Source organism: Zingiber officinale, chromosome 2A (genome assembly GCF_018446385.1).
Source record: "Zingiber officinale cultivar Zhangliang chromosome 2A, Zo_v1.1, whole genome shotgun sequence".
Lineage (NCBI taxonomy): Eukaryota > Viridiplantae > Streptophyta > Magnoliopsida > Zingiberales > Zingiberaceae > Zingiber > Zingiber officinale.
In genome coordinates, this window is record NC_055988.1 from 176,907,077 (window position 1) to 176,979,165 (window position 72,089).

At 44.0% G+C, this 72,089-nt stretch overlaps 2 protein-coding genes across 5 annotated transcripts; both read right to left on the reverse strand.

Annotated features, from left to right (window-relative positions):
• Nucleotides 1–39,006: 39,006 nt before the first annotated feature.
• LOC122043457 lies at nucleotides 39,007–42,117 on the reverse strand. Of its 3 annotated transcripts, XM_042604061.1 has the most exons (6): nucleotides 41,882–42,117; nucleotides 40,337–40,432; nucleotides 40,163–40,258; nucleotides 39,971–40,096; nucleotides 39,828–39,899; nucleotides 39,007–39,522 (listed from the first exon to the last, which is right to left on the reverse strand). In XM_042604061.1, exons 1-6 carry the CDS (start codon nucleotides 41,981–41,983, stop codon nucleotides 39,295–39,297), a joined length of 720 nt encoding a protein of 239 aa, XP_042459995.1. In that variant the 5' UTR covers nucleotides 41,984–42,117; the 3' UTR covers nucleotides 39,007–39,294. The 3 variants fall into 3 exon arrangements, with proteins under 3 accessions (XP_042459995.1, XP_042459997.1, XP_042459996.1); XM_042604063.1 differs by lacking the exon at nucleotides 40,163–40,258 and having other exon boundaries at nucleotides 41,882–42,116; XM_042604062.1 differs by lacking the exon at nucleotides 40,163–40,258 and having other exon boundaries at nucleotides 40,328–40,432; nucleotides 41,882–42,116.
• A 12,881-nt stretch (nucleotides 42,118–54,998) lies between these two features.
• Nucleotides 54,999–58,369, reverse strand: LOC122043459. 2 transcript variants are annotated; one of them, XM_042604064.1, is made up of 5 exons: nucleotides 58,111–58,369; nucleotides 56,193–56,279; nucleotides 55,990–56,115; nucleotides 55,847–55,918; nucleotides 54,999–55,542 (listed from the first exon to the last, which is right to left on the reverse strand). In XM_042604064.1, exons 1-5 carry the CDS (start codon nucleotides 58,210–58,212, stop codon nucleotides 55,315–55,317), a joined length of 615 nt encoding a protein of 204 aa, XP_042459998.1. In that variant the 5' UTR covers nucleotides 58,213–58,369; the 3' UTR covers nucleotides 54,999–55,314. The 2 variants fall into 2 exon arrangements, with proteins under 2 accessions (XP_042459998.1, XP_042459999.1); XM_042604065.1 differs by lacking the exon at nucleotides 56,193–56,279.
• Nucleotides 58,370–72,089: the final 13,720 nt, after the last annotated feature.

Here is a 72,089-nt window from a genome sequence, read left to right on the forward strand (position 1 = left end):
AATCAAATTTAATTAATCTGAGACCCTGGAGGTCAGCTGCATATGTTCATGATAGTTCTCACAAGTATGGAAAACTGAGACCTAGGGGTAAGAAATGTATCTTTATTAGATATAATGAGACCTCCAAATGTTATGTTTTCATAGGTACGCAACTAAATGGAACCATCTTCGAAATAGATTCGAGAGATGTGACTTTTCTCGAAATAGAGTTATCAACCAGAGGTGATGTTGATAAAAATATTCCTCTTTTAGAGGAGGATGAGATATTATCAACAAGATGTGTCAAAAAAGATGTCAGAGTCTAGTCAACCGAGTGAGAGTAATTTGTCAAGTCATAAGTTGACTTTTCAACAACCCAACTTACAAAGAAGTGTTCGTAATAACCCAACCAAGTGAGAGTCTTCGTAATAACCCAACCTCAGAAATGGTTTGATATTGAGAATAAGGCATAATAACACTCTCAATTGACGCGATGAACCTCGAACGGTTGAGAAAGCATTAAAATGCTCAGGTAGAAAAAAAAATAGTAAGTTGCAATGGATGAGGAAATAGAGTCAATGAAAATGAATCAAGTTTGGGATTTAATCGATCTTTCTTTGACCTGAAGGGCTATTGATAATAAGTTGATTCTCAAAATCAAGAAAAAAGTGGATGGATCAATTAATCAATACAAAGCTCGACTAGTTGCAAAAGGATATACCCAAATGGAGAATATTATTTTTGAAAAGAACCTGAATACATCTTAGAAGTGAAGATCATGAAAGATCAATAAAAAAAGAGCTTTTGGATTTGTCTCAATAGTCTTATATCACTAAGATGCTATAATACTTCAATATGTCGAATTGCAACATTGTATCCCAAGACTCCTAAAGAAATAGTTGGAAAAAAACATATGTCAGTGTTATTGGTAGTTTGATGTGCACTATGTTGTGTACTCATCCTGCTATAAGCTATGATGTTGGCTTAGTTAGTCGTTTCTAGTTAAACGATGGATCGAGACATTGGAAAGCGGTAAAGGGATAACAGATTGATGTATCTGTTTCCAAGGATCTATGATGAGCCTGAAAGGTTGTATAGATGCAGATTGGACATGAGACTTTGATGACAGAAAATCTACATCTGGCTATAGCTTCTTGCTAAATGATAGCGCAATCTCATGGAATAGCAAGAAACAGGTTTATGTAGCCTTGTCGACAAATGGAAGTTGTGTGGCTTGGCTTGTGTAGCCTTTTCGACAATAGAAGCTATATGGCTAGGCTTGTGTAGCCTTGTCGACAATGAAAGATATGCGACTTGTGTATCAGTTGTGCAACAATCTGTCTGGTTGAAAAGGTTCCTGCAACATTTAAAGATTGCTAAGGACAGTGGGAGTCATGTTACAGTGTACTATGACAGTCAAGCTGAGGATCTCAAATATCATAGCAAAAGCAAGCATATAGAATTAAGTATAATTTTATAAGGGATATTGTGGACAAGAAAATGATAATTCTTGAGTATATCCCTACACATACTATGCTTGCAAATCCTTTTATTAAGTCATTGACTAAAGAGTCATTTCAAAGATATGGGAAGTCTTTGTGATTTAGTAAAATGTAACACGTTGTAAAATGTCATGATCTACTCAGTGTATATGTTGTTACATTTTGGATTAAAGTCTATATCAACATGTTGGCAGATTGAGATTGGTCCACTCACATGAACAATTATCTCTATTTGTCAAGTATAAATAGAGGTAAGACTATTACTTATGGGGCAACTTATGTAGTTGTGAATAGAGACATACCTATAAGTTAAGGTCGCTGTCAATATACGATCATTTATGTAATGATCGAAGTAAATGAACTCACCATTAACTAAACCTTTTGAAAGTCAGATTGAAATTTATATGTTAAATTCATATTAGACATTAAGTATATCTAGATCAAAATTTGTACGATGTTAAATTTGAGAAAAACATGCGCTCTTTTTAGTAAAGAGAATAATATCGTAGTATGTAATTCATATCACATATGCTATTGGGACAATAAAGGTAGTAGGAAAATAAATCCCTATTTCTCTACTATGTAAGACCTTTGAGATTCTAAGTTAATCTCAGGTTTTGTCCTTAGTGACTATTTAGCTGTTTACTTAAGGTTTTAATCAGTGTATGCTACTTTAGCATGTATTCTATGGTTATGGATGATTCGGTCTATGGAGCATAACTAGGAAAGTGACTGATTAGAATGAATAGATTTTAACTAAAAAGGAAGGTTAAATAGATTTACATATTTTGATGTTATTCACTAGTCGACCCATTTCTGTTATGTATAGAAATGAACGTGAATATGCAATATGGAACATGCTCTTGACATAATGGTCATTATAAGAGATTAGAGATGTTCATATTGATGTAAATGAACATTATTTAATCTGAGTAAAAAGCAAGACACGGATATCTCCAAGATAATGACTATTTGCCACTAGGAGATTGAATGTTTCCTGGATAAAGGCTATATACCATCGGGACAGAGAGGTCATGTGCCATTATGAGAATGTCTCTAATTCATTTAGAAGAGCGGCTAAAGAAAGTGTAACACCTTTGTTAGCATTGATTGCTCAAATAACGACTATGTAAAGTGTAACAATCTTCTTAGCATCTATCGCTCAGTGTAATTGCTATCATACAAACCATTTTCCTAAATGTATCAAATGGATGTTCTTATTTGATCTTTGTGACTAATTAAATTTTACTCTTATCTTCATAATTTTATTATCATATAGTCTATGTGACTTACATGGTCTTTGTGACCATATAACCTTTATGGATTGACTTGGACGAGTGGGAGATGTGAGACATTTCATATAGTCTATGTGACTTACATAGTCTTTGTGACCATATAACCTTTATGGATTGATTTGGACGAGTGAAAGATATTGGACATTGCATTAGTTGCAACGTTAGGAAGATGAAGGGGTGTCCATTCACCTTCATCTTCCTCCATTATGTGCTATTAAAGCACTGGTTACAAGATCATTGCATCCTCCTTAAAAAGACGTCCAAGAGTAATCGGAAAAAGGTGGTTGACGGTGATCGAAGAGGAGAACATCTGTGAATAGGGATTTGACTCGTGAAATTCGAAGGGCTTCCCGATTTCATCTGTGATCGCTCTTCCAACAACAAGTAAGAAGAACTTGTCGAGATTTGGCTCGTTGTCTTCAAGATCGTCTCGACAGATTTTTATAGTTGTTGTATTGCTGTATTTTTCATACTTTAGAGTAATCAACAAAGCCTACCTCTCTTGATACGAGACAATCAAAGTTGGCTCCATTCTTCGGAGATTGAGCAGCAGCCTAAGATAAACAAAATTTAAGCAACTGACAATTAGAGGTGCAATTGAGCCGAGCCGAACTCTTGGATGTTTGAGTTTGGCTCGTTTATAATCGAGCCGAGCTCGAGCTTTATTTAACGAATATATTCATGGCTCACGAGCTTATTCGAGCTTTTATCGAGCCTAAACAAGCTTAATAAATATAAATTATAAATTTAAATATTCATTAAAAACTAAATTATATATTTTTTAAAAAATATAATATTCTTGTTAAAATTTATAATTTTATTCTAATAAATAAATTTAATATATTTGTCTATGTTTTTCATAAGTAGAGTGTAAAATTTATAAATTCAATATTAAAACTATTATTTTTTTATTTAAAAGTTGATTTATGAGTTTAACGAACATGTTCACGAGCTAACGAGTCGAATATTGTGAAGCTTGAACATGGTTTGTTTATCTTAACGAGCCTCATCAAACGAGCTCAAACGAGCTTTTATCGAATCGAGCTTCGAATAGCTCACGAACGGCTTGACTCATTTACACCCCTACTAACAATTCAATCAACAAAAAAAAAAAAAAAACTAACTTCACGTATCACACCTGAATGATAAGTCCATCTGCCAAATTTTCCATCAAGTTTGGGCCAGGCCGACTTGGGTACTTCCAATGCTTCTGATGTTGTGGAAGTATCAGGTACAGGGGCAACCTATAGACCGTGGAAAGTTAAAAACACTCAAATGAGAAATTATGGAAGACGAATTAAAGAGTTATCACAATGTTTACAGAGCTAGGATTCCCTAATTCCATTAAGTTTGAACTGGGAGAATTGGTTATTTCCAATGCTTTTGATGAATCAGGTATGATGACAACCTATGGACCGTGGAAAAGTTAACACTTTTCAAATGAGAAATTAAAATGTAATTACAATGCTTACAGAGCTAGGATTCCCTAATTTCATCAAGTTTGAACTGGGAGAATTAGGTATTTCCGATGCATTTGATGTTATGGATAAATAAGGTATGGGGGCAACCTATATAGACCATGGAAAAGTTTAACAACACTTTTTTCAAATGAGAAATTATTGAAGACAAACTAAAACATCATTACAAGCTCATTGGAATATACATTTCCACTCCAGCTTGATTGTAGACTTGTTATTTCTTATATAAACAAGTACAAATGATTCATAATATTGATAAACATATACACCAAACAGACTTCCTGAACATTTTGATAACTTGCCATGCTGAATTTGTAAATGCATGCAAAATGTTAGCATGCAGCACTGTGATCAGTACCAATATTTAGCATTGTTAGGAATAAATGAGGGAAAAGGAAATCAGAAAATTTAAACATTGTTAGAGTTAGAGAGTATTATAGTTTTCATAACTAATGAACTTACTCATCACCAAAACCAGTAGGCTGTAATAAAACCAGTAGGTTGTGCCAAAACAACCAAGTATCTATGCTTAGAAAATACACACCTCTTTCCCTTGAACTAGAGTATTGTAGTTTTCATAATTAATAAGCCTACTCATCATCAAAACCATTAGGTTGTAATAAAACCAGTAGGTTGTGCCAAACTACCTTGTGTCTATGCTTAGAATTTAGAAGGGAAAGATTTATGAAAAGTGAAAATATGATAAGATGTATATAGTCAAGCCCCAAATAATTGGGGCTTGCATGGCGGTTTGATGATCATCAAATGTTCATAATTAGATACAATAAATGGTCAAGCCGATTGATTGAGGAAATTAAACTCCTCGGCTGGCTCCTATCTCAGCGCTGCGCCGCCGCCACCTCCCGAGCCTCCCGTACACTCAGCATACGTCTACGCCCTACCTCGGCCCACGTCTTAATCCCGACCCACGTTAGCGGCTCCCTCCACCCTGACTGAGCCTGAGCCGTCGCCGTCGCCGTCGCCGTCACCTCCCCCGGACCTACCTCGGGTTGTAATAAAATCAGTAGGTTGTGCCAGACCAGTAGTTTTGTTAACCCCGACCTATGTTAGCGTCTCCCTTCACCTAGATTGAGCCGCAGTTGCCGCCGCCGCAGATACCCATGGTCTTAGACCAGGACTTTTCTTAAACCCGACCTATGTTAGCGGCTCCCTCCACCCCGACTGAGCCGCCGCCTCCACCCGGATCTACCTCGGGTTGTAATAAAACCTTAACCCCGACCTCTGTTAGCGTCTCCTACTCTCCCTCCACCCAGACCGACCCTCCGCCCGAATCTTTGCCATACTGGATCCGATCTGGTTGCCGGAGAAGAGAAGGGCACTGGGGGAACCCAGACCTTTTGTTCCATGCCCCACGCCCCACGCCCACCAGCGTGCATAAACGAAACTCCGCTTCCACCGAAAAATGTTTCTGAGGAGACGGCGACTCACCACCCCGTCGACTTCCCCCCAAACCCAAAAAATGAGAGAAGAGGGGAAGGACGATGAAGATCCACAGCACCCAACCGTCGGAAACACTTTCCGTCCACTGGAGTCTCAAAAAATGAGAAGGGAAAAGAAGGCAAGTCACCTGTTCTTGCTTCGCGTATAAACTGGTGTAAACAGCAGCTGAGACATTGTGAAAGCTGGAGCGGCGAGGGATAGGGATGGGGGGAAGAATCTTACGCTTGCTCGTCATCGTCGCCGGATTCACTAAGATTGCGAAGCGGAAGAGCGAATGAAATGAGATGGGACGATCACGATCTCCGATCCCGACGAGGAGGAAATGAGTTAGAAGCACAAGAGAAGGTAACCAACAATGAGGAGCGGGCAGACCACTTGAGTGATGGTTTACAGGTATTAACTGTCTGTTTGTGAGGAGGTGAGGGAAGGGGAAGAAAGGGTAAGTTAAGGGAAATTTTGAACCTTGTTTGGAAGTGGAAGGAGTGAGGGAAGGGAAGGAAAAGTAACGAAGGATAGGTTTTAACCTTCTTTATCCATGGTGATCCCGTCCGGAAGCTGAATCAAACGGACCGTCGGGTGAGGTGGCGAGAATGTTGACGAAGTCGCGACGTCCCGGAGGGAGGGTGTGCTGAGATGGCTCTCGTGTTGACTAAGTCTCCAAAAGTCCCCTGGTCAACGCTACCTGCAGCCAGCGACCGGGTTGACCCGGCCCCCGGTACCCTGATGCTCGAGGCAGATCCAACGAATATATGAGTACAAGACTAAGCCATGAAATAATGAAAATGCATATGAAATATGAACGAGGAACGTACCCTGACCCAGGGGGACGCCCTCGGATGGGACGCGGCTAGAATTGTCGCGACCCGGAAGAGTAGATGACTCCGATCAGGCTGGAGAGCTGGATCTGACGACGAGAAGCTGAATGAAGCACGAACCCGGAGGACGAGCTGCAAGTCGGGATATAATACCGGTACGTAGACCGGGACACAAGATCGGATCGCAGGCCGGGACGCGAGCTCGGCACGCATGCCAGGAAATAACACCGGCACGCAGGCCGGGACACGGGCTCGGCACGTAGGCCGGGACTCGGGCTCGGCACGCAGATCGGGACACGGGCTCAGCACGCAAGTCTGGACACGAGCTCGGCACGCAGGCCCGGACACGAGCTCGGCACGCAGGCCGGGATAACAACAAAAGCAGAATACGATCAAATCAGTGATGCCAAACAATAACAATGACACAAAGGCTGAAACACCACAACACACGAAGCTGGAACGAGATACGGCATGAAGGCCGGCACACAACGAGATGGAATCGGAGCCTGGACGAAATCAACATAAGGACAGCCGGCACGTGGATTGTTGTTGCGCGGGGGCTGTTGGTCCGAGAGGCTATATCACGTGGAGGCGTCGGCAAGCAGGGTCACGGCGCCCGGTGACTGCCGGCGAACCAAGCTGCTGCGCAGGGAACGGGAGAAAAGGATGGTTCTGTCCCGATGACGATAGGCATCAATGACGAGCAGCCTCGGCGGCAGCGTGCAAGAGAGCGAGAAGAGCGGTGGCGGTCTGCCGACGGCGGCGCAGCAAGGAGGGAGAGCCGGCTATGGCGCAGCGAGGAGAGGGAGGTCGCTGCCGATCACGCCGAAGGCCTCTTTGGGCTGCCGCAGTGTTCTTCGGCGGCCTCGGCCTTAAGGCATAGTGTGCGCGAGTAGTCGAGGGGATGGCAGATGGAGGTGGACTGCCCGGTGGCTGCGTCGCGAGAGGACAGGTGACCGGCGGCAGTGTGGGTCGCGGGAGAGAGGAGGAGGAGGAGATGGTATCGCCGCTGGTGGGGGAGGGAAGCAGTCAAGATGCTATTGGGCGTCGTCGGTGTCGTCGGCTAGAAGAGGGAGAGAAAGAGAGGAGGAGGCCGGCGGCCGGCGTTGCCTCCGGCGAGGAGCAGGAGAAGGAGGAAGCAGATGGCGGGGGCGCAAATCCACCCCCTCCCCCTAACGAAAACCCCCAGGCCCCCCTCTTTCCATGCATGCTATAGTGTCCCCTTAAAGCCCTAGCCTGCCAAAAGACCAAAATGCCCTCCTATCTCCACCTAATTACCCCTTTGCCACATATCCATATCACAAGCCTCCCCCTCAAGTCTAGTCAAAGTAGGCGCAAGTCCGACTGACTAGACCCCTCCGAATGAAACACATAACCGCTACCGAACGCGGAGTCATCGTGAGTCTGTCATGTGACGTAGAACGAGTAACTGTGGCGTGGCGATGCCGAGCTACACAAGGGTGGGAAAGCCGAGTAGGCGACCGAGCGAATGTTTAAGAAGCGCAAGTAAGCGATCGACCGAATGCCATGGAAAACTGAGTGATGGACGAGCGATGTTGAATGCACGACCAAGAAAATGTCGTCCAAATAAATCCTGACCAGGATGAGTAAAAGCCGTAAGTGCGATTAGGAACATGCCGATTGAGTGAGGGTCGACCGAGCGAGCGCCCACCGAGCGAGTGTCGACCGAGCGAGTGTCGACCGAGCGAGTGCTGAGCAGAGCGGAGAAGCGTGCACGATGAGTGCCGAGCAGGGCGACGAGTAAAGCAAGTGGGATGGGTGCCGGGCAAAGCGGCCAGTGGAGCAAGTGGGATGGGGGCCGGGCAGAGCGACAAGTGAGTGGAGTGATAAGTGACGGACAGAGCAGCGAGTGAGTGATGAGTGCTGACCAAGAGGTCGTTGGGCGCGAGAGCAGAGCTCACTTATAACTCGCACTGGGGCGAGAGTCTGGGACCCTGATCGGGAGGTGCTCTGGAGGCCTAACTCATACTCGATCTGGAGACTTGTGACCCGGAAGCAATTCGCAGGCCTGACAAAGAAGCAACCTGGAGGTCTGACCCAGAAACAATCTGAAGGCCTGACAAAGAAGCAATATGGAGGTCTGACCCAGCCTTGATCTGAAGGTCTGACCCAGAAACAATCCGAAGACCTGACAAAGAAGCAATATGGAGGCCTGACCCAGCCTTGATCTGAAGGTTTGACCCAGAAACAATCCGAAGGCCTGACAAAGATGCAGTTTGGAGGCCTGACCAGGAATTGATCTGAAGGTCTGACCCAGAAACAATCCGAAGGCCTAACAAAGAAGCAGTTTGGAGGCCTGACCAGGAATTGATCTGAAGGTCTGACCAGGACGTAGCCTCTGGAATACCGAATGGGCATTGGTCTGACCGCCTGACCGAGAGATCGTTAGTGATATTCTGATCTGAGACCGGGGGTAATACTCTGGTCCAAGACCGGTGGTAATAGCCCAACCCCGGACGGGGAAGGATAAGCCTTGAAGCCCATAGAAGCGAAACCTGTAGCAATATAAAGGGACAGAATCTTTATCATACCTTATCACAAAGTGATGCCAACCGACTGAGGATCCGTCTCGGTCCCTCAACTCCCGAATACCCGTGGAGCAAGGGGAGAAGAGAATAATCTAAGCCCTGACCGTCAAAAGTCTAGGACTACCGACTTATAACTCGCACTGAGGCGAGAGTCTGGGGCTACCGACCTGAAAGGTCGTTGGGCGTGAGAACAGAACTCACTTTTAATTCTCGCATGGGAGCAGACCTGAAAGGTCGTTGGGCATGAGAGCAGAGCTCACTTATAACTCGCACTGAGGAAAGAGTCTGGGGCTACCGACCTAAGAGGTCGTTGGGCGTGAGCACAGGGCTCACTTTTAATTCTCGCATGGGAGCCGACCTAAAAGGTCGTTGGGCGTGAGAGCAGAGCTCACTTATAACTCGCACTGAGGCGAGAGTCTGGGACCACCGACCTAAAAGGTCGTTGGGCGTGAGAACAGAGCTCACTTTTAATTCTCGCATGGGAGCCGACCTAAAAGGTCGTTGGGCGTGAGAGCAGAGCTCACTTATAACTCGCACTAAGGCGAGAGTCTGGGATACTCCGATCCGAGACCGGTGGCGATGGTGCTGGTCCGAGACCGGTGGCGATGGCGCTGGTCCGAGACCAGTGGCGATGGCGCTAGTCCGAGACCAGTAATAATACTCTGGTCTGAGACCGGTGGCGATGGCGCTGGTCCGAGACCAGTAATGATACTCCGGTCCGAGACCAGTGGCGATGGCGCTGGTCCGAGACCAGTAATAATACTCCGGTCCGAGACCGGTGGCGATGGCGCTGGTCCGAGACCAGTAATAATACTCCGGTCCGAGACCGGTGGCGATGACTCGACCCCGAACGGGGGAGATAAGAAATCCAATAACCTGGTCTGACAGCGGTGTGGTGCCAACCGACTGCGGATCTGTCGCGAATCCTCAACTCCCAAATACCCGTGGAGCGAGGGGAGAAGATAAAGGGTGTGAAGCCGATATAAGGGAGCAGAGCCCATAGCCATAGAAGGAATCAGAGCACCGTGGGTGAAGAGAGCAACACCTGTAGATGTAAGAGGTTGCACAACAAGTGAAGGATGCAGAGCAAATAATAATATTAGAGTGAAGTGCATATAGCAATAAGAGAATGCTGAGCCTCATGGTGAAAGATGCAGAGCTTGTAGCGATAAGAGGATGCAGAGCCTTATGGCGAAGGGTGTAGAGCCTGTAGCACACATGATGGAGGAACTGGGCCCCTGGCCCCTGATCGGAGAGTAAGGTCCCTAGCCTGTAATCAAAGAGCGAGGCCCTTATATCCTGATTGGGAAATGGTACTGCAAGTCTATGATCGGGGAGCCGTGTCCCAAGTGTATGAGTAGGGAGTTGTGCCCCTAGAGTATGAGCGGGGAGCTGTGTCCCAAGTGTATGAGCGGGGAGCTGGGCCCCTAGTGTCCGATCAGAAATTGAAGGCTCTAGTCTTTGATCAAGGAACTAGACTCTTACTCTTTTATTAGGGAAATATAGCAGTTCCTATAATCGTAAAAAGAGAGCAGAGCTTGTAGCGTACCTGATCGGGAAGCCGTGCCAACCGGCTAAGGGTTTGTCTCAATCCCTAAACTCCCGAATACCCGTGGAGTCAGGGAAAAACATAACGGAAAAACTAACCTATCAGCCAGCTGAAGCTTTACTCGATCCCTCGACTCCCGAATACCGGTGGAGTGAGGATAAAAAATAATATGTGCATCGAGATCCTCCGTGCTTGTGATAATAGTAGAGAACCTCCCGACGTCGTCCATCTTCACGTTCCAGAATAGGCTATTGTGTTTCCCACAGATGACGCCAAATTTGATCCCGTCCGGAAGCTGAGTCAGACGGACCGTCGGGTGAGGTGGCGAGAATGTTGACGAAGTCGCGACGTCCCGGAGGGAGGGTGTGCTGAGATGGCTCTCGTGTTGACCAAGTCTCCAAAAGTCCCCTGGTCAACGCTACCTACAACCAGCGACCGGGTTGACCCGGCCCCCGGTACCCCGATGCTCGAGGCAGATCCAACGAATATATGAGTACAAGACTAAGCCATGAAATAATGAAAATGCATATGAAATATGAACGAGGAACGTACCCTGGCCCAGGGGGGCGCCCTCGGATGGGACGCGACTAGAATTGTCGCGACCCGGAAGAGTAGATGACTCCGATCAGGCTGGAGAGATGGATCTGACGACGAGAAGCTGAACGAAGCACGAACTCGGAGGACGAGCTGCAAGTCGGGATATAATACCGGTACGTAGACCGGGACACGAGATCGGATCGCAGGCCGGGACGCGAGCTCGGCACGCAGGCCGGGAAATAACACCGGCACGCAGGCCGGGACACGGGCTCGGCACGTAGGCCGAGACTCAGGCTCGGCACGCAGATCGGGACACGGGCTCGGCACGCAGGCCGGGACATGAGCTCGGCACGCAGGCCGGGATAACAACAAAAGCAGAATACGATCAAATCAGTGATGCCAAACAATAACAATGACACAAAGGCTGAAACACTACAACACACGAAGCTGGAACGAGATATGGCATGAAGGCCGGCACACAACGAGACGAAATCGGAGCTTGGACGAAATCGACATAAGGACAGCCGGCACGTGGATTGTTGTTGTGCGGGGGCTGTTGGTCCGAGAGGCTATATCACGTGGAGGCGTCGTCAAGCAGGGTCACGGCGCCCGGTGACTGCCGGCGAACCAAGCTGCTGCGCAGGGAACGGGAGAAAAGGATGGTTCTGTCCCGATGACGATAGTCATCAACGACGAGCAGCCTCGGCGGCAGCGTGCAAGAGAGCGAGAAGAGCGGTGGCGGTCTGCCGACGGCGGCACAGCAAGGAGGGAGAGCCGGCTGTGGCGCAGCGAGGAGAGGGAGGTCGCTGCCGATCACGGCGAAGGCCTCTTTGGGTTGCCGCAGTGTTCTTCGGCGGCCTCGGCCTTAAGGCACAGTGTGCGCGAGTAGTCGAGGGGATGGCAGATGGAGGTGGACTGCCCGGTGGCTGCGCCGCGAGAGGACAGGTGACCGGCTGCAGTGTGGGTCGCGGGAGAGAGGAGGAGGAGGAGATGGTATCGCCGCTGGTGGGGGAGGGAAGCAGTCAAGATGCTATTGGGCGTCGTCGGTGTCGTCGGCTAGAAGAGGGAGAGAAAGAGAGGAGGAGGCCGGAGGCCGGCGGCCAGCGTTGCCTCCGGCAAGGAGCAGGAGAAGGAGGAAGCAGATGGCGGCGGCGCAAATCCACCCCCTCCCCCTAACGAAAACCCCCAGGCCCCCCTCTTTCCGTGCATGCTACAGTGTCCCCTTAAAGCCCTAGCCTGCCAAAAGACCAAAATGCTCTCCTATCTCCACATAATTACCCCTTTGCCACATATCCATATCACATGGAAAGAAAAATTTTCTTATACCCTGGATGTAAGGAAGGGGAGGAAAAATAAAAGATTTTTTATTCCAATTTTATCTCTGTTCTTAATAGTTTAAGAAAATTTCTAATTTTGCTATGTCGCTAGAGTTTAATTTTCTCATCTTATTCATAATTCATCATCAAAATGAGGGATATCTACTAACTGAATTAAAGGAAGAAACTATTTTTGTCATCAAAATTTAAGAGGATATCTACTAGCGTTATCTTTGAAAATTTTTTATTTAAAATTTTTAAAATCATTATTTTCATTATTTCTCATTTAATTAGTTGATTATCGATAATTCATTATTTTATGATGAATAGTATAAAAAAAATTAATTTTTTATTAAAAAATAACTAATTTAAATGATAATATAAAAAAAATAATTTTATTATTAAAATATCTAATTTATATTTATAAAATAAATATTAATATTATGAAAAATGTTAACTTTATTTATTTAACCTTCATTCTTCTTCCTTTTCTCCTAAACAAAGTAACACATATTAAGTTAATGAACCTTTCCTCTCTTCCGAACAAGTAGAAATTAAATACTTTACTTCTCCTCATTTCTTTCCTCTCTCTTCTCCTTCTAGTAATGGACTTTCCCTCACTCTATTCAAACTAGGGTAAGGCATGACAAGTGATGAAGAGATAAACAAGTGGCAGATTTGCAGGGCACATGGGCCCATCTCACCCGCAACTGACGGCGGGCACACCGAACACGAATGTGTACACAACACCAAATCTCCAATCAGATCGTTTGAATAGAAATATTTTTTTTTTCAAAAAATGCCCTCTCTTTGAAAAAAATTATTTAAAACATATTAAAAGGAGTAATAAATTCACATTGCTCTAGTTGAGTCATACTATTTCCTTCGAGTTCGAATCCAATAAAACTTCTCATCATTTTGTAGGAACTTTATGAAAAATAATAAATATATGCAATGGAAAAATCATTCCCTTTAGTTATTACTTTTGAATAATCTCGATAGTAACTTTACTTTGGTAGATAACAGCATGATCAAAATGATCGTGCCTCTTCGTATCCACATGTCCTTTGTTCATTGCACGAACATAAAACAACCTCTGTTGTGCTAGCAACAATTACAAAGTGCTCGGCCAAGGGAAGAAGAAGAACATAAAGTGTCTCTCATGAAAATGTCACTCAAAAATATTTTTGTATTCATTTAATATGAATATTAAGGGTTTGTCTTTTGATCTACTTCCATTAATGATGAATTAATCTCCATTAATTCTCTTAATGAGTTAGATTTTAGTATATTGAATTAATCATTAACCTAATGACCCAATGAGACTAATCCATTAATCCAATAAGTCTAATCCAGATTCATTTGAGTCTAATATGGATTTATTCGGATTAATCCACTAATCTTAAGGTCCATAGTATTTTAATCAAACTAAAACAAACCTATTTCTAAATTAACATGTTCTTTATGTGTGTAACCCAATAGATTCTCGTGACCTTGACAATGTCTCTAAAACAATATTTTAGATACATAAGCAATATATGATATCTAGCAATGCAGCATTGCTACCCAACTGACGAGAATGTCGTGAACTTATCTTATCTTTATGTGTCTATTATCTTATATAACTTGGTCATTCTATCCTCGATATCTAGATCAATCAATGAGACATAGACGATGTCATCCTCTTATCAATCTTTATATTTTTTTTGATCTCTAAGTAGACTCACTTAACCAAAAGAGCTCAATATCTCATATTGACTTATTTAATCATGGTCAAACATTTTAGTAGTCCTACTTAATTAAGGGGCCCACAAATATTACTTCCGTCATATTGAAGGCATAAATCTCATCTATATCAGTCACATCCATCCGCATAACTTGTTACATAGCCAATGATCAACTTTATAGTCCATCTTGTTATAAGTGATGTTTGTCGATATCAAATTAGACAACTCCTTATGTAGGGAACCATAGTGACTTCAGGTCTAAGAACTATTCATACATAGTCACTATGAGAATGTTTATGATATTCATATAACGATCTATTATATATTCTTATAACAGGTTAATTCAGTACATATTCTCTAATATATACTAATGTGTCAACTTGATATCTTATATCTATGACCTATACAAGTAAGTTATCAATTGACGTACATACTAGTCTCAACACATTAATATTGCCCTTATATATTAATACTTTAACAGAAATAATTTAAAAGTAGTGTTTTACATATATCTACAGTCTCCCACTATCAATTCAACCAATTGATATTGATCCTGTCCGAATGCTGAATCAACGGACGCTGGGCACGTGGCGCTCTCCACTTGCTGATGAGGATCTCCGATCGTCCGCAAGAACCGCCAGTGAACCTGCAAAAAAGTCCGGCCGGGAAGGGGTTCCCGGCGACGATCCTCCGACGCTCAAGTCAGGCAAGCAAACAGTGAAATAAGTGGCTCCAAAGGTGTTTAACGTGTACCTCCGGCGAAGTATGAGGCTCGTTATATAGAATGGTGAAAGAGTTCCTGTACGTCCACTGAGGCACATACATGTCCGCAACCCATACCTCGGCATGTGTCTGTCAAAGAGCTTACCTGACGCCATACTGCTACAGTCCCATCGTGCCTTCGATGGGACAACAAGACATCCCGTTGTCAGACTTGGAGTATGGCCTATTTCACGCGTTAAACACCTTCGGAGCCACTTATTTCACTGTTTGCTTGCCTGACTTGAGCGTCGGAGGGTCATCGCCGGGAACCCCTTCCCGGCCCGACTTTGTTGTAGGTTCACCGGCGGTTCTTGCGGACAATCGGAGATCCTCATCAGCAAGTGGAGAGCGTCACGTGCCCAGCGTCCGTTGATTCAGCATTCGGACAGGATCAAATATATTATAGGCTAGAACCTACTATCCTAGGATATTATTATACTTATTCATCAGTCACTGATGATCCGGTGGTCAAGGCAGGGGACCCCATTGCGAGAAGTCAACGCCACGTGAAGATCAAACGGCCGGGGGTCCATCGGAGAAGGGTCAACCGACCGTACTCGGAAGAAAAGGATAGACCGATCGGCCGATCGATGAGCATCCAACAGTAAAAGGTGCCCTGACAGGGGTCGGGGTTCCGACGCTCAGTTGAAACAATATCTAAGAGCCGAGCGAAAGGCCTAAGAGAAGGTGGCATACTGCTAACAGTCCCTACAAAGCACCCTACTAGAAAGATCCCCAGCATATCAATGTCAGTGGCAGGTCGGTCGGACGCCCAGTCTAGCCGGTCGGACGCCCCGAATTGTGATCCGGCCGGATGGACTCCCGGTCCAGCCGGTCGGACGCCCCGAATTGTGATCAGTAAAGAAAGGTGAACACTTTATGACAGCTGTCAAGTCGTATGGCTAGGCCATACTCCCAGTCTGACAACGGGATGTCCTATTGTCCCATCGAAGGCGCGATGGGACTGTAGCAGTATGGCGTCAGGTAAGCTTTCTGACAGACACATGCCGAGGTATGGGTTGTGGACATGTATGTGCCTCGGTGGACGTACAGGAACTCTTTCACCATTCTATATAACGAGCCTCATACTTCGTCGGAGGTACGCGTTCAACACCTTCAGAGCCACTTATTTCACTATTTGCTTACCTGATTTGAGCGTCGGAGGGTCGCCGCCGGGAACTCCTTCCCGGCCCGACTTTGGTGCAGGTTCACCGGCGGTTAGTGAGGGCGATCGGAGATCCTCGTCAACAACTGGAGAGCGCCACGTGCCCAACGCCCATTGATTCAGCATTCAGACAGGATTAAATTTGGCGTCGTCTGTGGGAACGCTCCTGCATCCGAGCAGAAGCAATGGACGAGGTTGGACGACAACACATGGTGACGCTTTCCACGGAGGAACTCGATGCTCTGATCGAGATAAGGGCCGCCAAGCTTGTGGAGCAGAAACAGAAAGCACCGGCCGAGCGGCCTGAACAGTAAGCAACGTCAGCATCTGGTGGCCGAGCGGAAGCCCCACCAGCCACAGTTCCGTTCCATAGGGCCCTATTCCGTACGCCTGAAGCCGCCGCAGATAATCGGGATAGAGGTTCTTCATCAGATGAAGTGCCCAGGCGAAATAGCAGAAAGGGCAAGGCCCCCCAAACGAACTCATCGCCCGAGCGGATCAACCGCCAATTCTCAGAGGCTATCTTACGAGACCCTCTGCCCAAGCACTATGTGCCTCCGACGATCGGCGAATACAATGGGACCACAGATCCAGAAGACCATTTGGGTAAATTCGACAACACCGCTACTCTTCACCAATACACTGATGGGGTAAAGTGTCGAGTTTTCCTTACCACCCTCTCGGGATCGACTCAACGGTGGTTTCGGAGGTTGCCGGACGGATCCATCACGAGCTTCAAGGACTTCCGAACAGCCTTCCTCCACCATTTTGCAAGCAGTCGGCGCTACCAGAAAACAAGCGTGAGTCTGTTCGCCATCAAACAAGAGCCAAGAGATCCGCTCAGAGCTTATATCTAGCGGTTCAATCAAGTGGTCATGGACATTCCAACAGCCACCTCCGAGACAATGATGAATGCATTTACGCAAGGCCTCGTGGATGGAGATTTCTTCCGATCACTCATCCGGAAGCCGCCTCAAGACTATGATCATATGCTACACCGAGCCAACGAGTACATCAACGTGGAGGAAGCCCAAGCGGCCTGAAAAAAGGAAACTCCAGTTGAGCGGCCCCCACCTGCCGAGCGGAAGCCTCACACCGCTCATCAACTGCCTAGAGGACCAAGGGCCGAAGCGGTCCGCTCCCCCCATGCGAGATCCCATGTACAGCAATTAGCCGCTGAGCGGCCCAAGCCGAAGAAAAGATGGACTCCCATGTTCTGTTCATTCCACCGAACAGACACACACAATATCAGAGATTGTCGAAGCCTCCCCTTGATAGCTCATCCCTTGCCTCAAAGTAGCGGTCGACGATCACCATCAGCCGACAGGAGACAGAAGTACGAGGGAAGTGCAGCGTTTGACCGGTCGGATAACGGCTTTGTCCAGATTCATCTCTGATCCTGTCCGAATGCTGAATCAACGGACGCTGGGCACGTGGCGCTCTCCACTCGCTGGTGAGGATCTCCGATCGTCCACAAGGTCCGCCGGTGAACCTGCACCAAAGTCGGGCCGGGAAGGGGTTCCCGGCGACGACCCTCCGACGCTCAAGTCAGGCAAGCAAACAGTGAAATAAGTAGCTTCGAAGGTCTTGAACGCATACCTCTGACGAAGTATGAGGCTCGTTATATAGAATGGTGGAAGAGTTCCTGTACGTCCACCGAGGCACGTACATGTCCGCAACCCATACCTCGGCATGTGTCTGTCAGAGAGCTTACCTGACGCCATACTGCTACAGTCCCCTCGTGCCTTCGATGGGGCAACAAGACATCCCGCTGCCAGACTTGGAGTATGGCCTAGCCATATGACTTGACAGCTGTCATAAAGTGTTCACCTTTCTTTACTGATCACAATTAAGGGCGTCCGACCGGCTGGGAGGGGAGTCCGTCCGGCCGTATCACGATTCGGGGCGTCCGACCTGCTAGGCTGGGCGTTCGACCGGCCTGCCGCTCGGCTCCGAGATGTTATTTCAACTGAGCGTCGGAACCTTGATTCCTGCCGGGACCCCTTTTACTGTTGGATGCTCGTCGGTTGGCCGATCGGTCTATCATTTTCTTCCGAGTCCGGTCGGCTGACCCTTCTCCGGTGGACCCCCTGGCCCTTTGATCTCCACGTGGCGTTGATTTCTCGCAATGGGGTCCCCTGCTTTGACCACCGGATCACTTGCCTTCCCCTTAAGTCTAGTCGAAGGAGGCGAAGTCCGACTGACTGAACTGCCGATCGGACCGAGTGACGACTGATACCTTAGTCCGCTCGGATGGGCTAATGGATGCGCAACCGCTCGGCGATACCTCATCCGCGCCTTGCAATTTATGCCGAAGCCTCTGCCAACCACGTGCGTTAACCCGTAGCTTGCCGGCACGTGGCTGCCTCTCTCTTGTCAGGGTATGGCGGTGGCGTCACCTCCGATGGGACAGCCGCCGTTAGAAATGGACGGTTGGATGATGACCTCGTTATCGACGACCTGGATCGGACAGCTGAGATTGATAGCGGCCGCCCTTATAAAGCTCGGATTTCCGCTCTCAGCCGCATTTTGGCCCCCTCTGCTCCCGACGTTTCGCTGCCACTTTCTTCTCCGGCGACCTCGCGTTCCGGCTCTCCGACGACCCTCAGTTTCTTCCGATCATCCCCCTTGTCCGTAAGGTTTCCTTTTCCTTGCTGCTTCTCCTTTCTTCTCTGTTAGCTATTTCTTTCACCGTCCCGCATTCGTTCCTAGTTTTACTTCGCCTTCCTTTTATCCCGCGTCCATTCTCAGCCTTACACCATGACCAGCACCTCACAGCCGACCGGCGATGATCCTGGTCTTTGGTACTCGACCATGGAAAGTCGGTTCGACGAGGAAGACGCGTTGCGCCTCACTCAAACTTATAACTTGCCGCTCGACCACCATGTTGTAGTAGCTACACCCACCGATCGGCCACACGAACCGCCGCCCGGCACCGTTCTTTTCTTCCGAGACCAATTTTTGGCCGGGCTGCGTTTTCCACCCCACAAGTTCTTCTTACAAGTCTGCAATTATTTTTGCATTCCGCTCGGCCAAGTAGTCCCCAATTCCATTAGACTGCTGAGCGGAGTTATAGTTCTATTTAAACTAAACGACATTCCCTTAGACCCTAAGATTTTCCACTACTTCTTTTATCCCAAGCAAGCCGAGTGGGGCACCTTTGTCTTCCAGTCTAGGATAGGTTTTGTTCTTTTTGATAATATGCCGAGCTCCAACAAACATTGGAAGGAGCACTTTTTCTACGTGCGTTTTCCCGAGCCGCCGGCCTTCCGTACCAAGTGGCAGACGGCGATGCCAGCGCAACCGGAGCTCGGCAAATTTAGGGGCGATGCGGCCTACCTTCATGCGGCCGAGCGGCTGGTGGGTCAGCGTTATCATATTGACAAGCTGCTCCTTCCGGGAGTGATGTACATTTTCGGCTTGTCCTCTACCCCAGCCGATCTGCCCTGCAGCATGAGTAAGCGATTCTCATCCCTCTCTTTTCTTTTGTTCTAACTGATTCAACCTTTGTTTCTGCAGCTGAAGTTATGTGGCGTGCCAAGGCGACCGAGAAGCTCAAACTGAAAGCCGCCCAGATTGAGGCGGCGAAGAACAAAGAGGTCGCCGAGCGGGGCCTCGCTCCAGCCACTCCGGCCGGCGATTGAGGTGAAGAGACTCAGGCCGCCCCCGAGGCCTTAGCAGCTCCTGCCTCTCACGACGAGGTAGGGGGCGGCGTAGAGCCTTCTACCCACGATGAGGTAGAGGGACGTTCGGCCGACGATATTCCGCTAGTCACTCGGAAGCGCCGACGACCAGAATCCGCCTCTGCATCGATTCCACTGGATGAGCCACAGCCCGAGCGGGGCTCTGAGGCTCCGGTGTTGTCCGGCATGATCTCTCTGGAGAGCACCCCAACACCGCGTGGCTCTCCGAGGGCGAGCTCTGAGGTGCCGCCGTCCAGCCCTCCGAGGACTCTGCGCCGTATCAGGAGGGTGGGTGAGCTCCCTTCCTCGTCTACTGGCAGGCCGTCCGATAAGGGCACTGCCTCTCAGAGTGAGCCGAGCGGCACAAATTTAATCAAAACCGTCCTGCGCCTTCCTTCGGAGGAATATATGGCTGCTGCCGATCGGCCCGTAGTCCCCGAGCAGCAGATCACATTGACGGGCCATCTCGCCAGAGCCTGGGAGGATGCTCGGCGTCGAATAGCGGCGATGACTCCTGGCCAGCTCGGCGATAGTAACCTTCAACAGGCCACCGGGGTATGCTTCCCTTTTTTTTTTTTTTTTTTTTGAAATAAGTCTTTAACTTGTTCACGTTCGTTTGCAGAACTGGGTGGAGCAGATTGCCATTAGCAATCGCTTGGTCGAGCTGGAAGATGAACTGAAAAAACTTAAAGCTGCGGGGGATAGCCGACAATCGACGACCGCTTTGGAGAAGGCCAAAAAATTACTGGAGGCCGAACGGAAACGAGCCTCCGATCTGGCGAGCGAGGTCGCTCGGCTGGAAGCTGTGATCAAGCAGCGAGAAAAAGAGGTCAAGACGACGACCTCTCGGAAGCGCCAGGCCATCGAAGACATGGACCGGATGACGGTGGAAATCAGAGGGCTGGAGCAACGCATCAAAGATTTGGAAGCCCTGCTGGCCACCGAGAAGGAGAGTCGTTCGGCCGATCTCCAAAGATTTGATGGAGACTTGAAGGATCTCCAAGCTGCCAGCGACGCTGCCCATGCTGCGCTAAAAGAATATCAAGAGGGGGAGTCGGCTCGCGCTGACGAAGTGAGGAAGGCGTATCTCCGCTCGGAAGATTTCGGAGAGAAGTTTACTGACAAGATATCCCTCACTTTCGAAGAAGCGATCAAGGCGGCGGTGGATTACCTGAAGACCAAGGCCCACCTGCCCTCCGAGCTGGTCATCCCCCCTGAGGACTTCGCGACCGTGATGGGCGCCATCCCTGACACTCTTTTTGACTTTGACGCGTGATAAGCGTCTTTTCTTTTTATGAACTTTTTTGTATTCCCGCCGTTCGGCCCAACTTATTTTTGTAGTAACTTTTTTGGTTCACCCAGTGCATAATAGATAATCTTTTCTGTTCATTCAATTTCTGTTTTGGCAAGAAATGTTTCCCTCGTCATATCTAGTGTTCTTTATATCCCCTCCGCTCGGCACCACGCTTCTATCAGACTCAATTCGATCGTCTTTAATAACGTCTTTCATCATGCGACTGAGCAGCCGCTCGGCGTTCGAACGCAGCCGCTCGGCATTTACATGCAAATATCCCTAACTTTCACTGACCAACTTTTGCTTTGTGCCTTACCCCAAAGAGGCTATCCGTATACTTTTAATAAACAAGCCACTCAGCCATATGTTGGTCTTGACGCTCAGACTGTCGTCGGTTAGCTCCCATCGCTGGAATGTATCATGGGGATGACTATCCGCTCGGACGTTTATAGACGCCGGCTCATCTCTCGATATTTAACGTCGGAGCTCGACGGTCTTCCGCTCGGACGTTTATAGACGCCGGCTCGTCTCTCGATATTTAACGTCGGAGCTCGACGGTCTTCCGCTCGGACATTTATAGACGCCGGCTCGTCTCTCGATATTTAACGTCGGAGCTCGACGGTCTTCCGCTCGGACGTTTATAGACGCCGGCTCCTCTCGATATTTAACGTCGGAGCTCGACGGTCTTCCGCTCAGACGTTTATAGACGCCGGCTCGTCTCTCGATATTTAACGTCGGAGCTCGACGGTCTTCCGCTCGAACGTTTATAGACGCCGGCTCGTCTCTCGATATTTAACGTCGGAGCTCGACGGTCTTCCGCTCGGACGTTTATAGACGCCGGCTCGTCTCTCGATATTTAACGTCGGAGCTCGACGGTCTTTAAGGCTGATTTTGACACTGCCGGTCGGCGGATCCATTGGCCATCCTTTGAATTAATTTTGCTTCCTGCATTACAAGGACATGGACGACTAATATATACACCAAAATGATTTTCATTCATGCACCTTTCACCCCGCTCGGTAAGGCTGGAGATGATTCGCGCTCCACGGTCGATCCAGCTGCCGCCCGTCTTCATCCTCCAAATAATATGCGCCCGAGCGGAGCTTTTCGATGACCTTGAAGGGACCTGCCCATGGAGCTTCCAATTTCCCAACGTCGCCGACCGGCTTGACCTTCTTCCAGACGAGATCGCCGACCTGGAATGATCTGGGTATTACACGCCGGTTGTAGTTTTGCTTCATCTGCTGCCAATACGCCATTAGCCGAACGGAAGCCTTGACTCACTCCTCGTCCACCAAATCCAGTTCCATGTTCCGCCGCTCGGCATTGTCTTCATCATAATTCTAGATCCGAGCGGATTCGATGCCAACTTCGACTAGGATGACCGCCTCGCCGCCATATACTAGATGAAAAGGGGTGATGCCAGTTCCTTCTTTGGGAGTCGTTCGGATGGCCCATAAGACCCCTGGCACTTCATCCACCCAGCTTCCGCCCATATGATCGAGCCGAGCCCTCAGAATGCGAAGAATTTCCCTGTTGGCTACTTCAGCTTGACTGTTACTTTGGGGATAAGCCACGGACGTGAAATGTTGCTCGATACCGTAGCTTCGACACCAGTCTTCGAGCAACTTCCCAGTGAATTGCCTCCCATTGTCGGAGATAAGCCGACGGGGGATGCCGAACCGACAAATAATATTCTGCCAAATAAATTTCTTGACCATCTGCTCCGTGATCTTGGCTAGCGGCTCGGCCTCCACCCATTTGGAGAAATAATCAACCGCCACCAATAAGAATTTTCGCTGTCTGGTCGCCATAGGAAATGGGCCCACAATATCCATTCCCCATTGGTCGAACGGACAAGACACAGTGGCGGCCTTCATTTCCTCTGCCGGTCGATGGTAGAAGTTATGGTACTTCTGGCAAGAAAGGCACGTTGACACGGTCCGAGCGGCGTCCGCTTGTAAAGTTGGCCAGAAGTATCCAGCTAGCAGGATCTTCTTAGCTAGTGATCGTCCGCCCGGATGTCCTCCGCATGATCCTTGATGCACTTCCTGGAGGATGTACTCCGAGTCTTCCGAGCTCACACATTTTAGCAACGGACGAGAGAAAGCTTTCTTGTAAAGTTGATCGCCGATGAGTGTGAACCGACGGGCTCTCCTCAGTAGCTGGGCTTCATCCCGATCGGAAGGCGTAGCACCTGAGCGCAAAAACTCCGTGATGGGCGTCCTCCAATCGCTCGGAAACGTAAGACCTCCCATACGGTCGACATGAGCCACCAACAATACTTGCTCGATTGGCTGTTGAATGACAACCGACGTTATTAAGCTTACAAGTTTGGCTAATTCATCAGCCGCTTGATTTTCTGCTCTAGGTATCTTCTGTATAATGACTTCTCTAAAATTGGCTTTAAGTTTCTCAAAAGCATCAGCATAGAGCTTGAGCCGAGCACTGTTGATTTCGAAAGTACCGGAGAGTTGTTGAGCGGCCAACTATGAATCTGAATGAAGCGTTATCCGACCAGCTCCCACATGATGTGCTGCCTGTAAACCAGCTATGAGGGCCTCATATTCTGCTTCGTTATTTGTATCTTTATAATTCAGCCGGACGGATAAGTGCATCTTTTCTTCTTGAGGGGAGAGCAACAGTATTCCGATCCCGCTTCGGAGCCGAGTGGATGACCCATCCACAAATATTCTCCACATAGCCTCTGGCTCTGCATTCGGCACCTCAGTCACAAAATCCGCCAAGGACTGCGCTTTGATCGCCGAGCGGGGCTGGTATTGGATGTCAAATTCACTTAACTCCGTTGTCCATTTGATGAGCCGCCCGGACGCTTCTGGATTCAATAATACACGCCCGAGCGGGCTATTTGTTTTGACAATGATGGTATGCGCCAGGAAATATGGGCGAAGGTGCCGAGCGGCTAGGACTAAGGCAAAAGCCAACTTTTCGAGCCCGGTGTAGCGAGATTTAGCATCTTTTAAAATATGACTAAGAAAATACACCGGTTCCTCTCCGCTCGCCTTCACTAGTGCCGAGCCGACCGCCTGTTCAGTTGAGGATAAATAAATACAAAGTGGCTCACCCGCAGCTGGCTTGGCTAATACCGGGAGGGAATTCAAATATGCCTTCAAATCTTCGAACGCCCTATCGCATTCTTCGTCCTAGTGAAATTTAGCGGCTTTGCGCAAGATTTTAAAGAAAGGAAGGCTCCGGTCGGCCATTTTGGATATGAATCTGGACAAAGCAGTTATCCGACCGGTCAAACGTTGCACTTCCCTCAGATTTCTTGGGGGCGGCATGTTTTTAGGGATTTTACTTTGCTGGGATTTGCTTCAATACCCCGCTCGGTCACTATGTACCCCAAGAAACGTCCTCCTTTTGCTCCGAACAGGCACTTCTGGGGATTTAGCTTGACTCCATATCTGCGTAGCGTTCGGAAGGTTTCTTCCATGTCCTTGAAGAGATCGGTCGCTCGGACAGACTTCATGAGAATGTCGTCCACATACACCTCCAGATTTCGCCCGATCTGCTATCTGAATACTTTGTTCATCAAGCGCTGATATGTGGCCCCCGCATTCTTCAGTCCGAACGGCATCACATTGTAGCAGTAGGTGTCGTCGGCTGTGACGAAGCTAACTTTTACTTGATCTTCACGGGCGAGCGGCACTTGATGATAGCCTTGGTAAGCGTCGAGCATACATATTAATTCGCAGTCGGTCGTAGAGTCCACCAGCTGATCTATCCGGAGCAGAGGATAAAAGTCTTTCGGGCAAGCTTTGTTGAGATCCCGGAAATCTATGCATACTCTCCACTTGTTGCCGGGCTTGGAAACTAGCACCACATTTGCCAACCAGCTCGGGAATTGGACTTCGCGTATATGGCCGGCCTCCCAGAGTTTCTCCACCTCTGCTCGGATGATGGCATTCTGCTCGGCGCTGAAGTCTCTTTTTCTTTGCTTTACTGGCCGAGCGTCCGGTCGTACGTGCAGCTCATGCTGCGCTATACTTGGTGAAATTCCGGGCAGCTCATGTGTCGACCAGACGAAGACATCATGGTTTCTTCGAAGGCATTGGATCACCTTCTCTTTTTGATTAGCCTCCAGATCGGACGCAACGAATGTTGTGGCCTCTGGTCGGGTTGGGTGAATCTGCACTTCCTCTTTTTCTTCATAAATTAAAGTGGGAGGCTTTTCAGTTATGGTGTTTACCTCGCTCCGGGGCGTCTTCCGAGCGGAATTGGCTTCCGCTCGCACCATCTCGACGTAGCATCGCCGAGCTGCTAGTTGATCTCCTCGTACTTCACCCACTCTATCCTCTACGGGGAACTTGATCTTCTGATAGAAGGTGGAAACGACCGATCCGAACTCGCTGAGTGTTGGTCGTCCCAGGATGACGTTGTAGGATGAGGGAGAGTCGACCACTACGAAGTTTGCAGTCCTTGTCCTCCTGAGCGGCTCCTCTCCTAGCAAAATACCCAGCCGTATTTGTTCGACCGGCAGAACTTCGTTGCCCGTGAACCCATAGAGGGAGGTCGTCATGGGCAGCAGTTCGGCCCGATCTATTTGTAGTTGGTCGAAGGCCTTCTTGAACATGATGTTGACTGAGCTTCCTGTGTCAACAAATACGTGGTGAACAGTATAATTTGCTATTACCGCTTTGATGAGGAGAGCGTCGTCATGGGGCACTTCAACTCCTTCCAAGTCTCCAGGCCCAAAGCTGATTTCCGGTCCGTTCGCCCGCTCTAGGCTGCAACCGACCGTATGGATTTGGAGTTGCCGGACGCTCGCCTTTCTTGCTCGATTAGAGTCGCCTCCGGTTGGCCCACCGGCTATTATGTTGATTTCTCCTCGGGAAGCGTTGTTTCTATATTCTTCTTCCCGAGCAGATGATCTCGGCTGATCCCTAGACATTCGAGGTTGTTTTCGCCTTGGAGTATGCTGCCGCTCGGGAGTCTGTCCTGGTCGTCTGGCGGCTCTTGTCCGATCGGCTTCCCAAGGCTTCTTACTCCTGTCGACTGATGGTGATCGTCGACGCTCTACTTTGAGGCACGGGATGAGCTATCAAGGGGAGACTTCGAATATCTCTGGTGTTGTGTGTGTCTGTTCGGTGGAATGAACAGAACATGGACGTCCATCTTTTCTTAGGCTTGGGCCGCTCGGCTGCTACTTGTTGCACATGGGATCTTGCATGGGGGGAACGGACTACTTCGGCCCTCGGTCCTCTTAGCGGCTGATGAGAGGTGTGAGGTTTCCGCTCGGCATGTGGAGGTCGTTCGGCTAGAATTTCCTTTTTTCGGGCCGCTTGGGCTTCCTCCACGTTGATGTACTCGTTGGCCCAATGTAGCATATGGTCGTAGTCTCGGGGCGGCTTCCAAATGAGTGATCGGAAGAAATCTCCATCCACGAGGCCTTGTGTGAATGCGTTCATCATTGTCTCTGAGGTGGCCGTTGGGATGTCCATGGCCACCTGATTGAACCGCTGGATATAGGCCCTAAGCGGCTCTCCTGACTCTTGTTTGATGGCGAACAAGCTCACGCTTGTTTTCTGGTAGCGCCGACTGCTGGCGAAGTGGTGGAGGAAGACCGTTCGGAAATTTTTGAAGCTGGTGATAGATCCGTCCGGCAGCCTCCGAAACCACCGTTGAGCCGATCCCGAGAGAGTGGTAAGAAAAACTCGACACTTTACCCCATCGGTATATTGATGAAGGGTAGCAGTGTTATCGAATTTACCCAAATGATCGTCAGGATCCGTGGTCCCGTTGTATTCGCCAATCGTCGGAGGCACATAATGCTTGGTCAGAGGGTCTTGTAGAATAGCCTCTGAAAATTGGCGGTTGATCTGCTCGAGCGATGAATCCGCTCGGGGGGCTTTTCCTTTTCTGTCATCTCGTCTCGGCCTTTCATCCGAAGATGATCCCCGATCTCTATTAGCTGTTGCGGCTTCAAGCGTGCAGAATAGGGCCCGATGGAATGCTACAGTGGCCTGAGGTGCTTCCGCTCGGCCACCAGACGCTGACGTTGCTTGCTGCTCCGGTCGCTCGGCTGCTGCTTTCTGTTTTTGCTCCACAAGCTTGGCGGCCCTCAACTCAACCAAAGCGTCGAGTTCCTCCGAGGAAAGCATCACCGTGTGTTGTCGTCCAGCCTCGTCCATTGTTTCCGCTCGGATGCAGGAGCGTTCCCACAGACGGCGCCAAATTTGATCCTGTCCGAATGCTGAATCAATGGACGCCGGGCACGTGGCGCTCTCCACTCGCTGGTGAGGATCTCCGATCGTCCGCAAGGTCCGCCGGTGAACCTGCACCAAAGTCGGGCCGGGAAGGGGTTCCCGGCGACGACCCTCTGACGCTCAAGTCAGGCAAGCAAATAGTGAAATAAGTAGCTTCGAAGGTCTTGAACGCGTACCTCCGACGAAGTATGAGGCTCATTATATAGAATGGTGGAAGAGTTCCTGTACGTCCACCGAGGCACGTACATGTCCGCAACCCATACCTCGGCATGTGTCTGTCAGAGAGCTTACCTGACGCCATACTGCTACAGTCCCCTCGTGCCTTCGATGGGACAACAAGACATCCCGCTGCCAGACTTGGAGTATGACCTAGCCATATGACTTGACAGTTGTCATAAAGTGTTCACCTTTCTTTACTGATCACAATTAAGGGCGTCCGACCGGCTGGGAGGGGAGTCCGTCCGGCCGTATCACGATTCGGGGCGTCCGACCGGCTAGGCTGGGCGTCCGACCGGCTAGGCTGGGCGTCCGACCGGCTAGGCTGGGCGTCCGACCGGCCTGCCGCTCAGCTCCGAGATGTTATTTCAACTGAGCGTCAAAACCTTAATTCCTGCCAGGACCCCTTTTACTGTTGGATGCTCGTCGGTTGGCCGATCGATCTATCATTTTCTTCCGAGTCCGGTCGGCTGACCCTTCTCCGGTGGACCCCCTGGCCCTTTGATCTCCACGTGGCGTTAACTTCTCGTAATGGGGTCCCCTGCTTTGACCACCGGATCAATCTCCAAGACCGCCAACTGGAGCCTTCCTTTTTTCAAGATTTTGCGCAAAGCCACCAAGTTTCATTGGGACGAAGAATGTGACCGGGCCTTTGAAGATCTGAAGACATATTTGAATTCTCTCCCGATATTGGCCAAGCCATCTGCTGGTGAACCACTTTGTATTTATTTATCCTCAACTGAGCAGGCAATCGGCTCGTCCCTAGTGAGGGCGAGCGGAGAGGAGCCGGTGTATTTTCTTAGTCATATTTTAAAAGATGCTGAATCTCGTTACACCGGACTCGAAAAACTGGCTTTGGCTCTGGTCCTCGTCGCTCGGCGCCTTCGCCCATACTTTCTAGTGCATACCATCATCGTCAAAACCAACAGCCCGCTCGGGCGTGTATTGCTGAATCCAGAAGCATTCGGGAGGCTCATCAAATGGACGACGGAGTTAAGTGAATTTGACATCCAGTACCAGCCCCGCTCGGCCATCAAAGCGCAGGCCTTGGCGGATTTTGTGACTGAGGTGCAGAATGCAGAGCCAGAAGCTATGTGGAAAATATTTGTGGACGGATCATCCACTCAGCTCGGAAGCGGGATCGGAATACTGTTGCTCTCCCCTCAAGAAGAAAAGATGCAGTTATCCGTCCGGCTGGATTATAAAGCTACAAACAATGAAGCAGAATATGAGGCCCTCATAGCCGGCTTACAGGCAGCACATCATGTGGGAGCCGGTCAGATAACGCTTCATTCAGATTCATAGTTGGCCGCTCAGCAACTCTCTGGCACCTTCGAAATCAACAGTGCTCGGCTCAAGCTCTATGCTAAAGCTTTTGAGAAGCTTAAAGCCAATTTTAGAGAAGTCATTATCCAGAAAATACCCAGAGCAGAAAATCAAGCGGTTGATGAGTTAGCCAAACTCGCGAGCTCAATAACGCCGATTGCCATTCAACAGCCAATCGAACAAGTATTGTTGGTGGCTCATGTCGACCGTATGGAAGGTCTGACGTTTCCGAGCGACTGGAGGACACCCATCACGGAGTTTCTGCGCTCAGGTGCTACGCCTTCCGATTGGGATGAAGCCCAACTACTAAGGAGGAGAGCCGGTCGGTTCACACTCATCGGCGATCAGCTCTACAAGAAGGCTTTCTCACGCCCGCTGTTGAAATGCGTGAACTTAGAGGACTCAGCTTACATCCTCCAGGAAGTGCATCAAGGATCATGTGGAGGACATCCGGGCGGATGATCACTGGCTAAAAAGATATTGCTGGCCGGATATTTCTAACCGACCCTACAGACAGACGCCGCTCGGACAGTCGCGACGTGTCTTTCTTGCCAGAAGTATCATAACTTCTCTCACCGACCAGCGGAAGAAATGAAAGCGGCTACCGTATCCTGTCCGTTCGACCAATGGGGAATGGATATCATCGGTCCATTTCCTATGGCGACCGGGCAGCGGAAATTTCTGCTAGTGGCGGTAGATTATTTTTCCAAGTGGGTGGAGGCCGAGCCGCTAGCCAAGATCACCGAACAGATGGTCAAAAAGTTCATCTGGCAAAACATCATCTGTCGGTTCGGCATCCCCCGTCGACTCATTTCCGATAATGGGCGGCAATTCACTGGGAAGTTGCTCGAAGACTGGTGTCGAAGCTATGGTATCGAGCAACATTTCACGTCCGTGGCCTATCCCCAAAGTAACGGTCAAGCTGAAGTAGTCAATAGGGAAATTCTTCGCATCCCGAGGGCTCGGCTCGATCATGTGGGTGGAAGCTGGGTAGACGAAGTGCCAGGAGTCTTATGGGCCATCCGAACGACCCCCAAAGAAGGAACTGGCGTCACCCCTTTTCATCTCGTATATGGCGGCGAGGCGGTCATCCCGGTCGAAGTCGGCATCGAATACGCTCGGATCCAAAATTATGATGAAGACAATGCCGAGCGGAGGAACATGGAGCTGGATTTGGTGGATGAGGAGCGAGCCAAAGCTTCCGTCCGGCTAATGGCGTACCGGCAACGGATGAAGCAAAACTACAACAGGCGTGTAATCCCCAGATCATTCCAGGTCGGCGATCTTGTCTGGAAGAAAGTCAAGCCGGTCGGTGACGTCGGGAAGTTGGAGGCTCCTTGGGCAGGCCCCTTCAAGGTCATCGAAAAGCTCCGCTCGGGCGCATATTATTTGGAGGATGAAGACGGGCGGCAGCTGGATCGACCGTGGAGCGCGAATCATCTTCAGCCTTATCGAGCGGGGTGAAAGGTGCACGAATGTAAATTATTTTTGTGCATATGTTAGTCGCCCATGTCCTTGTAATGTAGGAAGCAAAATTAATTCAAATGATGGCCAATGGATCCGCCGATCGGCAATGTCAAAATTAGCCTTAAAGGTCGTCGAGCTCCAACGTTAAATATCGAGAGACGAGCCGAAGTCTATAAACGTTCGAGCGGAAGACTGTCGAGCTCCGACGTTAAATATCGAGAGACGAGCCGGTGTCTATAAACGTCCGAGCGGAAGACCGTCGAGCTCCAACGTTAAATATCGAGAGACGAGCCGGCGTCTATAAACGTCCAAGCGGAAGACCGTCGAGCTCCGACGTTAAATATCGAGAGACGAGCCGGCGTCTATAAACGTCCAAGCGGAAGACCGTCGAGCTCCGACGTTAAATATCGAGAGACGAGCCGGCGTCTATAAACGTCCGAGCGGAAGACCGTCGAGCTCCGACGTTAAATATTGAGAGACGAGCCGGCGTCTATAAACGTCCAAGCGGAAGACCGTCGAGCTCCGACGTTAAATATCGAGAGACGAGCCGGCGTCTATAAACGTCCGAGCGGATAGCCATCCACATGATACATTCCAGCGGTAAGAGCCGACCGACGACAGCCTAGTCGTTAAGACCAACATACGGCTGAGCGGCTCGCTTATCAAAAGTATACGGAAAACCTCTTTGAGGTAAGGCACAAAGCAAAAGTTGGTTAATGAGAATTAAGGAGGTTAGCATGTAAACGAGGGGCGTTCGTGCGCTGACCGGCTGCTCAATCGCATGATGAAAGACGCTATTAAAGACAATCGACTTGAGTCTGACAGAGCGTGGTGCCGAGCGGAGGAGTTTTAAAGAACACTTTAGATATGACGAGGGAAAAATTTCTTGCCAAAACAAAAGTTGAAGGAACGGAAAAGATTATCTATTAAGCACTGGGCGAACCAAAAAAAAAGTTACAGCAAAAATAAGTTTGGCCGAACGGCGGGGATACAAAAAAGTTCATAAAAAACACTCCTCACGCTTCAAAATCAAAAAGAGCGTCAGGGATGGCGCCCATCACGGTCGCGAGGTCCTCGGGGGGGATGGTCGGCTCGGCGGGCAGGTGGCCTTTGGTCTTCAAGTAATCCACCGCCGCCTTGATCGCCTCTTCAAAAGTGAGGGATATCTTGTTAGTGAACTTCTCTCCGAAATCTTCCAAGCGGAGAAACGCCTTCCTCACTTCGTCAGAGCGAGCCGACTCCCCCTCCTGATACTCTTTGAGCGCTGCGTGGGCAGCGTCGCTGGCAGCCTGGAGATCCTTCAAGTCTCCGTCAAATCTTCGAAGATCGGCCGAGCGGCTCTCCTTCTCGGTGGTCAGGAGGGCATCCAAATCTTTGATGCGTTGCTCCAGCCCTCTGATTTCCACCTTCATTCGGTCCATGTCTTCGATGGCCTTGCGCTTCCGAGAGGTCGCCGTCTTGACCTCTTTATCTCGCTGCTTGATCACGGCTTCAAGCCGAGCGACCTCGCTCTCCAGATCGGAAGCTCGTTTCCGTTCGGCTTCCAGCAATCGTTTGGCCTTCTCCAGAGCGGCTGTCGATTGCCTGTTATCTCCCGCGGCTTTAAGTTTTTTCAACTCATCCTCCAGTTCGGCCAATCGATTGCTAATGGCAATCTGCTCCACCCAGTTCTGCGAACAAACGTGAACAAGTTAGAAACTTAGTTAAAAAAAAAAAAAAGAAGAAGAAGCGTACCCCGGTGGCCTGTTGTAGGTTGCTGTCGCCGAGCTGCCCAGGAGTCATTGCAGCTATTCAACGCCGAGCATCCTCCCAGGCTCTGGCGAGAGGGTCCGTCAAGGTGATTTGCTGCTCGGGGACCACTGGCCAATCAGCAGCAGTCATATATTCCTCCGAAGGGAGGCGCAGGACGGTTTTAATTAAATTGGGGCCGCTCGGCTCGCTCTGAGAAGCAGCGGCCTTACCGGATGGCCCACCGGTGGAAGAGGAAGGGAGTTCGCCCAACCGCCTGATACGGCGCAAAGTCCTTGGAGGGCTGGACGGCGGCACCTCAGAGCTTGCCCTCGGAGAGCCACGCGGGGTCGGGGTACTCTCTAGAGAGATTGTCCCGGATAACATAGGAGCATCAGCGCCCCGCTCGGGCTGTGGCTCATCAAGGGGAGTCGATGCAGATGCCGACTCTGGTCGTCGGCGCTTCCGAGTGAGTAGCGGAATATCGTCGGCCGAACGTCCCTCTACCTCGGCTTGGGTAGAAGGCTCTATGCCGCCCCCTACCTCGTCGTGGGAGGCAGGAGCTGCTAAGGCTTCGGGGGCGTCCTGAGTCCCCTCCCCTCCGTCACTGGCCAGAGCAGCTGGAGCAAGGCCCCGCTCGGCAACCTCTTTGTTCTTCGCCGCCTCAATCTGGGCGGCTTTTAGTTTGAGCTTCTCGGTCGCCTTAGCGCGCCACATAACTTCAGCTGCAGAAACAAAGGTTAAATCAGTTAGAACAAAAGAAAAAGGAGGGATGAGAATCGCTTACTCATGCTGCAGGGCAGATCGACCGGGGTAGAAGACAAGCCGAATATGTGCATTACTCCCGGAAGGAGCAGCTTGTCAATATGATAACGCTGACCCACCAGCCGCTCGGTCGCATGAAGGTAGGCCGCATCGCCTCTAAATTTGCCGAGCTCTGGTTGTGCTGGCATCGCCGTCTGCCACTTAGTACGGAAGGCTGGCGGCTCGGGAAAATACACATAGAAAAAGTGCTCCTTCCAATGTTTGTTGGAGCTCGGCATATTATCAAAGAGAACAAAACCTATCCTAGACTGGAAAATAAAAGTGCCCCACTCGGCTTGCTTGGGATAAAAGAAGTAGTGGAAAATCTTAGGGTCGAGGGGGATGTCGTTTAGTTTAAAGAGAACTATCACTCCGCTCAGCAGCCTAATGGAGTTGGGGACTACCTGGCCAAGCGGAATGCGAAAATAATTGCAGACTTGTAAGAAGAACTTGTGGGGTGGAAAATGCAGCCTGGCCAAAAATTGGTCTCGAAAGAAAAGAACGGTGTCGGGCGGCGGTTCATGGGGTCGGTCGGTGGGGGTAGCTATTATGATGTGGTGGTCGAGCGGCAAATTATAAGTTCGAGTGAGGCGCAAGGCGTCCTCCTCGTCGAACCGACTTTCCATGGTCGAATACCAAAGACCAGGAGCACCGCCGGTCAGCTGTGAGGTACTGGTCATGGTATAAGGCCAGGAATGGACGCGGGATGGAAGGAAGGAGAAATAAAACTAGGAAAGAATGCAGGACGATAAAAGAAATAGCTAATAGAGAGAAGAAAGGAGAAGCAGCAAGGAAAAGGAAGCCTTACGGGCAAGGGAGATGATCGGAAGAAACTGAGGGTCGTCGGAGAGCCGGAACGCAAGGTCGCCGGAGAAGAAAGGAGCAGCGAGACGTCGGGAGGAGATGAGGCCGAGATGCGGCGGAGAGCGGAAATCCGAGCTTTATAAGGGCGGCCGCTATCAATCTCAGCCGTCCGATCCAGGTTGTCGATAACGAGGTCATCATCCAGCCGTCCATTTCAAACGGCGGCTGTCCCATCGGATGTGACGCCACCGCTATACCCTGACAAGAGAGAGGCAGCCACGTGTCAGCAAGTTACGGGTTAACGCACGTGGTTGGCAGAAGCTTCGGCATAAATTCCAAGGCACGGGCGAGATATAGCCGGTCGGCTGCGCATCCATTAGCCCATCCGAGCGGACTAAGGTATCAGTCGTCACTCGATCCGATCGGCAGTCCAGTCAGTCGGACTTCGCCTCCTTCGACTAGACTTGAGGGGAAGGCAAGTGATCCGGTGGTCAAGGCAGGGGACCCCATTGCGAGAAGTCAACGCCACGTGAAGATCAAAGGGCCGGGGGGTCCACCGGAGAAGGGTCAGCCGACCGGACTCGGAAGAAAAGGATAGACCGATCGGACAACCGATGAGCATCCAACAGTAAAAGGTGTCCTGACAGGGGTCGGGGTTCCGACGCTCAGTTGAAACAATATCTAAGAGCCGAGCGAAAGGCCTAAGAGAAGGTGGCATACTGCTAACAGTCCCTACAAAGCACCCTACTAGAAAGATCCCCAGCATATCAATGTTAGTGGCAGGCCGGTCGGACGCCCAGTCCAGCCGGTCGGACGCCCCGAATTGTGATCCGGCCGGACGGACTCCCCGTCCAGCCGGTCGGGCGCCCCGAATTGTGATCAGTAAAGAAAGGTGAACACTTTATGACAGCTGTCAAGTCGTATGGCTAGGCCATACTCCCAGTCTGACAACGGGATGTCCTGTTGTCCCATCGAAGGCGCGATGGGACTGTAGCAGTATGGCGTCAGGTAATCTTTCTGACAGACACATGCCGAGGTATGGGTTGCGGACATGTATGTGCCTCGGTGGACGTACAGGAACTCTTTCACCATTCTATATAACGAGCCTCATACTTCGCCGGAGGTACGCGTTCAACACCTTCGGAGCCACTTATTTCACTGTTTGCTTGCCTGATTTGAGCGTCGGAGGGTCGTCGCCGGGAACCCTTTCCCGGCCTGACTTTGGTGTAGGTTCACCGGCGGTTAGTGAGGGCGATCGGAGATCCTCGTCAACAACTGGAGAGCGTCACGTGCCCAGCGTCCATTGATTCAGCATTCAGATATGATCAACTGATATGAAGTAAATATAATGACCATAAACTTTTTCTTTTATTAATAAAATATGATACAAAAGTTTCTTTGTCAATCATCTCATAATTGATTCATAGGGCTAATACTAACACACTTGCACTCGAGTGAGTCACCTATCTGCAAGTTAATATCGATTAGTGGGGGGTGACATGGCCAGCGTGATCCTTCCGATGATCAAATCGACACGGAGCTCAGAAAAAGGATGTCTTCTTCGTCGGGGTCGTCCGGCACCGTCGCGCAAAAGACGCCGGTGTAGTTGCAGACGTGGGGCCCGCACCAGTGGATGGTCAGGTTGGTGGGGGTCTGCGGTGATGACGTGCTTCCATGCCTGAAATGGCACGTAGGCCTTCTCCAGCCGCGGGTTCAATAGGGGGTCCTCGTGGACGAAGTCGTGAGGTGGGTCGTGTTCTAAGGGAGTGACGTGGAGGGGGAGGAAGAGGAGGAGAAAGAATGTGGCAATGGAGAAGAGGGAAGCATAGTCAGGGGTGCTCATTTTGTTAACTCTTTGTGTAATCAAATAGTTACAATCTTTTGTTAGCTATATATAGAGATAAAACTACTAGAAAAGGGATTCACATCTAATAGTTTTATTAAGATTAAATTAATTTCATTAAATTATTATACATCGAATATTTGGTTGTTAAATAGAATAAGAATGCAATAAGGAATAATTTGATATATCTATTTTTTCTACTATACTAGGCAAACTCAATTTATCTTTTTAGATCTACAAATCATGCTTGTTGGTCTACTAGACATGATGGTGTTATACACTACTAGTAGATTTTCCAAGTAATGATTAAGATTTTCGTACATATAAGCAAGACATAGAGTCGCCTTCGCCAACAAACATAGATAAACAAGGGATACTATTCAACAACCAACACTCTACCTTTCACTTGGTACTTTAGAGGGGCCCTTTGTTGAAGCTCCACATGATCTTGCTTTCTTCGTAAATAAATTTGTTTTTCATAAATAATAAGTGAATTTCTCTAGATCAATAGAATTGGATCATATTATTAGACTTTGGAGGTGAATTGGTGTGGCTTAGTTGGTATGACAATCACAAGATAGATGTTTATGGGTAGTCAATCCCTTTCCTTCTTTAGGCATTGGACTATTGTTGCATAAGGTGATGTTGTGAGGGAATCAAGCTAACCTTTTTCTTGCTTTCTAAGGTAAAACCTACAATAAGTCTTTGGGGTTTGTAAGGAGATAATATGTGATATTTCACCCTATCATGCATGTTCTTCTTGATACATCGATCTATCATTCTTATTAGTCTTATCAATTTGAGAATCATGCCAAATTACTAATAAAAAAGACTTCCAAAGTTTCCCTAATAAAAAATCATCTACCACCATTTTCATTTTATTGTAAAAATAACATACTAACTCGAGTAGTTATTTAGTGGAGTATAATATATATTTTAATTTTAAAAATATTTTACAAAAAAATAATGGTATGCATTTGATTTCTTTTTATCCTTCGTTTTTAAGATAAAGTTTAGATAGCTTTATTTAATCGGATTTTTTTTATAAAATAAACCCACAACCCTTTCGGGTTACCCGAAAATGGAAATATTAATATTTGAATGCAATTAGATGATTAGATTTTTTTTTAGAAGATATATATTGTTTAATGTTAAGGGAGTCGAAGAAATTGATGATATAATAAAATATAATTTAATAACTTAATATATACTATTAGTAATGTAGAACTATATAGATTTTTTAATCGGAGGAGTCTTAAATTTCCTTCCTTTTATTTGCCATAAATTGTATTCTAGTCAATTAATAATCGTAAAACATTTTTGTAAAAAGTGTTTAACTTGAAAATTAAGAAAATTAAATATAAACAAATTTATTGAAATATTAAGAGTCTAATGATGCTTATTCAAAATAAATCTAAGGTCTTTAGAGTTATTAAGGACTGCTTAAAAATATTTAACCAACCTATGAATCTAAATATCTAAAAGAAATAAAACACAAATTTATATCTACAATGGAAATAGTTAGAGGGTGAATTATTTTTAAAAGTATGGGTAAAGGAGAGAACTTTGACGATTTTTAAACTTCAAGGGGTATATTTGAAATGGTAAAAAATTTGACGAGGCAAAATGAAAATTTCTCTTAGTTTTCTATGAAATAATCTAACGGTTAACATGACGAACTCTCGTCCACAATAAGTCAATTTCCATGAGTTGCAATGATTCTATTAATATTCTTTAAATTTTATTAAATTGAATGTAGAATATCAAACTATTTGACAGGAATCTGGTTAAAAAGGTCTAATATAATATTCGAAGTGAGAACTGAGAAGACAGAGTCCATGTCTTCGTCCTTAAGTCATGACAAAGAGACTAGCCATATTTAATATTTTATTACAAAACGAATAGACATGGTTAGAACCGTAAATTTAGATTGGATCAATTAAATAAATTAGGTTTAAATTTTATCAAATAATTTAAAAATGGATTAAGGTGGACCGATCATCCTAAGCCCCCACCCTCACAGGTCAATCCGCTATGAACTTGGATTGATCGATCAATTGAGAAAAAAATAAAATTTTCTTTCAAACTTAAAATTAAAATAGAAAATTTAACGGACTGATTTGACACGTTTAATCTGTAATTCGAATTTAAAAAATTTAATCTTTTCTATATATATATATATATATATATATATATATTGATCCTGTTTGGAATCTGAGTTAGACAGATCCCACTTTTCGTATGTGCCCAAGAGAACAAACCTCCACGTGGTGTTGACGGACGAAGGTAACTAAGTCGACGATACTTGAATTTTGTGCGCACTCAGACAAACACACGGAACGTTAGAGGCCAGAAACTAGAAAAAAAATCCCCGTAACAGATCTTCCGACGCTCAAGTCAGGTACTTTTTTCCCAGAAAAAAGGTGTACAAAGGAAAAAAGAACTGTAGAAGACAAGTGCAAAAGTGCGTGTACAAGGGAGAGGACCTCTCTTTTTATATGACACTGCGTACCTCTGGAACCTGCTTACTGTGAGAGAATGTCAGGTATCAAGGATTGTCCACTGGTAGAGGATACGTGGTGCCCTCTTATGGATTGAAAAAAAGTTCTATTCGCATATGACAGCATACCACAGGCATATTCCCTGACAAACAGTTACGATTCCCTGACATTGTTGTCGCTTAGTGCCTTCTGTCCCGCCCGGGTATAGTTATGGGCAGTTCGAGCTGACCGTTAGGGTGTGACGCCTGGCTTGAGTCTTGATGAGGGAGACGAGTTGGGACGAGGGTTCCCTCTTTCACGCTTGGAATATTGAAGGATCGATTGGGAGTTATCTTACTGAAACTGAAAATATCAGATATACATATGCAGATCGGGTTGAAGAAACCAAACCAGTCGAGAAGATCAAGCCTTATTCCAAGCCGAATCTCATATCTCTGGCCTGAGATCCAGATCTGTCAATACTTGACCAGAAGTTATGCAGCTGATAACGTCAAACCCTCTAACTTCTTCTCCTTAATTTCTGATTATCACATCCCCTTAACTTCTGATTATTGATTTTATCGAACTCCATCTTTATGCACCGTATCAATATATATATTTTTAACTTTTAATGGACACATGGATTGACTTGACGAGACCTAAGGCTGTAGTTGGTTTGAAAATTTCCTAATCTGTCAAAATGACGAATCATTTCACATCATTACCAAATGTCTGGCCTGTCATGGATCAGCCCACCCGCTATGGGTTGACCATTTGACCGCGCTAGACATGATTAAGTGCCCACTTATATAAAAAATACACAAAAAAAAACTCAAGACGCTTCGAACTTGCAAGGAAGCCACAAGCTCATTAGGATCTTCAACTCACAAACTAGATGGAAACAGTAGAAGAACTCGATGTAAAAATTTGAATACAAGAAACGAATCCAAATAATTTGAATCTAAGATTCAAATTTTATAACCTCTTTCAACACAAACATTGTTCAACTTGACATGCAATAACCATTTCCAACACTCAAATATATGTACACAACTACACATAAAGCAGCCCCCAGTGCATGATGTGAGGGTAAGAGGCCGAATACATTCCTAAATAACCGGGGTTCAATTTTCATATAAGACACACCTATAACAATTGTACTGCTGGTCAGCAGTTACCACGCTTCATGAATTTATTTAGTGGATGGAATGTGAAGCCAAAAAACCAAAAACCAAAAACAAAAAACAAAGCAATATAGACACAGAATGTTCTTGAGATGTTAAGTGTTTAAATATCTCCAACTGTAGACAATTCTTCTCCATGTTCTTCCCTCATTTCCTGCAATTCCCTTTGCACATCGAAGGATTCGGAGGACATGGAACTGTCATAACTGGACTCAGTGGAGCATGAATTGCATGAAACAATATCACTTCTACTTGTATCATACTTCATAGCCACAAATTCATATAATTTGCCATGATTTGGGATCGACTTCAAGCATGGATTTTGGTTAAGCTGAGAATGAGATTACGGTAAACCAACCCATTAGAAGATGCACCAGCAGTTTCAAAAGTTCTAAAGTAATATAAGGGAAGATATGTTTTCAAGATAAATAACAAATCTATTCTAATTCTTATTGAATATATATTTTCTTCATCAATACTTTGAAACCCAGTGATGTAAGATGCTTGACAAACAATTGTACAAGTGTCAAAAAGCAACGTCAATAAAAGAAACCTGTTGTCTTTCGATATGATTTGTACAAGATATGATTTTAGCACGACAGATAAACAAGGAGGTTATGTCAATGTCGAGCCTACCTCTCTTGATACGAGACAATCAAAGTTGGCTCCATTCTTAGGAGATTGAGCAGCTGCGGCAGCAGCAACAGCCTACTATAAACAAAATTTAAGCAATCGACAATTCAGCCATAAAAAAAAAAAACTAACTGCTCGTAATGTACCTGAATGAAAAGTCCATCCGCCAAATGAACACAGCGAGGATTCCCTAATTCCATCAAGTTTGGGCTGGGCGACATGGGAACTTCCAATGCTTCTGATGTTGTCGAAGAATCAGGTACAGGGGCAACCTATAGACCGTGGAAAGTTAAAACACTTCAAATGAGAAATTATGGAAGATGAATTAAAGTTATCACAATGTTTATAGAGCTAGGATTCCCTAATTCCATTAAGTTTGAACTGGGAGAATTGGTTATTTCCGATGCTTTTGATGAATCAAGTATGATGACAACCTATGGACCGTGGAAAAGTTAACACTTTTCAAATGAGAAATTATTAAAGAGAAATTAAAAAGTCATTACAATGCTTACAGAGGTAGGATTCCCTAATTTCATCAAGTTTGAACTGCGAGAATTAGGTATTTCCGATGCTTTTGATGTTATGGATGAATAAGGTATGGGGGCAACCTATATACATAGACCATGGAAAAGTTTAACAACACTTTTCAAATGAGAAATTATTGAAGACAAACTAAAACATCATTACAAGCTCATTGGAATATACATTTCCCCTCCAGCTTAACTGTAGACTTGTTATTTCTTATATAAACAAGTACAAATGATCCATAATATTGATAAACATATACACCAAACAGACTTCCTGAACATTTTGATAACTTGTCATGCTGAATTTGTATATGCAAGCAAAATGTTAGCATGCAGCACTGTGATCAGTACCCAATATTTAGCATTGTTAGGAATAAATGAGGGAAAAGGAAATCAGAAAATTTAAACATTGTTAGAGTTAGAGAGTATTATAGTTTTCATAACTAATGAACTTACTCATCACCAAAACCAGTAGGCTGTAATAAAACCAATAGGTTGTGCCAAAACAACCTAGTATCTATGCTTAGAAAATACACGTCTCTTTCCCTTGAACTAGAGTATTGTAGTTTTCATAATTAATAAGCTTACTCATAATCAAAAAAATTAGGTTGTAATAAAACCAGTAGGTTGTGCCAAACTACCTTGTGTCTATGCTTAGAATTTAGAGGGGCAAGATTTATGAAAAGTGAAAATATACGGTTTGATGATCATCAAATGTTCATAATTAGATACAATAAATGGTCAAGCTGATTGATTGAGGAAATTAAACTCCTCGGCTGGCTCCCATCTCAGCGCTGCACCGCCGCCACCTCCCGAGCCACCAGTACACTCAGCAGACGTCTGCGCCCTTCCTCGGCCCACGTCTTAATCCCGACCCACGTTAGCAGCTCCCTCCACCCTGACTGAGCCTGAGCCGTCGCCGTCACCTCCACCCGGACCTACCTCGGGTTATAATAAAATCAGTAGGTTGTGCCAAATCAGTACTTTTGTTAACCCCGACCTCTGTTAGCGTCTCCCTTCACCCAGATTGAGCCGCAGCTGCCGCCGCCGCAGATACCATGGTCTCAGACCAGGACTTTTCTTAAACCCGACCTATGTTAGCGGCTCCCTCCACCCCGACTGAGCCGCCGCCTCCACCCGGATCTACCTCGGGTTGTAATAAACCCTTAACCCCGACCTATGTTAGCGTCTCCTACTCTCCCTCCACCCAGACCGACCCTCCGCCCGAATCTCTGCCATACTGGATCCGATCTGGTTGCCGGAGAAGAGAAGGGCACCGGGGGAACCCAGACCTTTTGTTCCACGCCCACCAGCGTGCATAAACGAAAACGAAACTCCCCTTCCACCGAAAAATGTTTCCGAGGAGACGGCGACTCACCCTTTCCCCGTCGACTTACCCTCAAACCCAAAAAATGAGAGAAGAGGGGAAGGACGATGAAGATCCACAGCACCCAACCGTCGGAGACACTTTCCGTCCACCGGAGTGAAGGAACAGCTCAAAAAAAGAGAAGGGAAAAGAAGGCAAGTCACCTGTTTTTGCTTCGCGTATAAAACGGCGTAAACAGCAGCTGGGGCATTGTGAAAGCTGGAGCGGCGAGGGATGCGGGGAAGAATCTTACGTTTGCTCGTCATCGCCGCCGGATTCACTAAGATTGCGAAGCGGAAGAGCGAATGAAATGAGATGGGACGATCACGATCTCCTATCTCGACGAGGAGGAAATGAGTTAGAAGCGGTGAGGGACAGAGCACTCGAGTGATTGGTTTATAGGGTATTAAGGCGTGAATAGATTAATTAGCAAGTGGCAGATTTGCCGCAAATTACAACGGCCCATCTCACCCGCAACGGTCTCCTCACCGAACACGCAACGTGTGAATAGGGAAGGCAATTTTCCCATTGAGTTTGGAGCCGTGGGGAAAATATGAAATGGGGATAGTGATTTTCGATTTTTTGGAGATGGGACGGATTTGAGATGGGTATGGGAATATTATCTCCATCCTCGAACCTATCCCGAATATTATTATTATTAATATTAATAAATAATAATATGATTTTTTAAAAAAATATTAATAATAGTGTTAATATTAATATTAAAATTTTTGAAAATATTATTAATAATGATATTATTGATATTGATATTAATATTATCATTATTAATTATTATTAAATAATAATAATAATAATATAAATTAAATTTAGAAATGGGGTGGGGATGGGGAATCCCCGAACCCGTGGGTTCGGATTCGGGAAATCCTCGAACCCGAAAAAATGAGAACGAGGCGGGGATGGGAATGGCAAATCCGCCCACGCTCCGCCCCGCCCCATTGCCATCTCTACGTGTGAACGGCAAAGCAGATTTTCGAATAGAATTATTTTTTTTAAAAAAAATGCCCTCTCTTTTGCCCTTTAAAAAAATTTAGATTATTATTTCAGATTATAAATATTTTTTATAATTTTTTTTCTTATCTATTCCTCTGATTATTTCTTTTCCTTTGAAAAAAATATTTAAAAGCATATTAAAGGGAAGAAGAAGAACATAAAGTGTCTCTTATGAAAATTTTACTCAAAAATATTTTTGTGTTCATTTAATGAATATCAAAGGTTTGTCTTTTGGTCTACTTCAATTAATGATGAATTAATCTTTATTAATCCTCTTAAAGGATTAGATTTTAATATATTGAATTAATCATTAACCTAATAACTCAATGAGTCTAACCCATTAATCCAATGAGTTTAATCCGGATTCATTTGAGTCTAATTTGAATTTATTTGGATTAACCCACTAATCTTAAGGTCTATAGTATTCTAGTCAAACTAAAATAAACCTATCTCTAAATTAACATGTTCTTTATCTGTGTGACCTAATAAATTCTCATGACCTTGGCAATGTCTCTAAAATAATATTTTAGATACATAAGTAATGAGTGACATCTAGTAATGCAACATTACTACCCAACTGACGAGAATATCGAAATTTGATCTAACTTTTCTGTTTCTATTATCTTATATAACTTGGTCATTCTATCCTCGATATTTAAATCGATCAATGAGGCATAGATCATGTCATCCTCTTATCAATCTTTACATTTCTTTTATCTCTATGTAAACTCATTTAACTAAAATAACTCAATCTCTCATATTGACTTATTTGATCATGACCATGCATTTTAATAGTTTTACTTAATCAAGGGATCCACAGATATCACTTCCGTCATATGGAAGGTATAGATCTCATCTACATCAATCACATCCCTCCGCATAACTTATTACAAATCAGTGATCGAATTTATAGTCAATCGTGTTACAGATGATGTTTACAGATATCAAATTACACAACTCCTTATGTAGGGAATCATATTGACTTCAGGTCTAAGGACTATTTATACATAGTCACTATGAGAATGTTTATGATATTCATATAACGATTTATTATACATTCTTATAGTGTGTCAATTCAGTACATATTCTCTAATATATACTAATGTGTCAACTTGATATCTTATATCTATGACTTATAAAATTAAGTCATCAATTGACCTACATACTAGTCTCAACGCATTAATATTGTCCTTATATATTAATACTTGACTAGAAATAGTTTAAAAGTAGTGTTCTATATATATTTATAGTCTCCCACTATCAATTCAATCAATTGATATATTGTAGACTAGAACCTACTACACTAGGATATTATTATACTTATTAATCTGTCACTGATCTAAAGTAAATATAATGATCATAAACTTTGTCTTTTATTAATAAAATATGATACAAAAGTTTCTTTATCAATCATCTCATAATTAGTTCATAGGGATAATACTAACACACTTGTACTCGAGTGAGTCACCTACCTGCAAGTTAATTTCGATTAATGGGGGTTGACATGGCCGGCGTGAACCTTCCAATGATCAAATCAGCATGGAGCTCAAAAAAAGGATGTCTTCTTCAGGAGAAAAGCTTTAGAAAGAAAAATGAAGAATAGTTGACTAGATCACCTTTTTGGACTTAGAGCCATTTACAGTCGATTGCAATTACCTCCTCTTGGTGCACAAACTGTCCTATATATATATATATGATAAGAGAAGCATCCACATAAGGTGCCACATGAGTAAGTATGACATTAGGGATGATAATTTTCCCTATGAGTTCAAAGTTCCTTAGGAAAAATTCAAAATGGGAGTGGGTTCAGAGTCTTTTCAAATATAGGTTCGGGTTCAAGAATTTTTCAAATCCCTATATATAGTTGAACGAAGCAGATATGGAAGCAGAGATATAATTCAAGGGTGTGGATGGGATGGAAACCCCCCTGCCCTTCCTAGGGCATGGGCAGGTAAAAAGACATCATTGCCTTCTATGCAAAAACAATATCTGACACAAGACATGATCCCAAACTGATCTCAAGCCTTTGATAAACGCGTTTCATATAGGGTGTTTATCATAGTTTGACATATATCGTGTCCCATTTTATATGCATATTGATCATGTCTGAAATCGATGGAGATGGCGCACTGGGCAGAGGGTTCTGTCATTGATTGGGAGAAGACTTTGAGATAGATAAAAGATGACATCTGACACTCCTTTATGTTCACACCGCAAAGAGAGCAAAGGGAAACATTAAGGTGAAAACCAGGAATAGGGTCCCTGGCGCAAACACTCCGACACTCAAGTCAGTCCAATAGCCGAGCGAAAAGTGGAGAAGAAGATGAACAGTAACGTAGATACGTGTACATAAAAGTATCAGCGTACTTGGCCAACGGAAAGGACCCTTTTATACCACCTCTTAGAACCTCTATAATAATGAGATGACAGAGAATGTCAGGCATTAGAATATGTTTAGTAATAAAGTATGTACAACAGTCCTCCTTGTTAGGATCCTACGTACTCGACTAGAGAGGGGGGTGTGAATAGCCGCCCCAAATCACTCGTTTCTTCCTACAATTCGTTAGCGCAGCGGAAAACTAAACTAGAAACGAAAGGAAGAATATCAAACCTTAACACAGCGATGTACGAGGTTCGGAGATGATGCTCCTACTCCTCGGCGTGTCCGTAAGGTGGACGAACCCAATCAATCCGTCGGTGGATGAGTCCCCGGAAAACCGGCTAATAAAAACTCCTTCTGGGTGGAGAAACCTCGCCACAGAAACTTCTTGCAACAGCAAGAAAAGAGTACAAGGAAAACAAGAAATAAAGTACAATACAAATGTAAACTTTCTTGCCTTCTCTTCGACTAGAAGAAGCAGCCGCTCCCAAGCGCCTACAACAGCAGGTGACCCAGCCGGAGCTCAAAGAGCTCAACAAAGCTCAGCAGCAAGCGGCACCAAGAACAGGAAGAAGGAAGAAGAAGGAGGAAGAAGCAGCCTCCTTTATAACTGCGAAGAAAGCGAAGAAACACGGAAGAAATCTGGCCGTTGCGTCGCAGCGGCTTAGTACTGATCGGTGCGTGGACCGATCAGCTCCATGGATCGGTCCAGACCGATCCATTCCCTCCTCCTTCACGTTCCCCGATCGGTCCATGGACCGATCGGAACCTCTGATCGGTCCGGGACCGATCAGTCCTGATCGGTCCCGGACCGATCAGCCCCTCGCGCCTCGCTCTGTTCGGCTTCGATCGACTCCTGGTCACCACAGTCGAAATCAGCAAATTAGCATGTCGCGATCGGTCACCGGACCGATCGAGAATTTCGGTATCCTTTGGATCGATCACGGATCGATCCGACTCATGGTTTTCGCCCAAACCAAGTCCAAACCAACATCTGGTCAATCTTGACCTGTTGGTACATTGCGCCTAGCATCCGGTCACTCCCTTGACCTGCTAGAACTCCCCGCTAAGTGTCCGGTCAATCCCTTTTACCCACTTAGACTTTTCTCTCCGTACTAAGTATCCGATCACTCCTATGACCTACTTGGACTTCCTATCACCAGATGTCCGATCACCCTTGATCCATCTGGATTTTCCCTTGCCCGGCTTCACTCACCAGGACTTTCACCTAGCTTCACTCACTAGGGTTTTCACCTGGCTTCACTCACCAGGATTTCACAATCTGCTTCACTCACCAGGACTTTCCAACTGCCTAACATCCCAGTTAGGACTTTCTCATTCACCTAGCTTCACTCACTAGGATTTTCACCTGGCTTCACTCACCAGGATTTTCCCGAATGCCTGGCTTCACTCACCAGGACTTTCACCTTCACCTAGCTTCACTCACTAGGATTTTCTCCTGGATTCACTCACCAGGATTTCCCGACTGCCTGGCTTCACTCACCAGGACTTTTCAACTGCCTAACATCCCAGTTAGGACTTTCCCACTGCCTGGCTTCACTCACCAGGACTTTCCACACTGCCTAATATCCCAGTTAGGACTTCTCCGTGCCAAGTCTCCATACTTGGACTTTTCCAGTGTCAAGTCTCCATACTTGGACTTTTCCCGTGCCAAGTCTCCATACTTGGACTTTTCGCGTGCCAAGCTCCTGTTTGAACTTTTCCAGTGCCAAGTCTCCATACTTGGACTTTTTCCCGAATCAGGTCAACCAGGTCAACCTTGACATAAGGTTGCACCAACAATCTCCCAAACATCTATTCTTGTCCCATATCAAGAATACAACTCTTCCACGAGTATCAAACATCAACATGCAACTCAACTAGGTCAACCTTGACCTAAGGTTGCACCGACAATCTTCCTAAGTCAAACATCAAAATACAACTCGAGTCAGGTCAACTCGAGTCAGGTCAACCAGGTCAACCTTGACCTAAGGTTGCACCAACAATCTCCCCCTTTTTGATGTTTGACAAAACCCATAATCAAGTTAGGTTAACCCGATAACCTAACTTAGGTTTTCCAATCATCTTCCAATGTCCAATGTTCTTTTCTTGAACATTCTCTGGACATTCTCCCCTTAGGTTAACCCGATAACCTAACTTGGGTTCTCCAATAATTCTCCCCCTTTTTGACACACATCAAAAAGAATTCCAATGTTCTAACCTAACTTAGGTTTTCCAATCATCTTCCAATGAACACTCTCCCCTTTTTGACACACATCAAAAAGAAAAAGAGGGTATTAAGGTCAAGAGTTTCTTCCTAATGAAAGTCCCATACCTTTCATTGAAACTCTTAATTTCCCCCTTGATACTAAACTCAACAATCAACTTAGTGATAATCCCATATCACTAATCCTCAAAAGTCTTAAGGAGTAAAAACTCCCCCTAAAAGTCAACTCCCCCTTGACAATTAGGTAAAACTCCCCCTAAAGGTCAACTCCCCCTTGACCATTGCACCAACAATGTCTTTGTGAGTTCCAAACCTTTAGAAATCCACAAAAACACCATTTTCATAACTGAAATTTCAGACAACAGCTGAAAATCAGAAACTGGCACGCTCTGATCGGTCCCCAGACCGATCAGAAACCCCATGGATCGGTCCCCAGACCGATCAGGCCTTCACCAGATCGCACCAAGCTCTCTGGTTCTTACTGGATCGGTCTGCAGACCGATCCATGCTTCACTGGATCGGTCCACAGACCGATCAGGGCGTGCCGGGATCGGGCCGCGGGCCGGGCCAGACTCTGATAGGCAGATTTCTGAAATTTCCTTCCCGAAATTCAGAAACTCCTAGAAAATTCTAGAAAATTCGAAAAATTGTGAAATTTTGAGGATACATTCCTCATAACATATACTATCATGGGAAAATAGTTTTCTATGAAAATAACTTCCATTTTTCAATCTTGATACAAAGTTCTAAAACTTTGAAATAGTTCAAGTTTAACTCAACTTTGTATCACAATGTTCAATTATGAATGCTATCACTAGGAAAGCTTCATCAAGGTTTTTCAAATCAATTTTAAAATGATTTTAAACCTTTTAATTTAGGACCATAATCTTAGGGCTAAATGTACATGACTTGTACACAAGCTTTCCCTATGATCCTCCATTTCTTGAATTAGGCTCATCTAGGTACAAAAACTATGCACCTTGATCCTAACTCATGATCCTAATATCTCACATACATCTAAAGTGTATCAAATACATCCAAGTCAATGTTGATGTGAGATATGGGTTTAGGTATCTTAGACTAAGGTCTCATGCATTTTCTAAACACAAATTTGATCTCAATATCAAAATGTGTTTTTCATCCTTAAATCAATTTCATTGATTATTAATGCAAGAGATGATAACATGGCATAAAATGATATCATAAGTAAAAACATATGCCAATGTCATGATGTCATGGCATAAAGTTTGAAAACTTAAATAAACATGACATATAGATAACCTAAGCATTATCATGACATTTCAAATGATAATAAAATAAATATGATGTCATGGCATGACATATGGCAACCAATCATGGCAAGTTAGCACAAATAAAATACCTAAATTCCCTATCTAAGTATCCTTAGCCTTGGCTAACTTAAAATCTAACCCTAGATTGCCCATATATCCCTAAGAGAAAACCAAAATCCCAATTATGGTATTTCTCTAGGTTTTCTTAAATTGTGCCAAATAAGATTAAAATCGATATTTTTCAAATATGGCACAATTTACTCTTCAAGGAGTAAACGATAATTCCTTTTCATTTTCAAAGGTTCACAAAACCTTGAAAATGCTCCTTGAGTGTCAATTTCCTCAAAGTTGGGTTAACTACCCTTCTTATTGGAGTTGACACTCTCTAACCCATTTATGGGGTAGAGAAGATGCTCCTAGGAACCCAATACCTATTTGAGCTCATTGGGTTCACTAAATATTCACTAGGGATGACTTCCCTAGCAACCCTCCTAATGACCCTCTTAGGCTTTGTAGCCTTGGTCGTTTGGGTCTCGTCAAGGTCAACTATAGGGGTGACTCCCCTTGTAACCTTGGTAATGGTCTTCCTAGCCCTAGGTTTTGTTCCATAATCGAATGGAACATTGTGGTAAGTGGGCTTGACCATTTGGGACTTAGGTTTGTGACCCAAACCTTTCTTGTCCTTGGACTTGGGTTTTTGACCCCTAGACCCTAGAGTCAAATCCTCAAGAGCCTTTTCTAGAGAGTCAAGTCTTGACCTCAAGACTTGATTTTCTTTCTCTAATACCTCAAGCTTTAATTTATCATTTTTCTTTGAGGTATTCCTAGGCATATGTCTAGATGATTTTGGATTCCTACCTAGGTTTTCCTTAGCCTTAGATGGGCTAATTCTAGGGTTGGCTTTCCTAGTGTTATCCTTATCTAGGCTCACATGTTTGGCACCTAAGCATGTGTATCGATTTCTATAATTAACATGCTTATCATTCTTGACAATAGCAATAAGGCTACTAGCATGCATCCTACTAGAATTGCAAGAATGTGCCTTAGAGATTACCTTAGGGTTTGCCCTAGCTCCCCCTATACATGTGCTCGATCTCTTGTCCTTGTGAGATTGCCTCCCTCTCGGACATTGGCTCCGATAATGTCCCCTTCGCTTGCATTGGAAGCACACCACGTGCTCCTTGCTCTTGCGTGTTGGGACTCCGGCTTCCTTGACCTTTGGCGCCGGTGCAGTCTTTCTAACTCTCTTTGGACATTTACTCTTGTAATGTCCATACTCCCTACACTCAAAGCACATTATGTGTAATTTGCTAGAAATTAAAATGCTTGAGTTACCTAGGTTTGAGGGTGGATGAAAGCTCTCTTCTTCATCCCTTTCGGAGGTAGACGCTTCTTCTTCTTCTTGCTCCGAACTTGAAGAAGAACTCTCCTCCTCTTCTTCTTTAGATGTTGAGTGGCCCTCAACTTCTAAATTCATTCCTTCATGAAGTGAGCTCCTTGGCTCACTTGACTCCTCTTCATGACTTGAAGTGGAGTTCTCCTCATGGAGCTTTGCCAAGTTATTCCACAACTCCTTGGCATCGCTATACCCACCTATCCTACACAAAACATCATTAGGTAAAGAAAATTCAATGATTTTCGTTACCTCATCGTTGATGGTTGATTTGTGGATTTGCTCCTTCGTCCACCTCTTCTTCTTGAGAGGTTTTCCTTCTTCATCCTCCGGAGGAGTGAAACCTACTTGCACACACCTCCAATTCTCAAGATTAGTCATAAGAAAATATTTCATTCTTACCTTCCAAAACGCGAAGTCGTCGCAATCGTAGAAGGGTGGAATCGTGATGTCCTCTCCGAGTTGATCCATCTCTAGCTTGTGCTCCCTCGGGTGTTAATCCGGCGAAGAGCGACCTCGCTCTGATACCACTTGTTAGGATCCATGATCTCGGCTAGAGAGGGGGTGTGAATAGCCCCCCAAATCACTCGTTTCTTCCTACAATTCGTTAGCGCAGCGGAAAAATAAAATAGAAACGAAAGGAAGAATATCAAACCTTAACACAGCGATGTACGAGGTTCGGAGATGATGCTCCTACTCCTCGGCGTGTCCGTAAGGTGGACGAACCCAATCAATCCGTCGGTGGATGAGTCCCCGGAAAACCGGCTAATAAAAACTCCTTCTGGGTGGAGAAACCTCGCCACAGAAACTTCTTGCAACAGCAAGAAAAGAGTACAAGGAAAACAAGAAATAAAGTACAATACAAATGTAAACTTTCTTGCCTTCTCTTCGACTGGAAGAAGCCGCCGCTTCCAAGCGCCTACAACAGCAGGTGACCCAGCCAGAAGCTCACGCGAAGCTTCAAAGCAGCTCAACAAAGCTCAACAGCAAGCTTAGCAGCACCAAGAACAGGAAGAAGAAGAAGAAGGAGAGAGAGGCTCGCAGCAGCAGCCCTCCTTTATAACTGCGAAGAAAGCGAAGAAACACGGAAGAAATCTGGCGTTGCGTGCGGCTAGTACTGAATCGATCGTGGACGATCGGGCTCCATGTGGATCGGTCCACGGACCGATCCATTCCCTCCTTCCCATTCGTCACTGATCGGTCCATGGACCGATCAGAACCTCTGATCGGTCCGCGGACCGATCAGGAGTTTCTGATTTCGAATCGGCCCTCGTTCCGCCTTCGCTCGCCCGATCGGTCACCGGACCGATCGGTTAACACGCTGATATACTCGATGTGTTCGATCGGTCACCGACCGATCAGAATATTCAGTATCCGGATCGATCACCGGATCGATCCACTCATGGTTTTCGCCCAAACCAAGTCCAAACCAACATCGGTCAATCTTGACTGTTGGTACATTGCGCCTAGCATCCGGTCACTCCCTTGACCTGCTAGGACTCCCCAAAGTCCGGTCAATCCCTTTTACCCACTTAGACTTTTCTCTCCGTACCAAGTATCCGATCACTCCTATGACCTACTTGGACTTCCTATCACCAGATGTCCGATCACCCTTGATCCATCTGGATTTTCCCTTGCCCGGCTTCACTCACCAGGACTTTCACCTAGCTTCACTCACTAGGGTTTTCACCTGGCTTCACTCACCAGGATTTTCACAACTGCCTGGCTTCACTCACTAGGACTTTCCAACTGCCTAACATCCCAGTTAGGACTTTCTCATTCACCTAGCTTCACTCACTAGGATTTTCACCTGGCTTCACTCACCAGGATTTTCCCAAATGCCTGGCTTCACTCACCAGGACTTTCACCTTCACCTAGCTTCACTCACTAGGATTTTCTCCTGGATTCACTCACCAGGATTTCCCGACTGCCTGGCTTCACTCACCAGGACTTTTCAACTGCCTAACATCCCAGTTAGGACTTTCCCACTGCCTAGCTTCACTCACCAGGACTTTCCACACTGCCTAACATCCCAGTTAGGACTTCTCCGTGCCAAGTCTCCATACTTGGACTTTTCCAGTGCCAAGTCTCCATACTTGGACTTTTCCCGTGCCAAGTCTCCATACTTGGACTTTTCGCATGCCAAGCTCCTGTTTGAACTTTTCCAGTGCCAAGTCTCCATACTTGGACTTTTTCCCGAATCAGGTCAACCAGGTCAACTTTGACCTAAGGTTGCACCAACAATCTCCCAAACATCTATTCTTGTCTCATATCAAGAATACAACTCTTCCACGAGTATCAAACATCAACATACAACTCAACTAGGTCAACCTTGACCTAAGGTTGCACCGACAATCTTCCTAAGTCAAACATCAAAATACAACTCGAGTCAGGTCAACTCGAGTCAGGTCAACCAGGTCAACCTTGACCTAAGGTTGCACCAACACTCCTTTGGGTAGAAGAAGGTTTCATTGCGTGTATATGCCAAAATAAAGAAATATTCTCTGACAAATTATTGTGATTATCTGATAATGCTTTCTCCTAGAGGCGATCCGTCCGACTCTAGAGTCGGGTGGGTATATGCTGAGAGTTACCTTGTAGAAGTAAGGAGCTGAGATTTAGAGGTTTGATCGGCTCCGGGCTGGGCAGTTATATGCTAGGAGCTAAGCAAACAAAGTGTGGGGAGTTAAGCCCTATAGATCCGGTCGACTATGTATCCACTTAGGTTTTTGCCATGTGTGCCTGGGTTTATACTAAGAGTGAATTTTGAGAAATACTGAGAGGCAGGGAGTTAAGTCTTATAAATCCAATCGACATTGGGAGCAACTGGCTCTAGGCTAGGAGTTGTGTTCATAAGATGTGGGGAGTTAAGCCCTGTAGATCCAATCAGCCATGTGTCTGTCCAAGATTACACTAAGAGTATGGCTTCTGAGAAATACTGAGAGGTAGGGAGCTAGGTCGCGCTAGGACCAACCAACTCTAGGTTGGGAGTTTTATTCATAAGATTTGGGGAATTAAGCCCCATAGATCCGGTTGGCCGTGTGTCCACCCGGGTTTTTATTGGGGGCTTTGCTCCAAAGAGGTCGTTCATCTGGATACGTATACCCTGATTTTGACCATCACCTCACTGTGACTCTGATCATCACATTACCTTGACTTCGACAACCACGTCATCTTGACTACCAACTCCACATTACTTTCGGGGCCACTTACAACATGTCGTATCATATATATTTCATGTTTTCATCTATTTGTGCTTTATTTTAATACTTTCCTAATTCAGAGAATTGCTCTCATTTATTTCAATGATAGGACATGAATTCAGAATTAAAATAAAGTATTAATCCCTTTGAACATGAAGTTAGAGCAAGAAGTACGCTCTAACCATGTCCTATGACACGAGCATGCACTTACGACCAAGAAAGATGAAAAATGGAGCGAAAAGGCTCAACATGGGCTAGTCATGCCTCATCATTGAGCCAACACACGAAACATTTGAGAAGAAAAAAAATCATTAAAAAGACTATTAAAATGAAGTTTTAATGAAAGAGCACACTCCGACCATGTTCCATGACACGAGTGTGCTTGTACGGAAGAAATCGGGCGCAAAATAGTGCTAAAATGACCACAAAAAGCTTCCACTACGACCACCCATGTTGGCGGGCACGACTCGTGTTAGCCTCTGGACTGCACTGCAGACTAAATTTTGAATGACCATAACTTTTAGGTCGGTTGGAGCCAGGATCTAGTTGCATATCAGAAGTGAGATAATTTAAAGATCTAAAACTTTGGTTAAAAGTTTAAACTGAGAAAACTAGATCTAAAGGTTGAAAAAGTTATTTTGGCAGAGCCTTGTAAATCTAGCAGATCTGCCCGACCAAAATTGTAGACCAAATTTCAAAGGGTCATAACTTTTGGCTCGGTTGGAGCCACAAGTCGAGCCACCTATAAAATTTAGATAATTTTAAGGTATAGAAGTTTGGTTCAGAATATAACTAAGAAAATCGGGTCAAGTGATGAAAAACCAACTTTGGCAAAGCCCGGCACAGAGGCAGATTTGAAAAGTTTGGGGGAGGTATAAAGGTATCAAGCAAACCCTTGCTTGAGGGATCTCCGACCAGAGTGCTCCACCCTCTTCCTTGGAATAAGGTCAGGCCTTATTCCAGGCCAAGTCTCATATCTCTAACCTGGGATCCAGATATGTCAATACTTGACCGGGCGTTTTGCAGATGATGACGTCAGGCCCTCTAACTTCTTCTCCCTAACTTCTGACTACCACATCCCCTTGACTTCTGACTACCTGACCTTATCGGACTTCACCTTTATGTACCATATCAATATATATATTTTTAATTTTTGGTGGACTCATGGGTTGGCCTGCCGAAGCCTGAGGCTATAATCCGTCTTAAGTTAGATTGAAAATGTTCTAATTTGTCAAGATGACGAATCTTTCCACATCACTACCAAATGTCTGGCCTGTCATGGATCAACCCACCCGCTATGGGTTGACTCATTTGATCACTCTAGACATGATTAAGTGCCCACTCATAAAAAAAACACAAAAAAAAAACTCAAGACGCTACGAGCTCACAAGGAAACCAGAAGCTCATAAGGATCTTAAGCTCTCAAACTAGATCGAAACAATAGAAGAACTCGAAGTAGACGATGAAAGAGTTTGGGGGAGACAATAGAAGAGCTCGACTAAAAGGATGAAAGAGCTCAATATGCAACATGGAGGAAAGAAGAAAATTCTATTTAAAAACAATCAAAATCAGTAAAAAAAATCCATTATTGATTTGAAATTCTTCCTCTTCCTAATATTAGTTAAAAAGTGAAAAATAATATAACAATAAAGAATCGAAAAGGGGCTTGTTTTGAAAAAAATTATTATAAATCTCCAATTCATGATAAAGTTTTAAGAGTTGGAATTTTTATGATCAGATTTAAAAATTTGAATACAAGAAACGAATCCAAACAATTTGAATCTAAGATTCAAATTTTATAACCTCTTTCAACACAAACATTGTTCAACTTGGCATGCAATAACCATTTCCAACACTCAATTATATGTACACAACTACACAAAGCAGCCCCCAGCGCATGATGTGAAGGTAAGAGGCCGAATACATCCCAAATAACTGAGGTTCAATTTTCATATAAGACACACCTATAACAATTGTACTGCTGGTCAGGAGTTACCATGCTTCATGAATTTATTTAGTGGATGGAATGTGAAGCCAAAAAACAAAAAACAAAGCAATATAGACACAGAATGTTCTTGAGCAGTTACGTGTTTAAATATCTCCAACTGTTGACAATTCTTCTCCATGTTCTTCCCTCAGTTCCTGCAATTCCGTTTGCACATCGAAGGATTCGGAGGACATGGAACTGTCGTAATTGGACTCAGTGGAGCATGAATTGCATGAAACAATATCACTTCTACTTGTATGATGCTTCATAGCCACAAATTCATATAATTTGCCATGATTTGGGATCGACTTCAAGCATGGATTTTGGTTAAGCTGAGGATGAGATTAAGGTAAACCAACCCATTAGAAGATGCACCAGCAGTTTCAAAAGTTCTAAAGTAATGTAAGGGAAGATATGTTTTCAAGATAAATAACAAATCTATTCTAATTCTTATTGAATATATATTTTCTTTATCAATACTAGAAACCCAGTGATGTAAGATGTGTGACAAACAATTGTACAAGTGTCAAAAAGCAACGTCAATAAAAGAAACCTGTTGTCTTTCGATATGATTTGTACAAGATATGATTTTGGCACGACAGATAAACAAGGAGGTTATGTCAATGTCAAGCCTACCTCTCTTGATATGAGACAATCAAAGTTGGCTCCATTCTTAGGAGATTGAGCAGCTGCAGCAGCAGCAACAGCCTAATATAAACAAAATTTAAGCAATCGATAATTCAGCCATTAAAAAAAAAAACTAACTGCTCGTATTGCACCTGAATGTTAAGTTCATCCGCCAAATGAACACAGCGAGGATTCCCTAATTCCATCAAGTTTGGCCAAGGCGACATGGGAACTTCCAATGCTTCTGATGTTGCCGAAGAATCAGGTACAGGGGCAACCTATAGACCGTGGAAAGTTAAAACACTTCAAATGAGAAATTATGGAAGACGAATTAAAGAGTTATCACAATGTTTACAGAGCTAGGATTCCCTAATTCCATCAAGTTTGAACTGGGAGAATTGGTTATTTCCGATGCTTTTGATGAATCAGGTATGATGACAACCTATGGACCGTGGAAAAGTTAACACTTTTCAAATGAGAAATTATTGAAGAGAAATTAAAAAGTCATTACAATGCTTACAGAGCTAGGATTCCCTAATTTCATCAAGTTTGAACTGGGAGAATTAGGTATTTCCAATGCTTTTGATGTTATGGATGAATAAGGTATGGGGGCAACCAATATAGACCATGGAAAAGTTTAACAACACTTTTTTCAAATGAGAAATTATTGAAGACAAACTAAAACATTATTACAAGCTCATTGGAATATACATTTCCCCTCCAGCTTGACTGTAATAATATAAAATTATAATAAACATCAATGTGAAATAAGAGGTGCAATATTTGACTGGACAAAGCTAAAAACTGATGGCATTTATTTACAGAATCAGCAAACTTATTAATAACAAAATATTAGCTATGCTTCTGTAGCTCATAGACTCCCTACTAATTGTTATTTCTTATATAAACTAGTATAAAGGAATTGTAATATTGAGAGACAGACCCCCTAAAAGTTGTAATTTCTTATATAAACAAGTATTAAATAAATCATACTATTGATACACAGACAAGAATAAAGGAATCATGATATTGATGAACAGACCCTTTAAAAATTGTTATTTCTTATTAAACAAGTACAAATGATCCATAATATTGATAAACATATACACCAAACAGACTTCCTGAACATTTTGATAACTTTGCCGTGCTGAATTTGTAAATGCAAGCAAAATGTTAGCATGTAGCACTGTGATGAGTACCCAAAATTTAGCATTGTTAGGAATAAATGAGGGAAAAGGAAATCAGAAAATTTAAACATTGTTAGAGTTAGAGAGTATTATAGTTTTTATAACTAATGAACTTACTCATCACCAAAACCAGTAGGCTGTAATAAAACCAGCAGGTTGTGCCAAAACAACCTAGTATCTATGCTTAGAAAATACACACCTCTTTCCCTTGAACTAGAGTGTTGTAGTTTTCATAATTAATAAGCTTACTCATCATCAAAACCATTAGGTTGTAATAAAACCAGTAGGTTGTGCCAAACTACCTTGTGTCTATGCTTAGAATTTAGAGGGGAAAGATTTATGAAAAGTGAAAATATGATAAGATGTATATAGGCAAGCCCCAATTATGGCGGTTTGATGACCATCAAATGTTCATAATTAGGATACAATAAATGGTCAAGCCGATTGATTGAGGAAATTAAACTCCTCGGCTGGCTCCCATCTCAGCCGCTGCGCCACCGCCACCTCCCGAGCCACCCGTACACTCAGCAGACGTCTGCGCCCTGCCTCAGCCCACGTCTTAATCCCGACCTACGTTAGCAGTTCCCTCCACACAGACTGGGCCGTCGCCGTCGCCGTCGCCTCCACCTGGACCTACCTCGGGTTGTAATAAAACCTTAACCCCGACCTATGTTAGCGTCTCCCACTCTCCCTCCACCCAGACTGACCCTCCGCCGCAGATACCTATCGTCTCAGCGCCACCATCTCTACAAACACCCCCACCCCCTCCCTGCTGACGCCCGAATCTCTGCCATACTGGATCCGATCTGGTTGCCGGAGAAGAGAAGGGCACCGGGGGAACCCAGACCTTTTGTTCCACGCCCCACGCCCACCAGCGTGCATAAACGAAACTCCCCTTCCACCGAAAAATGTTTCCGAGGAGACGGCGACTCACCCTTTCCCCGTCGACTTCCCCCCAAACCCAAATAATGAGAGAAGAGGGGAAGGACGATGAAGATCCACAGCACCCAACCGTCGGAAACACTTTCCGTCCACCGGAGTGAAGGAACAGCTCAAAAAAAGAGAAGGGAAAAGAAGGCAAGTCACCTGTTTTTGCTTCGCGTATAAAACGGCGTAAACAGCAGCTGGGACATTGTGAAAGCTGGAGCGGCGAGGGATGCGGGGAAGAACCTTACGTTTGCTCGTCATCGCCGCCGGATTCACTAAGATTGCGAAGCGTAAGAGCGAATAAAATGAGATGGGACGATCACGACCTCCGATCTCCGATCCCGACGAGGAGGAAATGAGTTAGAAGCACTAGAGAAGGTAAAGGTCACCAACCTTGAGGAGACGCCAGACCACTCGAGTGATGGTTTATAAGGAATTAAGGATTAAGGATGATGTGATAAACAAGTGGCAGATTTGCAGCATCACACCCACAACCAACCGACGGTCACCGAACGCGCAACGTGTGCACACCGCCACATCTCCAATCAGATCGTTTCCATGAATAGAAATTTTTTTTTTTTCAAAAAGTTGTCGCTCTTTTGCTCTTTAGAAAAAGACTAAATAATTTTAAACCCCCTATATTTTTCTTCCAAAGATAATTTACCCTCCTATATTTAAAAAATGACACTTAGTCCCCCTATATTTTAAATTAAAAAGGAAAAATAATAATAAATGACCAAAATAACTCTGCTATTTAATTGTTAAACTATGGCTAAATAACTTTAAACCCCTTTTATTTTTCATCCAAAAATAATTTCCCCATATATTTAAAAAATTGATACTTAGCCCCCTATGTTTTAAAGAAAAAAAGAAAAAAAAATAGTAAATGATCAAAATAACTCTTTTACTATTCTAAATGTTAAAATTATTCTAACTGAAACATCCTTATTCAAGATTACCTTAGATTTTTAGACAAAAAGAAAAATAAAAATAAAAAATATCACATAATCGTTAAAAGTTTAATGTTAACCAAACCTGATTGATATATAGGTCAAAAATTTCACTTGTTCCTAAAAAAACTCTCACAAAATTTATATATACACCAATATAAACAATAGATAAGCAACAACTCTAAAAGAAATAACTATTCAAAAACCCATTCCACCACCCTTACCAAATAAAAAAACCAAAATTTAAAATTAATGAACCAAAAACAAATAAAGATGGAATAAAGTTCATAATTAAAAATCTCTTTCTCATTATCAAATGTGACATACAATAAAGCAGCAATGAAATATTGGTGTGACAAAATTGCACCAATACAAAAAATAAGAGTAACCTCAAATTTCTAGAAACAAAAGAAATATAAAAATAAAAATTCTTGGACGGAAAATAAAAGGAGCTTAAAGTTATTTAGCCATAATTTTAACACTTAAATAAAAGTAAGGGTTATTTTGGTCAATTATTATTTTTTTTCTTTTTTCTTTAAAATATAGGGGGGCTAAGTGTCATTTTTTAAATATAGGGGGACAAACTGCTTTTGGATGAAAAACACAGGGGGTTGAAAGTTATTTAGCCTTAGAAAAATTTAGATTATTATTTCAGATTATAAATATTTTTTATAATTTTTTCTCTTATTTATTCCTCTAATTAATTCTTTTCTTGAAAAAAATTATTTAAAAGCAGATTACAAAGAGTAATAAATTTTTTTAAATATGTTCAAATCACACGCTAAATGTCTTTAATAGTAACTTTATAATGTATTAAGATATTTTCACATTTTAAATTATATGTATATATGTTTTCACAATTTACTTACAATATTTTCGCATCCCTTCTAATTCGGTCGTACTATTTTCTGTGAGTTCGAATCCAATAAAACTTCTCATCATTTTGTAAAGATTTTTTAAAAAATAATAAATATATGCGATGGAAAAAATAGATCACTCTAGTTATTACCTTTGAACAATCCTAATAGTAATTTTACTTTGGTAAATCTCAGTATAATTAGAATAGTCATACTTCTTCGGTATCCACACATCCTTTGTTCATCGCACGAACTTAGAATAACTTTTGTTGTACTAACAACAACTACAAAGTGCTCGGCCAAGGGAAGAAGAAGAAGATCAAGGGTCTCTCATGAAAATTTCACTCAAAAATATTTTTGTATTCATTTAATGAATACTAAGGATTTGTCTTTTGGTCTACTTCCATTAATGATGAATTAATCTCTATTAATCCTCTTAATGGGTTAAATTTTAGTATATTGAATTAATCATTAAGCTAGTAACCCAATGAGTCTAACCCATTAATCCAATGAGTCTAATCCTAATTCATTTGAGTATAATCCGGATTTATTTGGATTAACCCATTAATCTTAAGGTCCATAGTATTTTTGTCAAACTAAAATAAATCTATCTCTAAATTAACATGTTCTTTATGTGTGTGACCCAATAAATTCTCATGACTTTGGCAATATCTCTAAAATAATATTTTAGATACATAAGTAATGAGTGACATCTAGCAATGCAGCATTGTTAACCAATTGACGAGAATATCAAGATCTGATCTAACTTTTATGTGTCTATTATCTTATATAACTTGGTCATTCTATCCTCGATATCTAGATCGATCAATGAGGCATAGAGCATGTCATTCTCTTATCAATCTTTACATTTTTTGATTTCTAAGTAGACTCATTTAACCAAAAGAGTTCAATATCTCATATTGATTTATTTGATCATGATCATGCATTTTAGTAGTCCTACTTAATCAAGGGATTTACAAATATCACTTCCATCATATGGAAGGCATATATCTCATTTACATCTGTCACATCCCTTCGCATAACTTATTACATATCTAGTGATCGATTTTATAGTCCATCTTGTTACAGGTGATGTTTACATATATCAAATTACACAACTCCTTATGTAGGGAACCATAGTGATTTCAGGTCTAAGGACTATTTATATAGAGTCATTATGAGAATGTTTATGATACTCATATAACAATTTATTATACATTTTCATAGTGGGTCAATTCAGTACATATTATCTAATATATACTAATATGTCAATTTGATGTCTTATACCTACGACTTATAAAATTAAGTTATCAATTGACCTACATACTAGTCTCAATGCATTAATATTGCCCTTATATATTAATATTGACTAAAATAGTTTAAAAGTGATGTTTTATATATATTTATAACCTCCCACTATCAATTCAACAAATTGATATATTGTAAACTAGAATCTACTACTCTAGGATATTATTATATTTATTAATATGTCACTATTATAAAGTAAATATAAGGACCATAAACGTGAAAAATCCATGAACGTTATTTACTTCATTCTAGCACTTTCAATCTTACAATTGATATTAGAATGAACCCACTCTAAATCAATACAACCACCATTCGAGCAAAAACTTTGGATCCTACACAATATAGTAGTTATCCTATATTATTTTTTGATGAAGAGATAAATAAGACATCATAAAAAAAACACATACAGAGCAATGATAAAATTAGTCTCAATTACGTCACGTCCAAACAACTATTAGATCAGTGTAGACACTTGTCTTACCGTCTTGACAGATGGTGTCATATCCAAAGAAAGAGCACCGCTAACATGGATTGGTGTATGCACAAATACATCAACTTACATTACTATCAACACTATCACAATCCCAATACTATCACACAAACAATCATAGTCGTACATTTTTCATATCGACCTCACATATCTACATACTTTGTTATTATCCGTGCTACCATATCAGTTAGGGCATCTCATCTTCCTCGATCCATCATGTCCATATGTCCTCCTATGTCTCCGGCCATCTATGACAAATCTAGCAGTGATCTCCAAATACTAACTCGTGGTGAGCGACCCATGTGCACACCAAGGCTCCCCAATCAAAGCACAATCATAATCCGAGCAACCACTGTCCAACTGAATCTGATCCCTCTCGCCGCTCAATGATTCTTCAGAACTCCGACGCCCTATCCACACTCTGGCCCATCATGCAACTCCACTTTCGACACGTAAGGAATCTCCAGTAGTCGTCCACTAAGGCCCTTTAGGATGTGGCGATCAGAATGCTACAGTTTAGCCTCATGACCCTCCCTTCTCTTGCTGCCATCCATCCTCCAAAGGCCCTGCTGCCAGCTGGACCCACTGCTGGCCGGCCACCCAGCTGCCGTGCCGCCACAATACCGGGCAAAGTCTCCCCAATATCAGCCCTATGCTTCCCCAGCATGGGATTCAAATTTGAAGTTCAAATTTGAAACCAATTGGGGACCCACTGATGCCACCTCATTCAGCCCCATCTCTTCTTTAATTTGAAATTCGAAATGCTCTAGGAATTTGAAAATTCCCTCTTGACCGTGAGTGGGAACACCAAATGAGTGTTTTGACTTTTGAAAATCAAATTCCAAAACCTTCCCACGCTGCCGCTCGAACTCAGCCGTCCGTGCATTTGAAATTCAAATTTCGAATTTTGAATGGCCGAGTCTCCCTCCCAATCAGCTTCCTTCTCCCAAGTGCCCCCAAGGAGAGCTCACCTGTGACTTCACCGGAGTCTTCCTCAGCTTCTCAGGCCGCCGGAAATCTCAACTCCGGCCAGAACAAACAGAATCCTGCTGGAAAAAAAACAGAACAGAGCAGTAAAACAGAGCATGCATCTTCACCGTGTTAGAGCACCGCAGGACCTCCTCTGCCGCTTCAAATAAAATTATCAAAATATTTTCCTAGCTAAGTGATTTTAAATTTTTGATAATTGATAGTAACTTAGAAGAGATAAATATATTGGTAATTTAGATAATAAATAAAATATTTTTTATTGAGTCACAAGGACGAATGGAAATTTAATTCCCTAAATCCTAAATCTTTAAAAAATGTGTTGGAAACCAAACAATATGTAGACGAAAATTTACAAGAAATTAACTGAATCTAAATAGTCGAATTAAATTCAACTCACAGTTAAGATGACCTGAGCAGATAATCTCAGGCTGCCAGCAGGGGCTGGTTTTTCTAACCTCAGAGTCTGAGCAATCAGATAGTCCGAGCAGACTGAAGGATAGACAGACAGAGTGGGAGACCAGTCGGGCAGATCAGAAGGGAAAGTGGCCGACCCAGCAGATGAAGAGTCCAACCGAGCGGACAAACAGAGCACTGGATCGAGGCCTGCGATCGACGCAGTTTCCTTGAAACAGATTTGTCCCACCTCCGGCTGTGCTTCGAGATTTTCTCGGATCGTCTGTTTCCCAGGATACAACGGCAAGACCACGAACGCAACCAAGCACTGGTTGTTCGTGGCGAACTGAGAATGCACCTGAGTGCTATCACAAATAGTTTAGCCGAGCGGATGCATGACTGAGAGAAAAGAATCAGGGAACGAAGGTGGAGGAATTCTCTTGCTTTCGCTTTGCTTTCGTTTTTTTTTTCCGCTTTGCTCAAGATCCAGCCTCCTTATATAGGAGCTCTCATCTTGCCTGCAATAAATGATCAAATTATGATCATTTAAAGCTGAGTTTAATTTCGTCATTAATGGGTTTAATGTCTTCATTAATGTCGAGACGTTACAGAATCATTATTAATGAGATTAATGTCGTCATTAATACTGAGACGTTACGAAATCACCATTAATGAGTTTAATGCCGCTATTAATGTCGAGACGTTACAGAATCAACATTAATTTCACATTAATGCTTCCATTACATCCTTGAGCAAGATTCAAGTAGCTATATGTTGGTTCATTCTTTTGGGTAAATTTTACCTCAACCGGTCCGGCATTCGACATGCACAAGTCGTGCTCGCGCACGAGTCAACCTTGGTTCGGTACAATCCGGGCCCTGGATTTGCACCCACCCCTGCGCACTCACGCGTGAGAGAGTCTCTCCCCATGCATATGTTTACAACGTCAATGCATGTGTCATAATTTAAACCAACAATAAAGCCAAGAGACTTCTAATGTGGGACTAAACTCATGCACAATAGTGTCTCTTCGTCTCCATCTCTTTATTCCATTCACATTACCAACAATCCCCCACATGAATGGAAAATAGGGTATGTGATAGCATTCAACAGTTGAGTCAAGTATAGGATAGGTAGGTTTTACCCTTTGAACCCTCCCTTGTGAAGATCTGGTTGCTTACTGGCTGATAGTAGACATGATGTCTTTGAACTATACTGCCGTCTGTGTAAGCAGTGACAAATCTCACCCAAGACTCTCCCTGATACAACTCAGTTCTCATGAGTGTGTTCGTTCTTGGCCATGAACACGCCTGGTTCTGTGAGAAGCTCTAAAAATTATGCCTCCAATTCTCTTCGAAACGACCCCACTTCTTTCTCACATAGGTGATCCCTCAAGAGTTCCAACTACTCTTTTTGATCATTAAAAACCCATCGGCTTACCCTCGTCTAGTCACTGTTTCATTGGGCTACCCCCACAGTGTGTCTTGTCAGCGCAGATTAGTTGTCCCTTTGAACCTAGTTTTTGGGATCTCCAGTCAGCATAGGTTGGGTGTCCTCTGCACTGATCGCTGACAACGGCATCAAGCCCATTCCCTGTGATGAGCTTGCAACTAACTCTCGATTTAACTTTTTGGTTAGCGGATCCGCTAGGTTATCCTTTGACTTCACATAGTCAACAGTGATAACTCCAGTTGAGAGTAGTTGTCTAATGGTATTGTGTCTACGACGTATATGTCTAGACTTACCATTATACAGATGCTATGTGCCCGACCGATTGCTGATTGACTATCGCAATGTATGCATATCGCCGGCACCGGTTTCGCCCATCGTGGAATATCTTCTATGAATTGCCGTAGCCACTCAGCCTCTTCACCGCACTTGTCAAGAGCTACAAACTCAGATTCCATCGTGGATCTGGTTATTACGGTTTGCTTAGAAGATTTCCAGGAAATGGCTGCACCTACTAGAGTGAAGACATACCCACTCGTAGACTTAGAGTCTTTTATATCGGATATCCAACTTGCATCGCTGTTGTTGGTTCCTACTCGGAAAACCTATAGGTTCCACTGTACAAAAATTTTGTACAAAGGTCTGAACCTTTTCCTAGCTACCATGTGTTCTTTTAAATTAAATTTTGGATCGCATGCGGAACTTAACACGTTTGATCCAAAACTTAATCTATTTGTTCTTTTAGGTTTTGACTTGGATCTCCTGCGGAACTTAACACGTTCGACCCAAGTCTCCTTAAGTTATTAATTTCATTAAATATTAATTTCCATAAAAGGTTCCCAGTACTGACGTGGCGAGGCACATGACCTTCTTGGATATGGGAGCAACCACCACCAACTAGACAAAACCTTTAATAGAAAGCTAATATTTAATTTCCTAAAATAACTTTAGGTTAACCAAAGAGAACAATCAAATCACAAGGAAAAGAAAAAAACAAAAGAACACAACTTCGAAAAAACATATTCGAAATACTAGAACGTAAGCCTCTTGTATTTGGTATTATTTCCATAAATAACTAGCATGATGCGGAAATAGAAATTACTAGTTATACCTTGTAGAAAAAACCTCTTGATCTTCTACCGTATTCCTCTTCTAACCTCGGATGTTGTGTGGGAAACGATCTTCCAAGATGAGAAACCACCAACCACCTTCTTCTCCTCCAAGCAAGGTTCGGCCACAAAAGAAAAGCTTTACCAAGGAGAAAAACCAAAATACTAACCAAGCTCCAAGAGATGCTAGCTTTCTCTCCTTCTTCTTCTTCTTCTCCGAGTAGTATCCGGCCACCACAAGAACTCCAAGGGAGAGGGAGAGGTTCGGCCACCACAAGAGGAAGAGAAGGAGATGATGGCCGGCCACACCAAGGAACAAAAGAGGGAGAGGAATAATAGATGTTGTGTCTTGTGAAGGCACCCTCACCCCTTCTTTTATATTCCTTGGCCTAGGTAAATTAGGAAATTTAATTACAATAAATTTTCCTTAATTTCCTTGACATGATTTAATTGAGAAAAATAAAATAATATTTCCCAATTAAACAATGATGGCCGGCCAAATCAATAGGAAGCAAATTGGACAAGTTTCAATCAACAATTAAAACTTTCCTTATTTGTTTCCGGAAATTTTAAAAATAAAATTTCTCTTTAAAATCTCTTCATGGTTAATAAAAGGAAATATCTATAATTTTAATTTTATTAACATGTGAATAATTTTAAAGAGAAAATAAAACATCTCTCCAATCTACAAATAAGGAAAGAGATCTAATCTCTTTCTTTAATCTTTTGTAAATCTTTTACAAGAGAGATATTTTAATTTTAATTCTCTTTTAAATTAAATCTTCCACATAATAATAAACATTAAAATTAAATTTTCTTTTAAATTAATTATGGCCGGCCCTACTAGCTTGGGTTCAAGCTAGGGGCCACCCAAACAAGCTTAGGCCGGCCCTAGCATGGTTCCCAAGCTAGCTTGGCCGGCCCCCTTTAGGTGGGTATAGAAGGTGGGTATATGTGGGTATAGTACTCCATAAATAAGAGGCTACGATAGGGACCGAGAGGAGGAATTGGTTTTGGTCTCCCGATAAAATTAAGCATCCCATGTTCGCTCCGAACACACAACTTAATTTTATCAATGATAATTCATTCCACTAGAGAACTATCATTGAACTACCGCACCAATCCCAAATTATATTTTCGGGCTCCTTCTTATTATGAGTGTGTTAGTCTCCCTGTGTTTAAGATATCGAATGTCCACTAATTAAGTGAGTTACTGACAACTCATTTAATTAATTTCTTAGTCCAAGAGTAGTACCACTCAACCTTATTATCATGTCGGACTATGTCCACCTGCAGGGTTTAACATGACAATCCTTATGAGCTCCTCTTGAGGACATTATCAACCTAGTATCACTAGGACACAGTTTCCTTCTATAATCAACAACACACACTATAAGTGATATCATTTCCCAACTTATCGGGCTTATTGATTCATCGAACTAAATCTCACCCATTGATAAATTAAAGAAATAAATATCAAATATATGTGCTTGTTATTATATTAGGATTAAGAGCACACACTTCCATAATAACTGAGGTCTTTGTTCCTTTATAAAGTCAGTATAAAAAGAACGACCTCAAATGGTCCTACTCAATACACTCTAAGTGTACTAGTGTAATTATATAGTTAAGATAAACTAACACCTAATTACACTACGACCCTCCAATGGTTTGTTCCTTTCCATCTTAGTCGTGAGCTACTGTTTATAATTTATAAGGAACCGATAACATGATCTTCTGTGTGTGACACCACACACCATGTTATCTACAATATAAATTAATTGAGCAACTACATTTATCATAAATGTAGACATTTGACCAATGTGATTCTTATTTCTAGATAAATGTTTATACCAAAAGCTAGGCTTTTAGTATACACTCTAACAGCTGTATCCTTCGATTACAGCAGGATATCTCATATAGTGCAGTCCATATTCACGAGTCTACCTCAAGTACCTCAGTACTCTTGTTATCCCTTTTCAGTGCTCAACACCGAGATTACTCGTGTATCTACTCAGTTTGCTTACTGCATAAGCCAAGTCTAGTCGAGTACAACTCATCAAGTACATCAGACTTCCAATCACTCGAGAGTACTTTATCTGCGAGATAATTTCACCTCGATTTTTCGATAGATGTTGACTTTTATCTATCGGCGTTCGTGCCAAAGCAGTATCACCCTTGGTGAATTTTTCAAGAATTTTGTCCACGTAATGAGACTGGCTAAGAACAAGTCCTTCTGTCGTTCTAAGAATTTTGATTCCCAGAATCACATCAGCTAGGCCCATGTCTTTCATGTCAAATCTTGAGTTCAACATATCTTTTGTGGATTTGATTATCTTATCATTACTCCCAATGATAAGTATGTCATCTACATAGAGGCACAAGATGACATAGTCACTCTCTATGACTCTCATGTAGACACATTTATTGATCTTGAATCCACATTCCTTCATGCCATTATCGAATTTCTCAAGCCACTGCTTTGGCGCTTGTTTCAAGCCATATAATGACTTCACCAATCTACATATCTTGTTTTTCTGTCCTGGCACAGAAAACCCCTCAGGTTGGTCCATGTAGATTTCCTCTTCTAAATCCCCGTTTAGAAAAGCTGTCTTTAAATCCATTTGATGTATTTTGAGATTCCATAGAGCGACAATAGCCAACAATACTCTAATGGAAGTTATTTTCGATACCGGAGAGTATGTATCGAAGTAATTAAGGCCTTCTCGTTGTCGGTATCCTTTGATTACCAATCTGGCTTTGTATTTATCGATCGTGCCATCTGACTTCATTTTCTTCTTGAAAATCCACTTGCAACTTTGTGGTTTACTTCCCGGAGGAAGATCCACAAGTTCCCAAGTGTGATTTTGCAAGATAGATTCTATCTCAGATGCAATTGCCTCTTTCCAGTGAGGTCCATCAGAAGAGCCTACAACTTCTGAGTAACTACGGGGCTCACTCTCCAACATGAAAGTGATAAAATCCGATCCATAGGATTTTTCTACCCTAACTCTTTTGCTCCGTCTAGGCTTGACCTCCACTGGTTCCTCATTGTCATCATTTTCTTCTTCACCTCCGTCTAGGACACAGTTTCCTTCTATAATCAACAACACACACTATAAGTGATACCATTTCCCAACTTATCGGGCTTATTGATTTATCGAACTAAATCTCACCCATTGATAAATTAAAGAAATAAATATCAAATATATGTGCTTGTTATTATATTAGGATTAAGAGCACACACTTCCATAATAACTGAGGTTTTTGTTCCTTTATAAAGTCAGTATAAAAGAAATGACCTCAAATGGTCCTACTCAATACACTCTAAGTGTATTAGTGTAATTATATAGTTAAGATAAACTAATACCTAATTACACTACGACCTTCCAATGGTTTGTTTCTTTCCATCTTGGTCGTGAGCTACTGTTTATAATTTATAAGAAACCGATAACATGATCTTCTGTGTGTGACACCACACACCATGTTATCTACAATATAAATTAATTGAACAACTACATTTATCATAAATGTAGATATTTGACCAATGTGATGCTTATTTTAAATAAATGTTTATACCAAAAGCTAGGCTTTTAGTATACATCCCAACAGCCTTTTCTAAAGTCTGTAACATTTCTTTTCTTCTTCATTGTGGTGAGTATGATTCTTTACTTTGGAGAGGGAGGGTTGTAACTGTGTAAGGTTTCTCCACCTTCGGTGTGATTCCGAGAAGGAGGGTTTTGATAGTGAAAGAGTGTGAGTGGTGTGGATCCTTGGACTAGTCACCTCCTTGGGAGGTGGATACCAAGTAAATATCCGAGTTAGCATTGCCTTCGAGTTTCCGCTGTGCAAAATCAAGTTGATCAAGAAAACGAAGTGAGCCATTCACCCCCCTCTAGCTCAACCGATCCTAACAAGACACCGCAAAGAGAGCAAAGGGAAATATTAAAGTGAAAACCAAGAATGGGGTCCCTGGCGCAGACACTCCGACGCTCAAGTCAGTCCAATAGCCGAGAGAAAGTGGAGAAGAAGATGAATAGTAATGTAGATACATGTACATAAAAGTATCAGCGTACCTGGCTAACAGAAAGGACCCTTTTTATACCACCTCTTAGAACCTCTGTAATAATGAGATGACAGAGAATGTCTGACATTAGAATATGTTTAGTAATAAAGTATGTAAAATAGTCCTCCTTTGGGTAGAAGAAGGTTCCATTGCGTGTATATGCCAAAATAAAGGAATATTCTCTGACAAGTTATTGCGATTATCTGATAATGCTCTCTCCTAGAGGCGATTCGCCCGACTCTAGAGTCGAGTGGGTATATGCTGAGAGTTACTTTGTAGAAGTAAGGAGCTGAGATTTAGAGGTTTGATCGGCTTCAGGCTGAGTAGTTATATGCTAGGAGCTAAGCAAATAAAGTGTGGGGAGTTAAGCTCTATAGATGCGGTCGGCTATATATCCACCTAGGTTTTTGCCATATGTGTCTGGGTTTATACTGTAGGACCGTTAGATTCGATAGAGGGGGGGGGTGAATATCGATTCGAAAATATCGAGTATAAGCGCAGCGGAAAAGTAAAGTAGACACAGGGTTTTTACTTCGTTCGGAGCCTGTGACGACTCCTACTCGAAGGCCCGTACTCCTTGAGTACTTTCGTTGGGCAATTCACTAGCAATTCGGATAATTACAATTTAAGTACAACAAGATGCTAATGACAAGAAAAAAAACAAAGCTGTACCGACAGACAAGGAATTTGAAAGAGCGGGAACGTGTCGTCGGAGCTTTGTGAGCGTCGTTGGAGCGCATAGCAGCAGAGCGAGTAATCTCAGAGTTCTCAGATGATCCTGAAGCTCCTGCCTGGGGCTTCTTTTATATGTTGCTCCGAGCGCCTGGATTCCTTCCGGGCGACTGGAATGTGACGTAGCTGCTCAAACCGAGATGCTCCACGTGGCGACGACTTGGCCTGGATATAATTTGCTTTCTGGGCGCCCGGATCCCCTCCGGGCGCCCGGATCACCTTGTTCCAGAAAACTCCCTTTTCCTGCAAAACAAAGTTAGTCCGAGGCAATATATATCCTGCAAAATAGATTGTTAGCACATTTTATAATAGTATGAATTAGCACAAACAGTATGACTTAGATTCCGTCTTTCCGAGACCGGAATCTAGTCACGATCTCGACTTAGACATCCGAAATGGATCTAAGCCGGATCGACGCCTAATGTTCCCTTCCTGGGAACGCGTCCTCACAGTCACTCCCCTCCAATGACTTACCTCACTTACCCGCCAGACGTCCGGTCAGCCCTTCAACCTGTTTGGACTTCTTGCCAAGCGTCCGGTCAGCCCGTCGACCCGCTTGGACTTCTCGCCAGCTATCCGGTCAGCCCGTCGACCTAGCTGGGCTTCGTGCCAGACATCCGGTCAGCCCGTCGACCTGTCTGGACTTCTCCTGCACACTTGATCAAAGTGTCAGATAACAACAAACTAACTTAACCTGATTTGTCATTCATCAAAACCTAGGTTAAATCGTTAGTGCTAACCGCACCAACAATCTCCCCCTTTTTGATGGAATGACAACCTGGTTAAGTTAGTGAAAAAACACACAAATAAAACAGGTTCATGGTTTTAAAGTTAGTTTGAGTGTTTTCAATTTTGTTTAGCTAACTTAACCACCTAACCCTCCCCCTTTGGCATTCATCAAAAATAGGCATGAGTAAACAAGCATCGTGTAGAGTTACATATCAAAATATCTAAGCTTGATTCATAAAATTACAATTTTATTACCAAGTTAAAAAAATAGTTAAGTTGACTTAGGGGAGTCTAGATTAAAACATAAAATTTGCTTTAAATTTTTTCAAATTAGACTTAAGGGAGTCTAATTTTCAAATTCCAATTTTCAGATACTCAGTTAAATTTAACTTTTTGAAAGATATTGTTCAAAAATAAGTTAGGTAAAAAAAACTTTTCAAACATAAAAAGTTTTAATTAATTTCTTCCCCTGAACTTGACACTTAAAATTAAATAGTTGTCTAACCAATTATGTACTAACTAACTATCAGAAGATAGTAGCTTTCACTTGGTTAGTCAGATTAAGTTGATTATAAGCAGTCAGTGTTTGACTTGACTGATGAACTTAATCTGATTAATATCTGAGTTGTATTTAACGTCCAAACTTATGCTGATGCACTGAAATAAGCATCTTAAGTCCAGACAGTTGGCCTATGCATCTCACCCCTTTTTATGTTTGTCAAACACAAGCAAGGTAAACCTAAGGTGTTGGTGAGATGCTCAAAAACTAGTCCTATGGGTACATGCTTTCTAAGGATTCAAACCTGGTCTAAGGCTAAAACTGTTTTTGAAAATCTAAAAATGGAAAGTTTTGAAAACAAACAAGTTTATCTTATAATTTGAAAGAATTGTTTTTGAAAATATTTTTGAAAAATTCTATTCTATTAAGCACATTCCTAATTTTCGACGTAGGTTGCTAAATTCACTTTCAGGGAGTGGTTTTGTGAAAATGTCAGCTAAATTTGATTTGGACTGAATGTATTTGAGTTCAATATCACCTTTAGTAACATGATCTCTGATAAAGTG

Bases quoted from the DNA above. Each gene is read 5' to 3' on its own strand.
- LOC122043457 (XM_042604061.1), bottom strand. From the start codon at position 41,983: ATGACGAGCAAACGTAAGATTCTTCCCCGCATCCCTCGCCGCTCCAGC. The intron at 40,433-41,881 runs GTGACTTGCCTT...CTATGTATATAG, and splicing joins TATACGCGAAGCAAAAACAG to GTTGCCCCCATACCTTATTC. The intron at 40,259-40,336 runs GTAAGCATTGTA...CACGGTCCATAG, and splicing joins AATTAGGGAATCCTACCTCT to GTTGTCATCATACTTGATTC.
- LOC122043459 (XM_042604064.1), bottom strand. From the start codon at position 58,212: ATGACGAGCAAACGTAAGGTTCTTCCCCGCATCCCTCGCCGCTCCAGC. The intron at 56,280-58,110 runs GTGACTTGCCTT...CACGGTCCATAG, and splicing joins TATACGCGAAGCAAAAACAG to GTTGTCATCATACCTGATTC. The intron at 55,543-55,846 runs GTAGGCTTGACA...TCTCATCCTCAG, and splicing joins ATTGTCTCATATCAAGAGAG to CTTAACCAAAATCCATGCTT.